The following is a 72,089-nucleotide window of genomic DNA, read 5'->3' on the forward strand; positions in this document are numbered from 1 at the left end:
CATCGAGCCTATCTCACTAATGTGCGTGTTTTCATCCCACCAACACTCCATCTCACTTCAATTCATCTAATTTAAATTTCTGTTCGGGTCTATCCCGTGGGTCTATCCCAATTTTACATTTCTGTTCGGGTCTATCCCGTTTTTACATTCATGTTCGGGTCAGTCCCCTTTTTTTAGAATTCTTGTTCGTTGGAATCATTTTGCAGCCCAATAACACAGGTAAGTATTTGGTGTCCACTTCTTTGTCTCAAGTTTTTTCAAAACTCAGACAAAGAGGGGCAAACTGTAGACACCAAATTTTGAATAATTTGTATGTGGCATCTACTTCATGATTTTTATTTTAGATCGCTTGCATTTAGTTCATTGTTGTGTGTTTTGCATTTTTTAGTTGTTATTTTATTTTAGTTTTATTCATTTTGCCCTTTTAGTTTGTCTATTTATTTTTATTTTGTCATTTTAGGTTTTTAATCACTTTTAAGTTTTAGATTTTAGTTTTTAGTTTTTAGTTTTTTTAGTTTTTAAGCTTAGCATAGAGTTTTTTGAAAAAGAAAAGGAAAACATCAAAAATATGTTTTAGTCATTTTGGTTTTTATTCAATGCTTTCTTGAAAGAAAAATGGAAATGAAAAATCATAAAAAAAGGAGAAAAAAGAAAATGTAGAAAAAGATGGAAAAATGGCCATTTTTGTTGTTTTTAAATTATTTTCATTATTATTACCTGGTTTTTGTCAATTTGTTATTATTATTATATTTATTAAGTTGAAAGTTAAAAAAAAAAAAAAAAAAAAAAAAAAAAAGAAAAAGAGTGATACGCGGCAGCAAGCTGCGTTTTTCGCAGCTTGCAAAGAAATGTTCGGCAGCTCCTTGGGCTGCAAATATAGAAGAGCTGGCTTGAAGTTTAGGGTTATCATGGGATATAAAAGGAAAGCTGAAAGGTAGCCGCAAGAGAGGGGAGCTCGGTGAGGGAAAAGAAAAACAGCAGAGGAAAAAGAAAGAAAGGCTGCGGGCTTTAGGGAGAGAACCAACAGAGTGAGCTTCATCGTGGGGAGCGTAAGAACGGCAAAAAGAAAAACTGAGAGTTGAGAGATTGAGAGTGGGGACAGCGAGAGAAAAACTGAAAGAGAGAGTTGGGGTTAGGGGTGATAGGAAGAAAAAGGGCTTAGAAGATCCAAGAAAACGAGAGAGGGAATCGGGGAGGCAAAGGGGGAGGTTGAGAGAGTTGACGGGCTGTAGGTAGAAACAAGGGGCTAGGAGTAACAGCTGAGGGTAGAGGGCTGCAAACGAAAAAACGGGGACGACCAAGGAGAAAACTGGGAAGAGAGGGACGGCTGCAAACTGAAGGAAAACAAGGAGGAGGCTGAACATCCCCAGTAGATTTCCTCATCAGAAGCTGTTTCCCTATTGTCGTCGAACCCAGGATGAAGCTTCAACTCCAACGGCAGTGAATAGGTAACTTTCACCCTTTTGTTTGTCTATTGTCATTTCATATGAAATCTGAGTTCTTGCTCTGTTATGGGTCTTGCATCAATCGCATGCTGTTTGTGTTCTTTTAAGACATCTAAAAATTTGCATTTTAGCTAGAAATGAACGTCATTTAATTGTTCATGACCGGTCCCTTTTTGTTTCCCATTCCCTCCTCTCATTTATTTGGTTCAAAAAGCTTGCCCATCTTGTCCGTGAGTTGAAGAGCCAAGCAGATGCTTGACAATCTTGTTGGAAAGGCTATCTCTTTGGTCCTTATTGGTGTAATCTGGATTTGTTAGAGTTCTTGGTTTGCATGTCTAAGCTAACGTTTTATGATGATTCTGGAATCTAATGTAAGCTCACTGAATGGCTAATGAAGTTGTAAGATCACAGAGAATTGAGAAGAGTTTTGCTGCATTTTTGTTTGGGCCGTTATAAAATTTCTGCCGCCCCTTTGTGTCTTTAGCAGTCATCAACCTGAATTTTCTTATTTGATCTTGCAATGAGTGTCTTATTTGGCTTGGTTGTTGATTTGGGGAATGTATTATGATCATTTGATTCAAAAGTTGAGGTTTGGCTGGTAATGTTACGGTAATGAAGCACAGCAAGTTGCAAAGAAAAATTTCTGCTGCACTTTTTCCATTCTTTTGTTGATTAGTTCCTTTTAATCCCTGACGGTTTGCTTAGATTCTTTGCTTTGGACCTGCAACAAAGTCTAGCTATTGTTTTAGTTGATAGCTGAGAGTTAAAATCCTGGTATTCAGTGAACCTGTTTGCATGAAATTTGTCTTGAATGAACAAAGAAAGTTGCAGCAGTTTTGTTCTTCAGATTTTTGCATATTTTTCCAGTATTTTTGCATAAGATCTTTCCAAATTTCTGGCCATTGGATTGTGATCATCATGTAGTTTCGTTGCTCAATTTAAGTTGAAGTCTAGATGAATAGTTCTGGATTAAATCTGGAATCTTTACTTGAAAGGAAAAGGCAGTAGTGTGCGCCTGTTCTTGATTGTCGAAGGTTTTGCTGCATTTTTTTCTTTTTCTTTCTTTTGCTGTTAGTTTTTCTTTTGCTGGTCAGCTCCAATTTTGTTTGTTTCAATCCCACCATGAAGTTGTGGGTTTAGTTGATAATCTTGTTTGCATGGTAAACGGATAGAATTGCATCTGGACATTGCCGCAAGCTTGGAACAAAAAGTCAGCAGAATTCATTCCTTTTAGTTGCAGAATTTTAAGTTCTTTACGTATGCATGCATGAAATAGATTCTAAAATTGGACTTTAACCCCCCAAGTCTCTCCTTATTCCACTAGGACCCAATCAATTAAATAATTTCATCAATTTGGTCCTGGGTAATTTTAATTTTTGCAACTTCATTACCGGTTTGCTTCAATTAACTACCATGCTTTGTTTAAATTGCACTTCATGCATGAATTTAAGAGCTTTATGACCATGTGAGCCCGTGTTTGCATGTTTTCTTTAATTTTCCCAAATAAATTGGTACCTTGACCATTTCTTTTATTTTGGAGGATAAATAAGTGATTTTACTTCATTGGGGCCCAATTTCAAGGGAGGTACACTCTACCCTTTCACTTGCACTTCATTTGACCCTATGTGCTCCTACGTGTTATGTGAATATGCCTGTCTACTTCGCTTTCCTTACCTCCTTGCATGCGTTTACTTACTTTTGCTTTTATTTAAGTTTTTATGGGGTATGTGTACACCTCTTGGCTTGTAATAGATAGGGCACGGAGAGCATCTGGTCCACTTCCCCTTCCCCCTGGTTGCTTGTTTTTGTTGCTACATGTTTAATTGCTTTATTAGGTTCTTGCATCTAGTCAAGCATGCTAAATGCTATGTGTTATGTGTTTACAAGTGTTTGGCATGTCTACTCGCTTTCCATAGCCATGAATGAATGTGATGGATGAATGTACGTTTCCGCTAGTCCAACGCTAGTCGGAATTCATAGAAAGGGCTAGTCCAACGCTAGACCCAACAGGATTTTTCCTTTGTTTTTCACTAATGCATTATCTGCCTGTTCACTACATATCATGCATTTTTCCTTAGTTTTATCATCTGGCATGCTCCTCGAACCCTTTTCCCCTCATTTTAGGATTTTTACATCTCATGCTAGTTAGGGTACATTTGCCTGAGAGTCCCCTTCTGATAAGGGAAACGAGCGAGTGTGGCTATTCGATAGCCTTAGCACGCTAGTTTTGCCTTCTAATCAAAGGGAAAATCGAAGTCGAAAAGTTAGGAGTCATTCCCATACCCGACCTGATGCATTCCCTTAGGTTCATTCATTCTCATTTATCACTCACTCATTCTTTTCAATTCACATTTTCCTTTCCTTATTGTTCATTTTGATTTCTACTTCACAAAATTGCACCTAATTACACCTATATGCACTTATCACTATATTTCATACACTTGCACACAAACACTTGGATTTTTAATTTCTTTCATACACTTCCACACTTGCACATTTGAGTCTCATTTGCATTAATCGACCTCTATGGGGTTTTCCTTTGTTGGCCGCCACAATTCATGTGGTTTGGGACCAAAAGCCTCACGAGAGACATCGTAGAATTTAGGATTGCATTTTTCTTTCCGTTTTGCATTCATATAGTCATATCCAACGTGCGAACATATATTGGGTAGAAAATTAGGAAAGGTAAGGTTAAGTCGCGCAACTAGCCTTGGCTAGGTCAAAGGGGTGCCTTGGATTCTATCCTTGCCTTCCCCTTTGTCAAACGTGACCCCCGAACCTTTTTCTTTGGCTTACGTGGATTAGGAGTCGTTTTAAAAAGGGTTTTACTACTTTGTCTTTAAAAAAACACTTTTTGGGTGACTTGGTACACCCCAAATCTATACCAAGTGGCGACTCCGTTTTCATATTTAAAAAACCCTTTTTAAAATTTCATTTGGCCAAATCGTCGCTTTCCAAAGTCCCATGGCCTTTTACTTTTCATGTTGCACACGTTCACACCACACTTCGCACACACATCACACATTCACACGATCAAAAAATGGGGCGCGACAACCCCCATAAACTATAGCCTTATTATTAATTTATCCCCTAGAGTTATTTTTTAGGAAATTTATCCCACCATTAAATCAACTTAGCAAGTTAAAATACTTTAGAAGAAAGTACCCTCCCCTTTGTATAATAAAAATAATAAAAAATTTAGAGTGACTCTTCTCTTTTTTAGTATTAAGAAAAAAAATCAAAGTGTTAATCTCTTTTTTCTTAACAATCTTATTAATATTAAAAAAAATAGAAAGATGTGGAGGGGAAGGAAGAGAGAGAGAGAGAGCTCGATTCTTTTTTAAAAATAGAAATAAGAAAGAATTAAATACTTCTATTATTTTAAAATTATTTCACTTTTCTTTTTATCACCAAATTCCAATTCTAATCCCAACAACCAGAAAATAATACGATAATGTTGGATTCTTCTTTATTTTCTTTCTTTACAAAATCTAATTTTCTGTTTTCTTCTTTCCTATCTCCTTTTATTTTCCTAGTATTAATAAGTGTTAAAAAAGAAATTTGAGAAAATATTTTTATTTTTATGTTTTTGGATCTCTTAAAGTGAAAAAAGGAAGAATAACCATTCTAAATTTTTAATTTTTAATTATATATAAAAATGGTAAATATATTTAAAATTTTTTGACCTTATTAGTTAGATTAACGATGAGATAAAATGTCTAGAAAATAATCTTAGAAATTAAAGTGATTGTATCACTATAATTTCAAGGGATAAAGTGATAACAACAATGTGGTAATGCTATAGAATAAAGGGGTATTTTTGTCCAAAATTTCTTAACATGTTGAGTTGAATTACTTATGGGGTTGAAGTGTAGTAATGATATAGTTTAAGAAAGTAAAGTGATAATAACCCTAACCTTAAAAACATGAAGTGCCTAAGGGGAACATGTATTGTAGTTGACAGTATTGAAAAATTAATTACTAATAACTAGATCTTAGCCAAACCGGGCATCAAAATATATTAATTACTAATAACTAACATGGAATTAAGGTTGAGAAGATAATGACTCTTCCTAAATTAAATGCTCCCTATACTTAATCTATGCTCAGATAAATAATGCTGAAACATAATCAATAACTAACATGGAATCATCCGTAATAAGGCATGAGATAGTTATTGCTTTAATTAACCTTAAATAAACAGCATCTTTAAAAATTTCAAAAGTGGCACATTTAGCTAAAACAAAACTTGTTGCTCTCTGATATAACATATAGTATCGTTCAAGGTATTATAAATGTTTCAGCAATAGTTATATAGAAGACTACATGTCAAATAGGTCATCAATATTGTGGGAGTACTATGAATTTGATGACTCAACTACATTTACAAACTGCTAAAAATTACTACTTGTAACTAAAACCTGAATTTGATCTTGATCCAAATTTAAATTTTGTTTTCACAAAAGTATACCGTCAATTTAGGTGGACGATTGGCTTTCACATTTAGAACCTCAAACTCAATTAATACTCATATTTAATGCTATGCAAAATGAGGTGATGGTTCTAATTAGTGTATGCTTAAGTACCTAGTGTCCAAAATATAAGGGAAAAATTAAATCTGAATCACGGGGGAGAAAGATGAAAAAAACCAAATGAAATTAGAAATTATAATAACAAGAAATTTAATGAGGAAGTAAAGAAGGCCAAAATGCAGTATATAACTTTAGTTGGAAGCTTAAAGGGAGGGAAAAAAATAGCTTATTATTCAAATAAATTATGAGTCACGAGTTTCTCTGCATGAAATAGATCCAAACTGTAGCCTTTGAATTACTTTTTCAAATAAAAATTTCTTAAACGAGTTCTTTGAGAATAATATTGATGCGCAATCCAATTGAACTATGGATTTCCTCATAAATATGTATTTGTTCCACATTACGTATATTAATCATTTGACACTTAAAGGAAGAAATAATTTATAATGAGTTACAAATTACTTTAGAAGGACAAGATCCAAATTATGCAGTTTGTCTTCATATTTCGAATAAAAATTTCTTTAATAAGTTGATTGAGAATAGTATTGATGCACAAATCCAATTAAACTACCAATTTCTTGATTAGTATGTATTATGTTTCATATTGAGTAAATTAATCAATTGGTGTTGTGAAACATAATAGAACTAATTAACTATTCTTTCTTTTTAACTTGTTTTTTTTAAGTATTAAATCAAATTTATAAGAAAGAAGTAAATTTGTAGCCGTTAAACTGCATTATGAAACCTTTGGGGTTTTATTTAGAAGGGTAAATTTCCTTTTACCACCATGTAGTTTGGTGTTTTATTTACTACATAATCCCTTTATAGCTTTAAAACCTATATATATGTATATATATATATATATATATATATAACTCCCTCATGGTTTGGATGAATATGTCACCATTAGTTTTTTCATTAAAACAAATGGTCAATAGTAAAAAATCAAAATCAAACTAATATATTGACAAATATACCCTTTCATTACTTCATTTTTTTCTTCCAAATATAAAAAAGAAAAAATTGAAATAAAAAGATAGATAAATAAGAACTAGAAAATGCCATTAAATATTTGGTTTAAAAACCTATAATGATATTTATAGTCAAAAAAGATTTTTGTATTTTTTATTTTTTATTTATTTGTTTATTTGTTTTATATTTCCCTTCCATCTTTTTTGCTTCTTATTTATTTCTTTTAGTTCCCTGCCATCTCTTTTGTATTTGGAGAAAATTAAGATTTTGTAGGCCAAAATATAAGTTTTCGCAATAATCTCTTCTCTTCTTAGAGAGAGAGAAAGAGAGAGAAGGAAAAAAGAAAAAAAGAAAAAAAAAGTAGTGAAAGAGTGAGTTTGTCAATTTATTAAGGGTTAAAAACAAAAAAGCCCCCTGTGATAAGCCTAATACACAGAAAAGCCCCCCATGGTTTCAAAATATACAACACGACCCCTTATGCTTTGAACTAAATTGTAAAGGTGACGGAATCCGTTAAACTTAACGGAAATGGTCAAAATGACCAAAATACCCTTATATAATTAAACAAAAGACAGCTCAAAAAAATCATTTGTTTTATATTTTAAGTAGAGAGAATTGAGAGTTAAGGGGTAGAATAGGTATATTTGATAAAAATTAGGTATAAAATTTTTTTTTTAGGTTCCAATAAGTCATTTCCGTTAAGTTTAACGGATTCCGTCACCTTTACAATTTAGTTCAAAGCATGAGGGGTCGTGTTGTATATTTTGAAACCATGGGGGGCGTTTCTGTGTATTAGGCTTATCACAGGGGGCTTTTTTTGTTTTTAACCCATTTATTAATTTAACTTTAAATTTTTACTATTGACTATTACTTTTAATGAAAATTAACGTGACACTTTAATCAAAATTATGAGAGGGTTATTAGTCTTCACAACTCCCTAGGAACTTTGCCGTCTTTAGCAATGGAGAGATTCAGGTATATTCTTCTGCTATACTTCTGCGGACATTTTTAACATGACCAAGAAATATCTATTCTTGCTGAATATGACGGTTGTGTGATAAGAAAAGCCAAGATCAGGGGTGAAGCAAGAAAAAGGAAGAGGAAGATGAACAATCCACTCCCACCACCACTAGCCAAGCCCCGGCACAAAGAACCACCATTTCAAGAAGAGCTAAGAGCAAGGAAAAGTAAGAAGAAACAAGGAGAAGAAGAAGAACGAACGAACCAAGCAAGTCTTCTTCTTCTCTGCTTCCGCAAAACTTATTACTTTGACTAGAAAACTTTCATTTTCTTCGAATATTGATTGTGGTTGTTTGATGAGAACTAGTAGAGAGGCTCCATCAAATTTATACCACATTGTGCTCTAGTCGGATTGAACTTCTATTTCAAAAGTCACAACCAACACAAGGTTGTTAACCTTACTAGATAAGTTGCACGTACAATGCACATTTGAAACTCATGGATAACATAGACAAAATAGAGGAACCAAAAATTTTAAACAACCATTGACATATATAAAGTGTACACCTTTGGCCATTCATTTATTTTTATTTCAAACCAGTCACTTAACTCAGAGAATTTTCAATAACTAAAATAAGAAATATACTTAGGGTACTTCCCTGCATTGGCATACTGAAATTGAGAAATTAACAAAACAATTTGATCAATTAGTATGACCCAGATTAATCAATAACATATTCTTAGTGCCACATTTGTTTTGATATCCACATATTCATAAAAATCTCAATTTTTTCAAATTTTTTTGGTCTGAAATGACTTTATGCATTTCTTTGTATCTTTGCTATTTTTATGACTTCAGATTTATTCGTGTATTTAAAAATAGGAATGGCTTCAGGGTTTTTAGTTTCTCTAGATACAACTACTATTTTGAATTTTGGTGTACATGTTAGTAATGATTTTTTTGACTCTTATGAAAGAAGTTAATAATAGAAGTTATTTCTAGAATTTTGGATGTACAGCTTTAACTTTTCTGAACCTAATTAGAAATTTAAGTTCTCCACCCCAGATGACCAAATAGAACCCAAATAGTGGTGATCCTTACAAAGAAAACTGGAAAGACATTATCTGTTCTAGCTCAAGGTAACACAAACGTAATTCTAATACCCTTGCACTTTATCATGATCACTGCCTCATTGCCTCTTACTCTCACATATCTATCATGATCAAAACGCCAAAGTTCGACAATGACCTGCGCCATGACTGGACTGATGACTGATGTCGGTCTTCTGAAATAACAACTCACGAACCAACTTCTGGCAATGTCAGGTGTGATATCCTTGCTGATGTCCGGTGCCAGACTTCTGCTGTAAGTCAATTTCTTTTGCAACCCTCTTTCTTTACTCCACAAATCATTGGCTAGTTGGTCTATCTCGTATTCAACCCTTCCTCTATCGACACCATTACACCAAGAACAATAATAACAATTTCAAATAAAAAAAATAAAACTACCAATAAAAGTACTATGACTACCCAATTATTAGATTCTAATTAATTTTTGGACAGCCCTATAGATACAGAATGATCGGCCGAGGAACTAGAGGTTCCTCGTTCCGTATCATATACAACTATAGGCAATAACATGTGAAGCATGTATAGTTGATTTATACTTGGTAAAAATCAACAGTGATGAAATTTGGCCACCTATTTCCAGTTGCTTTGTAATGAGTTTGTGTCATGCTAACTAATGGAGCAGAATTGTTAGCACAAGCTTGTGCTATATTTGGCTTAGTAGGAAAGAAATTCTCATTGTTTTTGTATTCATAGGAGATGATTATGAACTAGGAAAATTTTATGAAAAATTATCTCATTGTTGATTATATTAGATTGGTCTTGAATTTAGATGAGTCATGGGATATAGACTTACTAATGGAATGGGATAATAGGTTGTTGGGCTAGGATTGGAACTGCTGGTATTAGGTGCTCACCATTGATATTGAACTCTAAATTGACTAAAGAGGTTTAAATAGTAAATAATTTTTAGATGGCTTGATTGGTTGTAAACCGCTGGTTCTGGTTCAAAATTTTGGTGAATCTGAACCTTTAGTCACAGTAATTATTCAAGTTCTGAGTTCCAAAATTCGGTTTCGATTACAGTTCAACAAATTGCCAAACTAGTTCCAGTTCAAAACTAAACCATGGCCACCCTTAAGCGGAAAATTTTGAATTTAGGATATCGTATTGACGATTCCTCCCAACTTACAATCCAACCCAAACCTCCCTACCTTCTTAGTTGAATATCTTTAACTAAATATTCTTTTGAGTATTAGATGAATTAATCAAGTCATAGCAGCCAATGATATTTCTAATGATTTATTTGTTGATCATTCTCTAATATAGAGTTAAATGTAAGAATGCATCCAGCAATCAGGCGTTACAACAAAAATAAGTCGAAGATTTAATTTTGAGCACATTTTGATATAGTCAAGAATATGACACATTTATTTCAATAATTACACTTTTTTTAAAAGAGACATTTACAACACATATATCATAAGTTCTTACACATGTCCTGCTCATTTACATACATATATGCACAGACGTAGATACAAGTAAATTTCCAAAAAGTGGGAGTTTTTAAACTAACTTCTCAAAGGTGGCGATTTTTGAATCTCTTCCCAAAAGGTGAAAAACGCATCTAAGAAATGCATTGTTTCAAACAAAAACACAATTTGCAAATACATTGTTTTAATTTTCATAAGTTTATTGAAATAGGGAAAAATAACTAAATAACGCATTAGAAGAATGCGTTATTTTTGTAAAAGTCTCATATGTGAATGTGTTTTTAAGCCTAAAAATCCATTTTCGAAATGCATTTATTAATAAAAAACTCATTTAGCAAACAAGTATTTTAGACTCCCAAATATGCTAACTACTAAAAAAATGTGTTTCCCCTTAATCTCTCTTAATCTCTTTCTATCCTAACTTCTTTAGAAGCCAAACAAAACACACCACCCATTCAATTTTTTCGTACATCTTATCTCACAATCACCTTCATCTTATATCCACAATTTTTTCGTACATCTTATCCTACAATCACCTTCATCTTATCCTACATTCGCAGCCAACGTAAGAGTAATTTTGATTAGGAGACTGCTGAGTTTCAAATTGAGGCATATTGTCAGGTAATACTTGAAATTTTGAATTTAGGGTTTATGAAATGGATGCATTTAGTTATTTTAAAGAGCAAAAAGGAAAACCGAGATGATTCTTTGGTGTTTATCGACAGAGGAAGATACCTTACAAATGACGATTTTATGTAGAGTATTAGATGACGAAGAAGATTTCTCTTCCCTCAATTGAAAGTTGGAACAAGCACTTGGTATGTGTACTGCAAATTCTTATTCCGTTAGATTGTACCACTATTTAAAGAATACTTCGGGGTTGGAGTTGGATCTTTCTATGGATTTAGCAGTTATAGTACATCCATGTAGGTGCATATATCGTTTTATCCAGAACGCTGTATTTGTTATCATACTGTTGACTTGTGTTCAATTGCATTTCACATTTGAGTTCCACTAAGGAACCTATGCTCCATTATTTTTCAGGTGCTTTATTTTCAAAAACAACAAAAATTAAGATAAAAATTCTTTTATAGAGGTGTACTTTGGATCGACATTGTGTTGGTAGAGAGTATCTCTTATGAAATGGAGAATAAAATGCTAATGCTACAAATCTTCTCAATTCTCAATTAAATTGTGAAACAATAGTTGCAAGTTTTTTATTTTTTGGGAGGGGTGGATGGGGAGACTTGTGCTGACTATGGCCCCGTTTGGAACCTAAGTTTTTTAGAAATTTGTCTAAAACTTTACTATAGATCACTGTAGAAGTTGTAGAAAAATTTACTGTATAAGTTTTTTAAAAACTTTACTGTAGCAATTTTTTAAACTAAAAAAAAAAATTTTATAACTTAAAAAAAATTCTCGTAGGAATTTTTTTTTCCTGTAGCCATAAATTGTGCTCCGTATTACTGTAGCAAAATTATTATGACTTTTTCAACTAGCTTGCGTCTAAATAGATAAACATGGAGATTTTCTTATATTTCACAGTAATATGGAATCTCAAAACCTGTATGCAAATAATTTGTTATAACAAAATAATTTGGAGAAGTTGTGAAAATATTACATTCATACAAGTGGAAAGGAATCCGATAAACAAGTACATGACCAGAAGGCTTCAATTGCTACATGACCAAATATTCATCCCCAATATTAAATAAGAGTCATACTATACAACTGAAACTAGTTAGGGCTACGTGGGAATCAAGTAGACAGCGTGAAAATTGGACGTGGCAACCATATACTACTCATTTCGGTGAAGGTACATGTGATCAGCCATTGCATTTCGTAATTCCTTCCAATCATGGAGTGCTTCTGGAGTGACGTGGAATTGTGGCATTTAAGCTCCCTCGGTACCTCCACCATCCATATTAGCTTCATCTGTCAAGTAGACGTCGTATGGTTGCATCTCTCTAATGAAATTGTGCAGTACACAGCACGCCACTACAATGTTCCTCTGTGTCTCAATAGGATAGTTTTTCATAAGACCATCTAAAATTTTGAATCTCATTTTTCATACCCCAAAGTCCTCTCTATTATATTCCGAACCGAAGAATGGCGGCGATTAAATAATCCTTTCTGTGCAGTCTGTGATCTCACCCCTGGACCACTCTTAAAAGGGGCCATGAATCCTGGCATGTGTCTGTACACTGCATCAACTGCGTAATATTTTCCAGTCGGTGGTACGGAAAATGCTGCATCAGGATTGGAAATAACATCCAATAAGACACGACTATCATGGGTACTACCTTCCCAACCAGTTCTGACATATACAAACCTCATATCGTGGTCGGCTAAAACATTTTGTGAAATTGTGTCCTTTCTGTTACGAAAGGCATCCTGTTCCTCTCTTGGCACGCTTGCCGAGACATGTGTTCCATCAATAGCCCTAATGCAATCCTACATATTGAATGTTTGGTAAATTAAACATAAATTTAACTTATTAGTTTTAAGATGCGGGCACGTACCTTAAACCAGGGATAAAATCGTCTATTATTCCGAATCCGATGATGAGTAGTATCTGTGTTCCTATGTCGGAGTGCAATAGGTGCTAATTGGACTAAGGACTGGCACAGGCGGTGCACGTGTCGATGAATTGTCTCAGTGGAATGCTGGAATCGCTCACCTAGCACTCTTTGTGTCAAATCATGGCTCACGCCATATAAAGAAATTGCTATTCCTTCCTCTAAAGTCACTTTATCACAGGGGCCCTCAGTAATGTATCCACTTTCACGCAATATCCGGCACAGTTGAACAAATGTGGGCACATTCATGCACATGTTGTTAAGCATCCTAATGCACTTTCCCCCCAACAGGTCGTCAACCCAACCCTGACCTGTCATAGCACTTGTATGGACTAGCTGCCTTGTCCTTGGAACCTGATGTGTCTGAAAGTGCCACGATAGTATTAACACAGCAGTTGCGGCTTGTCTTGCATCATTTGGATCATCTAAATTCATTCCAAAATTGGGCGGAACCCTAGCCATTTATGCTTTGTTTGGGCAAAACACCTGCACCTTGAAAAAAAGTGATACATAAGTACCAAATGAACCAAAAGCTAGGAATATGTGAATTAGTGAAGCAACTCTTATATTAAAGTAGAACTCCTATTTATTATTCGCCAACTCGAAAAATCAAATATTTGAAATGGAGAAACATTATAGTAAGTCTTAAAATGATCCAAACTACGTAATGAAACAACCAAAGTGCAAATTCGTTTCCCAACAGGGAAAACCAGCATCCATCAATCACAAATTCAAATCTCTAGTTAATTAAAACATGCAAACAAAGCCTTCCAACTGGTGCTTAACCTCTCTAGGCACATGCAGGTCTCAATCATCTAGTTCGCCCCCCCAATCTTCAGTGCATATAACCGCTTCCTAGCCTCACTCTTCTGACTCAAAAACATCCTCCGATGGTCAGCGGAATCAGCCAACTTAATAGCTGCTGTGACAGCTACTTTATCTGGCAAGCCTTCTATTTTGTTTAAGGCTGCATCTGCCTTTGCCACCGAGTACGAGTCATCATCCACGTAAATCGGAGGAGGAGGAGCTGGAGTAGCAGCAGGTGGGGAAGGTGGGGCATCTACGCTCTGGGACATGCTCCGATTGGAAGCAAACGTCGCATCCATCCAAGATATTGCATTATTGTAGGAGATGCGACTTAGATCAGGCGGGAGGTCACCGTCTTTGGCGGATGAAGATTCTGGAGTCTTCTTTTTCCCTTTGCCTTTGCTTTTCGAATGTTTGGCATCCGATTTCCCAATTGACTGCATAGGAGGCGTCATATCATCAGTCAGGTCCACGTGCTCTGTGCCCTGGCCACCCATATTGTCATATGCTTGACTTTGCCTCGTTTTTATCTCGTCATTGATGTCAACTGGTGGTTGGTTTGAGTCCGTTGCATATCGCCCTTGGACATCCATTTTGTCAAATACCTCCAACAATATGTAGAAGACACAACAATCTTTGTTGTGGTAAGTTTCAAAGGATGGATTCTTCTACACATTTAACACCAAAAAGAACATAAAATGATGTTAAAAAATAGTTTTTACACTTTATAAACTTATGTAATGCAAAAGAAAAAATTAATTTTCAACCTTAATCACAGCTTGCCATTTGCTTTCGTCCATGGTTACAGTCTAGAGGAGGGGATCCCATCCGGCCCCAGTCACCCTCAATCGCATGCGATTGTATTCTTGTGTCAGATGGCGTAATGCATAATACTTCGCCTTGATTTGAGTTGGATCAAAGTGGCATCCTTTTTTGACAAATTTATCAACAATTGCCGGGAACACCTCACTCTTTAAGTTACTCTTGTTCATTCTATTAGCCCGTTTAAATTCAACCAAGCACCCCGCAAATTCAAGCTCTCGCTCCATTGGAAATTGGGCTCGACCTTGCCTTGATGAACCAACCTTACCAGCCATTGGTTTTTTACATTTTATGTAGGACAAATAAGATTAGCGAAAGTTAGCCATTAAGGATGCTAAACAGAAATTGAATGGCATCTATAGCCCCAATGCAAGTAATTTATCTATAGCCCCAATGCAAGTAAACAGTAATTTTTCTATAGCCCCAAATGCAAGTAAACAGAAATCTTTTACAGAAATTTATCTATAGCCCCAATGCATATATAGCAATATTGAAGTAATACAGGTGAATCACGGGTAAATAATACCAGTGAACAACTAGGACAGCCATGAATGCGGGACACACAAAATAGTTAATTCAATATATTAGTGATGGGGTTGGAAAAAGAGACGAATTCAATAATACCTTGAAGTAATTGGTGATACAAAGTTGTAAGTCATTCTCTCCACACTCGGACCAAGCAATGCTAACAGGATTAGGAAGTAAGAGTTTTCCGACTGTGAGCGAAAGTGAAAATTAGCCCTTACAAATCTTGACATTCCGACATGCAAGGAAAAAAAAAATACCCCCAAAACAAACCTCTAGAAATGGATCTAGTGCGTGGTGGCATAAACCTATTAACAAAAGAATGTATGCCTATATCTCAAATTTTGGAATTCATCTTAATTACCTAACTCTATAATAGAACAGAAAAATACGGTAAAGAAAGAAATGAAATTCCACATTCAAAATATTAAAAGCAAAGAATAGAATTTGAACAAATTCCGCTAACCCCCTATTTCACCTAAATCAAATGAAGGCATGAAAATATTATTACTATACATGGATTAATTAAACCAAAGTCTCAATAAGTAGACCAAATTCAATTGAAAATTTTTTTGTGTGGTCCTACAACACTTAGAAAGATTTGTTCGAATGAGATGGGTGAACCAGATAGCTATTTGCAGTCCAAAGCCTACATGAATTCAGAATTTTAACACTTTCTTAAACCATTAAGGCAAACAAGAATGAAATGAGAACATGTTGCCACAAATAAGATTAGCAAATATTACATTAAACTGCTCCAAGTAATTGGTGTAAAACAAGTTTGCAGGAGGTTTGAGTTGTTACATTGCCCTTGTAACAACTCTGTATTTTTCCCAGCCTATACTTTGGCATTAAATTTAATAGCTATGATCAACATCTGCAATACACGGAAAAGGAAGGGCAATGTTCAAATTGTAACCACATGACTAGAAGTTTTTTTTTTATATGAATTTGAATGCCAATCATATTGGGGAAGAACCCAGAACTGCAGATAGCTGAATGGTTATTGATTCATCTAGTTGAAGCTTCAATAACAACTAGCTGTCCTTAAATTTTCAAATCTCAAGTTCCAAAATTTATACAGGAAAATAACAATCCATGAATCCTGGTGATTACTTTAAGAACCATAACCAAAAGTCAGTAAATACCAAGAACAAAACCAACAAATAGATTAACTCACCAGCAAACATATAACTGAAACAAGTGGTTTCATTCATCAATAATGCAGCTGAAATACACTAGGCACCAGAACTATGAATTACAATATGACCCTGTGATCAAACTCTTCCTTATCGAAACCAAAGACAACTTCTAAACCCACAATTACATACAACTGAAAATATGAGGAATCAATTAGATACTACTTCTAAACCCACAATCATAACGTGAACTAAGGAGAAAATCAAATTTATCCAGAACTTAAAGATAAAAATAAGAGGAATATGATCTAAGGATCAACCAACCTAGGATTAATTTCAGTCTCTTTTTCATAAATGCAGCAGCATATGACTCCTTCCCAAAGCTAGAAATGAATGGCAAATATGGAAAATGCTCTTACAGGGAAATAATGGCCATTCAACCACTCTAAACCAACAGATATTCTTAACTAAAATACCAGATTTCCTTTCGCCTTTTTTCCATTACAAGCCTCAATAATGGTTCATCCAATAAACAAAAAAAACTCAAGTAATCAGGACTAACAACTAATCATGGCCAAATCAGAACTATTTTGTCTTCATAATTCATACTAAATCCCTAGTCATAAGTGATAAATTTCATTAAACAACCTCAATTAAGTTTACGATCTCACCAGTAGGACATTTTTACACATAAAAACACACAGAGTTCTCTCGGCTCCAACTGAAATTATTCACAAGTAGGTGAATCTCAGAATATCCGGCATCCTCAGATCAGAAAGACAACAAATGTACCTCAAAGGCCATAAAAATTAGCAACAATCCCACCAATTAACAAAAAAAATGAAGCAAATGGAAAGGAATCTACTAGGAAAAGCGACTGCTCAGTCATTTTAGCAAGCTGCTGCTTCTCAAAAAAAAAAAATAGGCAAGCATCCGAGCTAATCTCTTAACAGTTCTGGTAGTTAGGCACCTGAAAGTAGAGGGCTTTTGTAACGAGCGGACAAGGGCAGCTGTTGCAGAGCTCACTGTGGTGGACTTTACGACTATCAGCCACCGTAGGCTCTTGCCGGACTTCAGCAAGTACCAAATGAGGAAAATGCTACTTCTTCGGTGGACAAAGCTCCGATGGCTGCGAGACTGCTACACCACTAGAGAAGTGTATAGAAACCTCGTGTGCCGCTTAACTTTGGGTTTATCAGCCTACGAACGAGAAGAATTAGCTTGGTGTTCACCTGCGGTTCAGCAACAGGAAGCTTGCTTCTGTGCGTTGAGTTGAGTTGATGAAGACAGGAAAAAAACACAAGTTTTTGAGGCCAAAACGACGTAGTTTCATTAAAGTTTCAGACAACATCCAAAGGTATTTACAAGAGTTTTTTGGGTTCCTATAGCAAAAGTTGTTAAAAAATAGTAGCAAACAAACTTGCTAAAAAACCATGGTTCCAAACAGGCCCTATAATCCTATTGACTTTGCCATTTCCATGGCATTGAATGATATATTCCAATAAAACATGTGACAAACCTTTAGTTTGATACTAAAATGATGATATGTCTAGTTTGTATTTGATGAAGATTTTACCTTCAGATGGTTAGGTGGATAGTTTGTATGCTTGCAGTTAATTCCTTAGTGAGTATAGAATCTCTCTCTCAATCAATGTTCAAGTTTCTTTTCTCTATAATATGGTGAGTATATCATTCCTTAGTGATTTTGTTTAGAGTATGGCTTTAAAATATACTTTTTATTTATGACATTGTTCATCATTTGAGACGAATTGACTATAGTTTACATTGCATTTGAAGGTTTGTTAGCATATGTTTTAATGGATCTTCAACATCCATTGAACCTTCTTTTATATTGAGATGGTCATATCCAATATTATCTTGAATTGGGATTTATTGACCAAATTGACAAGATAGTTACAATCAACCACAGGATAAGATTTGGAGACTTTCTAAATAATATATACTCATATATTGGAGTGGATAAATTAACTATAGATTTGAAATTCATCTACAAATATCCTGATCATGGATCATTCAAATTTTGCCCATTACTAATAATGGATGAAGAGGAAATAGAAATAATATTTTCTTTAGCCACTCAGTACTCAAATACTATGGTTCATATATACGTTGTTCGAGAACTAGTTCTCAATTGTCAGGATTGTAATAACATCTTCACTAGTAAGAAAATGGTTTCATACATAAATTTGCTGACAGAGGATGTTAAATTCCCGATATTACTTACATGTACACTTACATCTACAGTTTCCTGTACTCAATCTGTTCTTAAAGATAAGCATGGTACACAATGGTTGTCATTTTCAAATAATGATATCATCTTTTCTGCTATGAGTAGAATGTCACTTTTATTGAAACCCGTTCAATTATCATTTTCTACTTCTTTAGTGTTACAGAATCCACTCGAATATATAGAATATGATGAAACTGCCTGTGCTAACCAACAATGACAGATGCATTTGTAGAAGATATTGTTAGCTGTTCTAATTCATTTCAACTGGAATATAATATAGAACAAATTGAAAATATGAGAACCATTTTAGCACCTAAAGAACCTATTATTGGGGCTGAAATTGGAAATGCTCATGAGATAACTAACGTGATTCATAACTTGATCCAAAATGAAGCATCTTTATCATCTAGAGATGATGTTATTGATGCTCAATAATGGCGGTCTAATGAAAATAGTGATTGCAATGTAGAGGTTGAAAATGGACAATGCATTTTTTAGGATAATAATGGTATTGATAATGATTATACTAGTAATAATATTACTTTTAGTGCTCAATTACCTGTTTAAACTCCACTCGGAATGCCTTTTTATTTAGATATTGGAGATCTTGACAAATTTGTTATCACTAGTGGAAGATCTCCGACAAGGATAGAATTGTGGAATGAAAATAGTGCTGAAATTCGCAAGCATATGCGATTAAGTAATAAAAAGCAATTAATGATGACAGTTCGATTTTGATCTATAAAATAATGCTGCGAGTTCCAAGTTCAAGAGAGTCTGATTAAGGTTTAAAATCTGATGAAGGTTGCAAATGGCAACTTAGAACTTGTTTCAAAGCTACACATAAAATTTGGGAAGTTACTAAGTTGATTTCAGATCATACTTGTATTTCAATGGCATCATCAAATGATCATAGGCATCTTCAACCAAGGATCATTGCTCGCAAAATTGTGCATTTTATTAAAAATGATGCACTAACTAGTGTCAAACAAGTTCAACTCCATGTTAAAAAAATTTTGCATTATGATGTGTCATACAAAAAAGTATGAATTGCTCGATGTAAAGCTATTGAAATGATTTTTGGTGATTAGTCAACCTCATTCACAAAGTTACATAGATTCATAACAATTTTGGTATATTATAATCCTGATAATATTATTGTTTGGGAATACCACCCGTGTAGTTCAGAAAATTTGAAGACATTCGACCATATGTTTTAGGCATTCAAGCCAGCAATTGATGATTTTTTATTATGCTGACCTGTAATTAGTGTGGATGAAACATTTCTGCACACTCCATACAAGGCTAAGTTACTGCTTGTAGTTGGGTAAGATGCAAACAATCAAATCTTTCTTTTGACATATGCTTATGTGGATTAAGGGACCAATGAAAGATGAAATTAGTTCTTGCTTCTTTTTCATCAATATGTTCTTAAAGAAAGACAAGTTTGTTTGATTTCTGATCGTCATAGAGGAATATTAAATGCAATTAGATTGTAGAGGCTTTGACAACCCCCATACGCAATTCATCGATTTCACTTGCGACATATTAGAAGTAATTTTAATACAAAATTTCGTAACACACACCTAAAGAAATTGTGTTGGGACGCTGATTCTACTCCTCAAAAATGCAAGTTCACAAAGATTATGGCAGAAATCGAGAGGATTGATGCAATGGATACTAAATATCTAAGAGAAATAAGGAAAGAAGAGCTATGAATTTTAGCTTATGATAGGGGGTATCAGCATGGAATGTTGACAACTAATATTTCTAAAATAATGCAATAAAAAGTGTTCATAATCTACCTATTAGAGCTGTCGTTGAACTAGTATTCATTCGAATAGTTAAGATTTTTTAAGATAAAAAGGAATATGCTTTGCATTGTCGACATTCACTTCCAAAAAAATAATGGAAGTAATATCAAGAGGTTGAAATTAAAGATAAAAAATATAGTACTGTACAATTCTCTTTAAGTGATGTGATTTTCAATATATTGACACACATAGATGAAACTGAAAAAAGGAGAAACACACAAACAGTATGTATAAAAGAAAGATCATGCACATGTGGTAAATGGATAATCACTTGCATCCCATGCTCACATGCTATGTTTGCATGTCATATGATGAGCATTAATTCTATTATACTTATGGATCAGGAGTATCACAAGAAATTTTATCTAAAGACATATAATGGGCAATTTCATCTTATATAACATGAGGACTATTGGCCCCAAAAACTATTTTCATTAGTAGGAGATATGACTCGTATGCGTTCAACACACCAAAGGCGCACATCTACAGCACGTATTCACAATGAGATGGATGAGCGAGAAGATGATGCTCCCAGATGTCGAACCTACTACCTTCCGAGTTATAATAGGAAAAATTGTCAGAGACTGTCTTCTAATCAATCAAGACTATCTTATAATCAATCATAATTTGAGATATTTAAATGGATGTTCGAATCATAATTGGATTTTGGTATTCTTTTATGTGGTAGTCTAACATTGACTTCTAATCAATCATTTAATTTATTATATGCTTGAAATTAAATCCTTCAAGTGTTATTTTTCTATTAATGTTATCTTTTTTTTTTGAGTTTCAGGGCATATGGATAATAAACAATCAGTTACATTTGTTCTTGGTTCTATTATTGGAGATGTATTAACGTGTGAGTCTCACCATCGATCCACAGATATTTGGAGAGGTGCTGGAGACTATAGACCATTACAAATTCGTAGACATGACGGTGAAATTTGGAGAGGAGTTCCATTTGATCATAGGGTGCAAAGGTATATTGATAAAACTGATTTTGGTGGTGCTGTGTGCACAGGTCAAATACAACTCAACCACTCACTTGTCACAGCTCTGGTTGAGCATTGGTGAACTGAAACTCATATATTCCATCTTTCTATTGGTGATTCTACCATTATTTTATAGGGCATAGGGATATTACGGGGGTTTCTTATTGATGGACAACCAGTTATAGGGATGGACACGCATCAAAAATCAGAGGATTGGTTGCAAATCTGTGAGGACTTGTTAGACGTTAGACCTAAAATAGATGGTATTAAGGGAATGCGACTATTATTGGGTTGTTTAAATGCTCCTTTAGCTATCGGACTTCCTAGTGATGCATCAGATGATGATATTAGACGTCATGCTAGGATGCGTATCTTACAACTCATTGGTAGTCACCTATTTTTGGATAAATCTGGCAACATGGTCAGTCTAATGTATTTGTCATTACTATGAGATTTTACTATTACTCGAACATATAGTTGGCGAAGTGCGGTTCTTGCATTCTTATATCATGAACTATGTAGAGCTACTTTTTGTACCTCACAAGAGATTGCTGGACCATTGATTATTTTAAAAGGTATTTTCTTCATACCTCTTTCAAATTTTTTTTCGTTTCTGGCAATTACGACTTATTCATATTATAAGTACTAATTTTTGTTTTAGCTCTAGGCATGGGAACGATTTCCCACCTTATGTTCAAATAGGCTAGTACCTAAAAAGGAGTTGCTGAGAGTCCTTATGGTGCAAGGTTAGTTTGTGAAAAATATTAGTGTTAGAATATAATAGGTATATAATTTAGATCCATGTCCATGACAATAATAGTGTATTATTGATTATTCTGTAGGTGAAATGTTAGTTTTGACCTTTCTAGTATAGCAATGCATGTATTAGTTGTATATCTATATCAGCTAGATAGCTTGAGAAATGATCATGTAAGTATTTATTTCATGCATATTTCATATATCATGATAAATTGCAAGTTACATCCAAATTTGTTTACTTGACTTTGTAATTTTTTATTGTGAGATTCATAGTTTATATAGAAGCCATATCCTCAGCACATTTTATAAACATTACCTCAGTGTTGTTTGGCTAGTTCTGAGTTGTGGCGTAGTCGAACTGCACTTATTTGTTGAGATACAGTAGAGTTACACCTGCCAGATAGGTGTATGCGACAATTTGGGTTTGTTTAGCGTATTCCGCCACTATGTGACACGGATTGGGGTTTGCATCAAGTGGATCGTCAAGGCAAACAAAATGCAGATTGGACCCTTAAACACCAACATCACATCCAAATGTGGATGGATCGAGTTTCAAGTATACAAGAAGGTGAACTCGAGGAGATTCCTGGTGAGGCTAGCTTAGAGTATATGACTTGGTATAAGTAGCACACAAGATTGCTTATTGGCAACCCATCATTGAGACCACTACTACCACCTGATTATCAGGGTATTGCACCAGCAAAGGAGATGATGGTAACAACTATTTAGATATTTTTAATTGACTACTTTGTTTAAAGTTTTATATTAGCAATATTAGAATTTATTTTGATAACATTTTAGGTAGATACATTGCATCGTATCTGCTATAGATCACTTGAAACATTACCACATGCTGAGGCCATCTCTATTCCCGCTGTCACTAATATTTGGGATATGTGTCAGTTAACTATGCGTGCCATTGGATGTGAGATGAGATTGAAACTCTCACCATTGAGTCCAATAATGTCGTTCTCAATGGATGAAGAGTTGCAACATGTAGTCCTACGAGCACGTGTTTGAAGAGCCACACAAGAAGGTTCACAAAGAGTCCAGAGAGGGGGGAAGAAGGCGAAGACATGCCCAAACTGATCAAAACATGGTACAAAATCAGATTTTAAGTCAGGATGAGTTTGTAGCAGATCATGTCGTGCATCAGGAGACAAGAGACACGGGAAATGAGCAAATAAGTAATGAGTTCAATCAGACATGTGATCGGACTTCTAAAATCAATCTTGGTCAAGGTCAAGGGGATGAATATGCAAAAGGTGATACCACACATGTACACGCTGATGAACATGACTTGACATATGCATAAGGTGATAAGCATGATCAAACACATGTGGAGTTTGATTTGCAACATCAAGCACAAGAACATGCAAATCAAGATAAACATGACACTTGTGGAGGTCGAAGTAAAAATCAGTATCTACCCTTGCGGTCACTATCTAAAAGAGTCAGGAGGCAAAAATTGTGTTACTCTGAGGGCATTCTCAAATAATTTATTGTACTTGTCTTGTTATAAGAATTCTTATTGTGTATAAGAATTTGGATTGAAAACCAAGTACTCTTAGTATATGAAATTAGATGTGACATTATATCATCTTATGACATATTTGAATATGCAAGTGTTTGCTTAACAGGTGATATAACTAGTTCAAAATGAGGAAAAATTCTGTCCATTTATTTTTTTAATTAAATGTGATTTAATACACAAATAATTATGTTACTAAAACAAATCAAATTACTTTTTCATAATACAATTGGTAACACTTTTGCTTAAATATGATGCCTTTCTATTGACATATAGAGTTTTCACATAATTATGTTATGACTTCTTATATCATTTTGTACCTTCATCCAATATCTACAATGAATATTTTGTTTAATGTTTTGAGGATACGTGATTATTCTAACTCTTTTTAGGCTATCATATTTTTACACTAAACATTTAGGATTAACTTTTTATGAAACCATAAAATTTTCTTTAGAAAAAGTGTTATGATGTTTTAAGACATAAATTAGCAACATTTGAGATACTAACTATGTGTGTGCATATGTCTAATCCAAAGTTCAAAAACCTTTAAGCCTTTTGCAAATTTGAAATTAAATCGATACCAAATAAGTTAATAATAATTATGAAATAACAATTTTTTTGGATTTTGACTTGTGTTAGTGAGCTAAATTAATAATAACTTCGATAAAATAATAAGATAATATTTTAAAAAAAAACCTTGCATAACCCAAGTCAAGATCAAAGAAATGAAAAAAGTGGTACGGATTGATAAACAAAAAACGCATTTGCTAAATGAGTTTTTTGTTTATCAATATAGCACATTTCAAAAATGGGTTTTTTTGGTGACATCAAAAAGCGCATTTGTCTAATGCGTTCTTTAGCCAATTTTCCCTATTTCAATAAATTTATGAAAATTAAAACAACATATTTGCAAATTACGTTTTTGTTTGAAACAATGCATTCTGTAAATGCGTTTTTCACCCTTTGGCAAGAGATTCAAAAATCGCCACCCTTTGAGAAGTTAGTTTAAAAGCTCCTACTTTTTGGGAATTTACTCGTAGATACACTTATCTCCTCCCTCAAACCCCCTCCTCCCCCTGCAACGTACATCTTTCAATGTAATCACCCATATTACAACTAATCCGTTTTAGGAGATGAACAGACCAAAATTGTCAAAATATTGCTTTTATTGCACCATCTTCAATTCTCCTGGGCCAATTGTTTCCGACCAACCTTTTTTTAATTTATTTTTTTCCCACCATCCAACCCTTAATTTGACCATACTAGTATTTAAGCTGGTGATTAGTTTTGCATCTTGCCCACGTCTAGCTAAGACTTTATAGATTGATCCTAAAGGGAGGAGCCAACGACAAACATCTCTCCCAGCTGGTCATATTGGATTAGAGATAGGCGTTTGCGCAATTCACACTCTTAACCATAATAAGTTGGAAGGATAAAGACAAGAAATCAAATCCCTCAAAAAGGAACTACATTAGCATGATTTTTTTCAAAAAATTTCTTTAGTAAGGGAGGAGTGTGATTTAAGAAGTGAGTATGGGGAAAGAGGACTAGATAGCATGATTGATTTTGTATGATCATGAAAATGTTGAACGGAATTTGCATAAATAACATCATATATTATGGTGCACTGAAAGGTATTGCAGATTTAACGATTAAAAAAATTGTAACCATGAATGTCTTGTTCCCTATAATCAACGCAATGGTTGCAAGAACAATTACGGTATTTTGAAAAATATTCACCATTATGAATTGAGACGAGCAAAATAAAATCAAAGCGAGGAACTTCGACTTGAGTCTAATTTATCCCACCCAAGATAACTAAAGCAATACAAGTGCACTTCCGATACCTTTGCTGAACAAGGGCTCATATTAAATCACAAGACTATGACCTCGATCGGATTAAACATCATAAGGGATGTCTAGCTGAAATTGATTTTGTCTAGAAAAAAATTTATCTTACATTATTGTAGTTGGAATGGAGAGGCGCTCGTGCAAGTGTATTTAGAATACATTCTTAATTATTGAAGTTTAATTACTAGGATAAAACACAAGAACTTCCTAAAAGAACAATTAAATCGGCATGACGTTAATCTTTGTGTCGTATAATCATTAAAAAAAGTTGAACAGTAGCAAAATTAAATTTTGTATTTCATACTGTTTTGAAAGTTATTGCGTGTTCAATGATTAAAACCCATAGGTGGAATGGAGAACACAAGCAATAAGAAGATGATCCAAATCCCTGATCACCAAGATGATCACTAATCCAGCCCCACTGGTCCATGAATTAGATTTTTTTTTAAAGCACTGTTGGTATAAAAGGTTAGGGGGCCAAAATAGAACTAGGATGTAAAACTGAGGTGCTAAACGTAATTTGCCCAAATTGAACTCCATCCCACGCGATGCGGCTATGATGCCGAACCTAAATGGTGCGGTTTAATTAAATTAATATTCTCTTGAGTGTTAAAAGTGTAAACCAGCAAAATAAAAATTTCTTATTGATTATTCACTTCAAAGTTCGCTTTACTTTATCAACTTGCTTATAAAGACATGTTTTGGCATATATTTTTTTTTACAGGAAAAATAACAGCAATAGATTGAAAATAGAGTATTATTTGAGAGAATCTACATTGCCTCCGAGGGAAAAGTCTGAAGCAACGAGCGTTATAGTAACGAAACTGTTTTTACCTGATATAACAGGTAAAAACACTTTTAGCGACCATTTGATTACCTGTTGTACTGGTCATCTAAATAAAATAGTACCTAAAAATATGGTTAGTAAGTTTTACATTAAAAATAGTAAGTTAACTCAAGAAATTAGTAACTTTTATGTCTCAAAAAGTAAATTTGAATAAATATGGAACTTACTTTTTTTTTTTTAAGTAAATAACTACTCTATATCTAAAACTTACTTTTTGGAGAGTAAGTTTAGTTCAAATAATAGTAAGTTTTTATAGACTAATAGTAAATATTGTTGATAGAATAGTAAATTTGGTTAATCATCAAAACTTACTAGTTTGTGGCATAAATTTACTATTTTACTTAAAGAAACTTATATGAAACAAGTATTAGGAAGTTTATTTGAAATAATGCTAAGATTTTTTATTAATAATTGAAACTTAGTATTATAGTTAGTAATTACTCGTAATGTAAATGTATGATACACAATTGTACGTATCATTTATAAATGTTATATGTTTTAAGCATTTTAAATAAACTATGAAAACTTTTTTTTTGCATATGACCTTATAAAATATGTAAGAATAATTTGTCATATTATAAATTTTGAATTATTTTTGAATTTGTGAAAGGTTAAAAAGTTTGGATGATAGTAAAAAAAAATCTTTCGAGTTAGATATAGAATTGCACTTATCTATACATCACAATTTCCATATATGGACACCGATGAATATAATAAAATGGTACGCAATTTTCATATATTAATGCCTATGAATTTAATAAAATGGTAAAATCTTAATAAATTTATTTTCTGGGTCACAAGTATAAAAATTAAAGTTGTATTAACATAGCATAATCTTTGAAAATTATAGTAAAATTACCCATATGTTAAGTTCTGTGACTTTCAAACATACTTTGTATCATTTACATTATGGATTTGTATCCATATGTTTTCTATCAAACTCTTTTTTTATTGGCAAATGGTAAGTAAATTATTATAAAAGGGCATTTTATAATAATCATAATTTTAATAGATGAATTTTATGTAAACTGTTAAAATTATGAATTCACAAACGACTAAATCTGACTACTTTATGGCACATATTAGTCTAAATGACTAAAAAATTACTGTAATCATGTGCACGTTGATTGTTGAATTGAAATTTCCTTTATTACTAGTACAAGTTCTTCTAATCAAAGCAAAATAAAATCAAATATCTTTTCCTTTTGTATGCAGTAGTTATGCTTAATCGAAAATTATTAAACCATTTTTACAATACATAATTTCTCCTAAAATTTGTAACATTTACCATGACCTCTAACCTTGTCAATAATACTAACCACCGACATGTAGATAATCTTAAAAGCAAAAGCCATCAATATGACAAAAAAAGAATGTTTTCATGCTGAACGAAAAAAATTGAGAATCGCAGAAATTCATCATGAATGAGAATGAATTGCAAAGTTATCACATTTCTAATTTCATGCAGAAATTCATCATGAATGAGAATGAATTGCAAAGTTATCACATTTCTAATTTCATATGCATCCAGAATTTTATGCAGCATTAGTTTAGAAAAACTTTCCTTTTTCACACTAAGGAACCAATCCCAGTCTCTACGTCTCTTTTATTTTTTGTTTAACCATTAAATGGGGTCAAAGTTGTTAGCAGTAAAATACTAAATAAATTTAATTCCATTTCAAACTCTAGTTAATTGTATACTAATATTTTACACCACAATCAATTGTACACCAATTTCCTTTTTTTTAAGTAGCTATTATTTATTTTATTACTTAGGCTAAATATTTACATATAAAATAATAGCAATAAAATGCCCATCCTCGGATCAATGGAACTTCAATGATTGTTAATAAAACTAATATTGCATTGATAAAAATTAGTCTACAGAATGAAAAGTCAATGGCAACAATTGCTAAAATATAGCAATTTTTAATTATGGGAAAATAAACAACTAAGTTCCCAAAATATTTCACTTTTATTGTTTAAAAAATCTCAACTTGTTGACTAAATTCAAAATAATTCTATTGTCAAAAATATTTTTTCTCAAATTAACTTTCATGATTAGATGTGAGATACAAATATGGTAAAATATCCCTCATACGTATGTCATGGATATTTCAGACTTTTAGTAAAAAAAAAAATTTGTTCTTAAAATAACATTGTATCATAGTGTACTAATTATTTTAGGACCATTTTATACATGAATTAAATTAAATTAAATTTTCTTATATTAATTGTTATACTAATTTTATCATTTTTATTATTATATTATTTCTCATTTTGTTTAGGTTTTTACTCTTATTATTTCTTGTGTCTCAGATGTAAATTTATTAAAACTTTATCATCTTATTATATTCATAGGTGTTAATTTATAAAAATTTTGATATATAAACAAGTAATATTCTATATATAACTAGGAAGATTTGTTGTTATTGTTATCCAAACTTTCAAACTTTTCAAAAATTGAAAATAATTAAAAACTTATAATACGACAAAATTTTATTACATATTTTACGAGATTATGTGAAAAGTCAAACTTTTTTTCATAATATTTTAAAATATGTAAATAAATTTTTTTAAATGATAACTATAATCATGTATTATACAGGTATATTATGAGTACTTACTAACTAAGGTACTAAAAATTAATCATTAATAAAACATCTTATCGTTATTTCAAATAAATTCCCTAACACTAGTTTGAAATATGTTTTAAAGTAAAATAGTACATGTGTCTCATAAATCAGTAAGTTTTGATTATTAATCAATTTTACCATGTTATCAGTAAGAATTACTATTTATGTATTAAAACTTACTATTACATGAATTAAACTTACACTATAAAAAGTAAGTTTGGGATATAAAGTAGTAATTTATTTATTTAAAAAGTAAGTTTAATATTTATTCCAATTTACATTTTGAAGTATAAAAGTTACTAATTTATTACTGTTAACTTACTATTTTAGATGGAAAACTTACTTTCTTATTTTTAAGTGTTATCCTATTTAGGTGGATAGGCCTATCAAATAATCAAATGGCCGCTAAAAGTAAATAAAAAATAAATCGAAAATGGTCATATAAGTGTTATCCTATTTATGTTTCAAAAAGTAAATCGAAATAAAAATGAAAGTTACTTTTTTTAAAAAATAAATTACTACTCTACATTCGAAACTTAGGGCCTGTTTGGAACCTGAGTTTTTTGGGAGTTTGTCTAAAACTTTACTGTAGTACACTGTAGAAGTTTTTGAAAAAATTTTGTAGAAGTTTTGTAAGGTGAAAAATTTTGTAGAAGTTTTTGTAAGGTGAAAAACTTTTTTTTTTCCTTTTCTTTTTTTTATTTTTTTTTCTCTTTCCCTTTCTTTTTCTTTTTCTTTCTTTCCTTTTTCTTTTCTTTCCTCTCTTTTTCTTCTTCTTCCCCGTTACCTCCGCCACCCCCAGCAGCAACTCCACCTCCCGCCGCCCCCCTCTGCCCCTTCCCCCTCAAGAAATTAACATATTTAATACCAAAATTCAAATTAATCCAAGAGACTAGTACGCCATATTGTAGGAGGTAATCAACCAATATAAAATGCTCTGTTGACTGGAATTCACGGGCGAAAAAAAAAAATTCAATCACAAGTCAACCTCCATTCAAAGCTACGGGATTTAGGAAATCAACCTAAATGGAAGCACAGCAGGCTTCCTTAAACACTCTTCGTTCCAGCCATGATGTTAGAGGCCGAGCGTGGTGGAGAGACAGACACAGCAGGTCGCACTTTCCTCAGCTGGTTGCTCCTTCCAAGTCCGTCGGTACCTTCAGCTTGGACCACACAAAGAACAATGAATGGGTTAACACCAGCTCCAGTTGTTTGCCGCTGCGTCCAATTGCTTCAATCGGCTCCACACTTTGTCGAATTGCTCAGCTGAGTTTGGGGTGCAATTTACTGTATAGGGCAAGCTTTCTGTGATTTCAAAATGCACAGTGAAGAGTCTGCTTTACCGAAGTGCAAGTGTGGGTTTGGTACTGAAAGGGAAAGTGAAAAACGACGTCGTCCTCTTTAAGTGTAACAAGGGACACGTGAGTTTTTGGAAGTTTTTTGAGATTCCTGTAGCAAAAGTTGTTAAAAAACTAGTAGGAAACAAACTTGGCTAAAAACCAAGGTTCCAAACAGGGCCTTAGTTTTGTGGGGAGTAAGTTTAGTTCAAGTAATAGTAAGTTTTTATAGATTAATAGTAAATCTTGTTGATAGAATAGAAAATTTGGTTAATCATCAAAACTTACTAGTTTGTGGTATAAATTTACTATATTACTTAAAGAAACTTATATGAAACAAGTATTAGGAAGTTTATTTAAACTAGTGCTAAGATTTTTTTATTAATGGTTGAAACTTAATATTATAGTTAGTAGTTGTTGGTAACGTAAATGTATAATACATGATTGTATGTTTCATTCATAAATGTTTTGTGTTTTAAGCATATTAATAAATGTATGTATCATTTATAAATGTTATGTGTTTTAATAAATTTATTTTCTAGGTCACAAGTATAAAGGTAAAGTGATCGTATCTAATGTAGCGTAATCTTTTAAAATTATAGTAAATTTACCCATATATTAAGTTTCGTGAGTTTCAAATATATTTCGTATCATTCACAATATGGATTTACATGCACATTTTTTATGAAACTTACTTTTAATTGGCAAATAGTATGTAAATTATTATAAAATGTCATTTTATAATAATCATAATTTTTATAGGTGAATGGTATATAAACTGCTAAAATTGTCAATTTATAAATGATCAAATTTTACTACTTTATGGCATATATTAGTCTAATCAACTAAAAAATTACCGTAATTAAGTATATGTTGGTTGTTGATTTGAAATTTGCACCAAGGTCACTATTTCGTTATTACTACCACAAGTTTTTCTAATCAAAGTAAAACAAAGTCAAATATCTTTTCCTTTTGTATGCAGTATTTATGTTTAGTAAAAAATTAGTAAACCATGATTACATTTCATAATTTGTAATGAAATTAGTAACATTTTCTAAATAAATTGGAATAATTTGTAAAATATATTTTTTTTTACCAATATAATTAGGGGTGGCAATCGGGTCCAAATCGTAGTGGCCGGTCGGGTTGAGATCGGGTATAATAGAAAATCCGCTGACCCGAACTTGACCTGCCAACCCGAAACGGGTCTAGATATCTGACCCGAATCCAAAAATTTCATGTTGGTGGGTTGACGAGTCAACTCGAATGACCCGAAACTTAATTTTAATTTATTAATTTACCACTGTAATTTCTAATAAAACCAATTTTGCACAAGACTAATTACATAATCAAGTAATAAAAATTTAAATAAATAATCCCAAACCGAAACAACCAGCATTTGATAATCCTTAGTTCAATGAAAGTCACGAATTTGCGGGTAGGTAGATTAGATTATGTTGAATGCCTTTGGCTCTTTACAATGAAATTCAAAATTTTTTCTCATGACAGAGCAAAGATGGTGATATAATTGATTGTGTCTATATCTATCAACAACCAGCATTTGACAATCCTTTGCTCAAAGACCACTGGATTCTGCAGGTTTGCCCCATGCAACACCACTCAAAAGAAAAATAAACAAAAAAAATGCAAAAATATGAAGTATGTATAACACCATAATTGATTGACGGTCGGAAGGAAGCTATATGTCTTTCTTTTGCAGATGAGACCAAATTATCAGCCAGAACTGGGATTTGCTGAGAATAAATTTTCCAACATTAAGTCCACTAACAATGAGCTTGAACAGAAACCAATCAGTCAGTTGTTGCAATTGGCCAACACAGCTTTCAGGAACCACTGTTTTGCCAAAAAAAAAAAAAATAGCACTTACTATTTAGAAAAAAAAAAAAGCTACTTAGGATTTTCTAAAATAAATCTATGTGAATGTCACTCTGAAAGTTCTATCTGCATTATCCGTACTGAAGATTTAACTGCTGGAAATAAGCCAACACCTTTGTCGATGAGAAACATGCTTAATGTTTGAGGGCCAATTTGAAACAATGTTCTTGTTCTTCCGCTCGTTTTCTCTTTTTTCTATTTTTCCCTAATCTTTTCTGTCTCGTGTGGGGTTTTTTAGTCTGTAGCTGCAGTAGTTCGAGAAGAAAAGTATTATGGAGCGAAGGCAATCATGAATATATGGGAGCCCCGAGTTGACAGAAACCCAATGAATTTAGCTCATCTCAGCTTTGGATTACAGGAGGCTCTTGCGATTCAGATTTAAACGTCATTGAAGCAGGGTGGCATGTAAGTTTTTAACGAAGTACAGTTGTTCACATGATCACAACTCTTTCAAGTAGTGCAAACTTATAACGACAGGCACTCAATGAACATCCGTTAGTGAACTTAATTTACACCAAAACTATCGTATGAATACGTACGTTCATATTTATTTGGACTCTTTTATTTCAACATTGTCCATGTTTAATTTTAATTTATTTTTTAAAGAAACTATCACATAAAACCACTTTTATATTAGGGCACCTGTTACACACGCCTTTTTTTAATTTTCTTCAAAATAGCATATATAAAATGATCACTTAATCATTCTATTAATTTCTTTGTGTGTCTTAATTGGACGACAACAAGAACAAGTTTTTTCATTTATTGGACTGTAAGCATCCCACATTTGTTGATAGTTTAAAATTAAATTAATCACTTTCTCTTAAAAATTCAGAATGCAGCTAAAATATGACATCATGTATTTATCGGTCTGTCTTCCATCCAACAATGAACAGAGGAATAATTTTCGATCAACAGGATGCTACAACTTGCTCTGTCCAGGCTTTGCTCAAACCAGAAATGAATATACATTGATCTTTATGTCCTGCTCCTTGATATTATTAGGTTGGTTTAGTATTTGAAATATCATCTCCCTTTAAGTGATCCCTCTTATTTCTGAAATCTTAACTGCTTACATGTGGAAACTGTTCTATGAATTTTCTCTCCTTTCCTGACTGAAGAAGAGGGAAGATGTGATTCTACAAAATCTACATGTATCATAGGATGGTAATAAGAATTGCTTCTGCAACACAAATTTACCAGAGTAATAATGGCCAAATTTCCATGGCATTGCAGACGTTACAATGGAGTAAAAAATTCAAGAGGCTGATAATAAATTTCCATAGATGGCCAAATTTCCGTGGCATTGCAGACGTTACAATGGAGTAAAAAATTCAAGAGGCTGATAATAAATTTCCATAGAAACAACAGATTCACAACAATGAATCTAGATCAGTTCAGTTCAATAACATCTGCTCCATCAAGCGTATCAACTTAGAATTCCAAAACGGGAGAAATCTCTCTTGCCTGAAGAATTCAAGTTATAAAGCTCATGTTGAGTTACTAATATATTAGTAATTCTCACCCGCACAGAGTAGCAATCACAACATACAAATTTCTCTTTGACATTTCACCAAACATCTTATATGCATTCACAAATTAATCACATTTAACTTAAACGCCTAGTCTCAAGTCCTTTCCTAGATGTTTCACATGGCTATTAAGCATATTTTACCCATGGACAATCAAAACTACAACCATTTCCTAGATGTTTCAACGGACATTTTCAGCCCCAAAATTGCAATAAAATCTTCAAATTATCAGACTTGATTTCGCAAGAAAATCTTGACAAACAAAACTAATGAAATATAAATAAATTACAGCAATATAATCAAACGATTTCAAGAGAACATGATGGTCTAACCTCGTCACTGCTATTTTTCATATGCTCTTTGGCTGACTACCACCGTCGCTAACCCTTTTGTTGTGTCTGCATATGGCTGCACTCAAAACCAACCGATCGATGAGAAAGGATAGAGGGAAAGTGTGAACTAAAGATGAAAATTTTGAAGTGAGAAGATTTATTCAATTGTAACAAAGAGAAAGTGTGGACCAAAGTGGAAACCTTTGCCTGGGAATTCAATCTATCATTGGAACTGAGAACTAAATAAGAAGAAGGTAGATGACTTTAAAGAGAAAGGTGATACCAAAACCGTTTTCAGGAACCCAAAACCGCTTTCATTACTTAAATATGTACATTTTTTACTTTTAGTAGTAGTAAGTTTAATTTAAACATAAGTAAATTTTGTCAAATAATAAGTAAATTAAATTACTCAAATTGTAAATTTCTGTTTCTGACTAAAACTTATCTTTCAGGCATATACTTACTAGTTTTAATTAAAAACTTACTAAAGTTAATATTAATTATTTTAATATAATATTTAAAAAGTCGCTAAAAATTTTGATCTGTCACTAAAGGTAATAGAAACCTATAACAGCAGGTTTCCCTAATATCGTTACCATAACTATAGGCACTATAGCATTGTCCGCCTCCGAGATCATGACATTTTAATCAAATTTCTCCTTTTCATCTTAACTATGTGGAATAACTATAGCTGCATTTAAAAAAAAAAAAAAAACTAAAGAGCAAATTTGTAAAAGGGCAAACTCCAATTTACCCCCTATGATTTAGTATTTTTTTACATAACCTCCCTATAGTTTCAAAAATTATACATAACTCCCTTATGGTTTGGATTAAAACGTCAAAGCGACGGAAATGATCATTCATAACGGAATTACCTAAAATGTCAAAAATGCTTTTATGTAAAGTTGAAAATTACTTATTAACTAATGAGGGTTATGTGTATATTTTGAAAATCATAAAGGGGTTATATGTTAAAATATTAAATCATAAAGAGGTTATATGGTAAAATATAAAAATTATACAGGGTTAGTGCGTCATGTATTTATAACGGTAATTTCGACATTTTCAAAAGTTCCGTTACGAATGACTATTTCCATTACTTTGACACTTCAGTCTAAATTATGAGCGGGTTATGTATAACTTTTGAAACCATAGGGGGATTATGTAAAAAAGCACTAAAACACAAAGGGTAAAATGTAATTTGCCCTTTGTAAAACTATAGCTGCATTTGCCATTGGACAAGCCACTGATTTTCCGAGCATTCCCTACAGGAAAAGAAACTCGATCGAGAAAAATTAAATCTTTGCATTTCATTGTTCATTTTTATCTTTTTCAAAGCTAGTTCCTTCTCCTCTTACACATCTGGAGCTGAAAATATAGGGGGAAAAAATCTTATATTATTAAGAATGTAATTCATGGTGGAGTTATTTTTAAGCTTTGCAATATTGTTTTTATTTATATGGACATCTGAGTTTTTCCACTCATGCTATCATGAAATTACAAAAAAAGTTTATAAATACCTACACGTTTTCTTCATTATATTATTGTCTAATTATGTGTTCGCAATGAAAGGATTAACATACTTTCTTTTCTATAACTTTTGTTTTAATAAGCCACCAAGATCACAGGCAGCAACTTCAGAATTAAAAAAGAGAAGAAAAATAACTTCAGAATTAAAAGAAAAAAGAGAAGAAAAAACCTTAAAGGTTTTTTTTTTCTTCCTGGAATGGGTTTTCAAATAAAGAAGAAATGGAGAATGACATGTGGGTGGAACTCCCAATTTGTTACGGGAAATAATTCTCTTGCACATTGAATGAAAATCAGTTTATTTTGCTTGGTAATATTTTAAATCTTATCCATGTAAAAACACATAATGTTGTATGGGATCATGAATAATGAAAATGAGAATTAATAGCAAATAATTACAATAATGAAATGTTACAGGATCATTATACAAAAAATAAGCCTCCAAACTCGAGTTGCATTTGCTGGAACCATGGGCATCGAGATGAGGTTTTTTAATAGGCAAGATCAGCTCAAGTTTTCATGCCAAGTCTTATATTGGATGGAAGCCTCGATTCATGAGTCTTTCTTGGCCAAAAAACGGTCCATTAAGGGTCTGTTTGGTTGGAAGTAAAATGTTTTCCTTGGGAAAATATTTTCCGTGGAAGTAATTTTCCATGAAAATCATTTCCCTTTCATCATTTTCAGGTGTTTGGTTAGTTTATTGAAAATATTTTCTTACTTCATTTTTCTGGTGTTTGTTTAACTTTTGAAATATTTTCACTTTTATCTCTATCTTTACTTTCTACACATTATAACTACATACTTCTTCCCATGCAAAATAAGAAAATTTATCTCATTGTTTAACTTTAAAAAATCTTGGAGAAAGGTATATATGAATAAAAAATATCTCCTTAAGCAAATAAATAAATTGCTGGCCATTTAGTGTCAAATATCAATCACATGCAATGCTTATTGTGACATATATCTTGCACTCTCACTGCTGAAAGTTTCTCTAGAAAAGAATGTCCCTATTATACATAATTAATTACTAGCATAGGATGAGCAGGATGAGATTTTTTTTTATTTTGAATATACTAGGGGGAGGGTTGGGTGGTACGGGGGAGGGAGTGTAAGGAAGAGGTCTTGAGTTCGAGTCTTCCTGTTTACACTAAAAAAAAAAAAAAGAACATACTGCAAGATAATTTCAGTAAGTTTGGAATATACTACAGGCAAGATGCATGCATTTCGGAAAACAACTTCAGGAAGTTGGGAAGGGAAGTTGTTTTCCATAAAATGAGTGAAAATATTTTACATAGGAAAATGTTTTCAGTAACTTTTGTGCAACCAAACACGGGAAATTAGGAAAATATTTTCCTGGAAAACATTTTCACCCGAAACAAACGGACCCTAAATTGTATACTTGCTATCGTAACTAATTAATGGTCACGTCCGCTGGAAAGCTATCTAATTTTGAAAGGTTTCCTTGCAATTCACTTTATTTTATTATTATTATTTTTTTTTGTAACCCTAACGCCTTGCCTTTCTACTTTCAAATGTAGGTACAATATTCAAACTTTGAATTTGACAGCGAAAAGGACTCTTAGCCACTAAATACAATTTACTTCTTCATTGTGAGGAAACCTAAGTATAAGTTTATCAAGATAAAGAGAATTACAAAAAAGAAAAAAGGAATTTATGTTTGAGGCCAGTCCATTTGGTCTAATTCTGCTTTGTTGTTACAAACTTTGGTAAACAAATTTGGGCAAATTATACTTTACCCCCCTATGATTTAGTGTTTTTGTGCATAATCCCTTTATGGTTTTAAAACTATACATAACCCCCTCATAATTTGAATTAAAGTATCAAAGTAGCGAAATTTGCAATCCATAACGAAGTCACCTGCTAAAATATCAAAAATACCTCTATGTAAAGTTGAAAATTATTTATTAATCACAGGGGAGTTATGTGTATATTTTGAAAATCATAAGAGAGTTATATGGTAAAGTATTAAACCATAAGGAGGTTATGCGGTAAAATATAAAACCATACAGGGGTTAGTGCGTCATGTATATTACGTTTATATATTTTGATCATTTCAATCATTTTAATTTTTAAACAAGGGTAATTTCGATATTTTTAAAAGTTCGTTACGAATTATCATTTCTATTACTTTGATACTTTAATTCAAACTATGAGAGGGTTATGTATAACTTTTGAAACTATAGGGGAGTTATGTAGAAAATACTAAACTATAGGGAAATAAAATGTAATTTGCACGACAAATTTGAACCAGCGGTCCATTTGCGTCGTCTATAATTCAGGTATGTCAATTGGTCATGAAATGAGCGATTTTCACCAAATTCCAGATAGTGGAAAAGAGAAATAGAGAGAGAACGAAAAACGACAATAATGTTTGCTTGCTTTCATCGATTGACATGCATTTGGAAGAGATACGGTGTGCAGAAGTTTGTCACTAACAACCGTTCAGAACAGTTCAGAACAGTGTAATATTTTTTTAAACAGATTATAATTGTTTCTTAATTGCTTGTACACGCTTATAACAAGAGTATGATATTCTATTACTCTTGATGTGAGTCCCATACATAATAATTGTGCATCTATTATGAAGTTTTATAAATAATTTACATAGAGTCACAAGATATTCAAAAAGCATTATATCGTTGGATTGTCAGTGCCCTAGGTGGAAACGTTGGTTAAGATGTAAATCGATCAAGTTTAGTCGTCTGCATGGAGTTGGAACTGCAGTGGATAAAATTACCACAATGTAATATTAATTAATGAAAGTCTTCAAGGCTCCAAAAAATTAAACCATGAGGCAACAAAAATAGTTTTTGTTTGGTAATTGTGCTTTCAATTCCTTTAGCCAGTAACAGCAATTTTCAAACCATACCGGTTATGTATCTGTATCATATCATTCAGGAAAAATTGACGACAAATTATCCAATTTGAAGGCTCCCCCTTCCCCGGCCCCAAAAGATAGAATAAAACAAAATGCACACACATTTATGGTGCTTATTCACAAGGAAATTTGGACCAAGTTTCGTCCACAACTTAACTGCTACAGTGTACATTTACACATAAATGTGTACGTTTGGAGTATACACAATTACGCGACGCTTCGCATGGTATTCTTCCTCTGGTTAGTGCCAAAGTGTAACAGATCTGTGATTTGTGCACTAACGATCAAACTTTAATTTGCAAAATTGACAAAAAAAAAAATTATATATGCTTATTGTACAAATACCTCAAATTAAAAAGTTCTTGGATTACGCTAATACTAAATACATGTAAGCAATTCTCTTGTATTCTTACATGCTTCTAATGAAGATATTTGTGTGTAAAATTAAAATTTTAGTAGTAGTGGTATGATTTATTGCATATATTGTAGTGCGAGAATTTCACATCTGTCAACAACGCATATAAACAAAATCTAAAACTATAAATTAAGTTTCAACTTTAACAAAATATATCTAATGGCCTATCTCTTGCATTGGTCTAAATTTTATCTCCTATTTTGGGATTTCTAGAATTTTGGTATGATCTCCTCTCTATCTCTGGTCTTTTTATAGTTAAACATATTTTCAAGATTGGCCAGAGAAGTAGTTTGGGATCCAAGAAGACAAACGAAAGTGTAGGGATTAAAACTTTGGTGTGACTTTAAAAATACTTGTAAAACTTAAGGGACCTGTGTGAAATTACTTATGACTCTGCCATGAAAATTATCTGTGTTGCCGATCGAGCTTAACAGGCCATTACGGCATTGCCTTTGAATTATCCATTAGATTAGACCAAATTGGTTGACCCGGAATGAGGCAGTTAAGGATGTGGTGGTTATACGCGCACGAGTCTTATTCCACGCCTTTAACTGCAGAAGATGAGGGCTCCAGGAACTCCAGCCAGCTCGAGTTCTCAAATTAAAATGCCCTAAAACTCCTGCCATTCCGGAATTCGCACGGTCGAATAAATGCATTTGGTTGGATACATAGAGTCATTCTTCTTCTTCTGGATACATTCTCTTCTTCTTCTTCTTCTTCTGGAGCCGTAGAGCCGTAGAGTCATTCCAAAATAGGTGATTCTTCTTCTTTTGGATACATTCTCACCCCTGGGTCCTGCTTTTAGAGTCATTCTGATTGACGCTAATCAATTGAATTCTCGTGTGATAGGGCATCATGGATTTGAAACGACTCGATAATAGATTGATATGCGGAGACGTGGGATTTTGCAAAACTGAAGTTGGTCTTCATGTCATATTCTGTGTGGTCTAGCATCCAGAGGTCAAGGTTGGATTTCAAATTAGGTTTCAGGTACTTTTGGGTATTCCAAAGTTTTTTTTTTATCCGGTTATCTGGCTAGTGAAGATATCACTCTTGCTTGGATGAAGAACGACGATTTTACTGCTCATTTTCATTCAGTTTTGTTCTTGAATTAAAGTTTGAAACTAAGAGCAGGAATTTTCACCTTATGCTATGCTGGAATACCTTCTGAGGCCAACTGTAGGTTTGTGTGCTGAAGACTCGAGTGTCTAATATTAGCATTAAGTGTTTGATGATTTAATTGGTTTGGTATCAAAATTTTGAAGGAATTAATAGGGATGTCTAAATCCTATCTCTTTATATTGATTTCAATTTGTATTATCTAGTGATTTCTTCTTCTTTTTTCAAGCGATAGTTTGATACTGATTTTTCAACCTGCAAATTAAATGAAATCGATATGCAAAATCCTTGAATGTCGTAGACAACAAGTGCTATGTAATTGTTTAATTTTGATGAACAGAAACTACATAACATTTGATCAGTAAGATCACAATCACTCCTAAACAAAGAATCTTCTCCAAAACCAATGCTGGCTCCAAATCCTGTCAGCAATCTCGTCTACCGGGATGCCTGTGGTCTCTGGTACAAAGTAGAAGATGATGACTCCTTTAGATAAAGCAATGATAGACATAAAAATAAAAACCCAAATGGCCAATCCACAAAACAATCGTAATGTGATCTGGCTCATCACCACAACCGTTGCTACATAAACACTACTCTCACAGGCTTTCCCTAAGGCCTTGCCCTCACCATGGTAGTCGTCATCAATCCAACCATGAGGGGCTGAGATGATGCCATAGCAGAGGACACTAACAGCTACCATAAACAAGAAAAGGATTGAATCAGGCTTACTTAAATGGTAATTAATATTCCCATCTAAGTAGAAAACAAGCCAGATGCAGAACTGTAACACAAAAGGAGAATTTATTAGTATAAATATAATTAGATAACAAAAAAGAAAGATGTGAAAATGGAATGTAGAAAATACAATAAGATACGAGCACCTGTGTAGTAGATATCATGATGCATGATAAGATCAGGGGAATCCTGCGTCCAACTCGATTCAGGAAGTAGGTAGACGCACCAAATGCAAGAATGATGAATATGCTGGCACAAAGAGGTCCTAGAAAGACCTGGTGCGATGTGTAACCTAGCGACTCTAGGAGCATTGAACCAAAGAAAATCAATGAACTCGTCCCAACAAGCTGCTGAAGAAGCTGTGCAACTGAACAAATGACCAACACAGGACGACTCCGATGGTGAGTGACATCCCTCAATTGTTCTGTATCCTGATGGCCATCCTTTGCCATTATAGCAAGCTCTATCTCGACTGCGTTATCAGATCTCCTTAGCCTACTAAGCTCTCTGGTGGCTCTCATCCAGCTTCCATGTTGGAAGAGCCACTTTGGAGTCTCCTTGGTATAGCATGATACCAGCAGTAGAGCAAAAGCTAGCGGGATCAGCATGCCATAAGATAGTCTCCAACCCCAATTGGGGAAATAAGAGGCAGTGTAATTGACCAACCATGCCAGTACACTACCTAATGACATCATGTACTGAAATAGCAGGTCAATCCAACCTTTGGAGACTGGTGGTGCAATCTCTAAGTAAACCATGGGTATAACCTACAAGTTATTTAGAAAGGTCACTTCACATCTTTCTTTTACAGATTAAAAATAAACAGAAGACCATCTGAGAAAAGTAGTTGAGGAAGTAAGGTACCTGGAGCATGACACCAACTCCTAATCCTAGGCATATCATGCTAGTAGCTGCAAGGCCAGTCGAAGGGAACCACGTGGATATGCAGGCTCCCACAATACAAAAGCCAGATCCAAGTACCAAAATTGGCTTGCGGCCCCAACCGCAAGCCAAGAATAGACCCAACCAGATCCCTGGCAATGCTGACAATGGAATTAATGCTAGGAAGAGCAGTAGCCAAGGGTTAGTGTAGATGCAATAGTCAGTTTCCACAGCTTTCTTCTTTGCTGTGAAAATGCGACTAGAAAACTGCCTTAAAAAGGCATCCATCTTAGGCAGACCACCTGAAAATGAGCAATAGATCACATTGTTAGTGTGCATCACGACAAATATTTTTCTACTAATATGCAACAATAAAGTGACTAGCATAAATAATGTGCATATGAGGTGGGCTAAAGTATTAATTTTCTAAACGTCTAGTGGATGCCCCAAGAATAAGACTTCACAAATCTTTTTGAAGTTTCCCGACTTGTTTTTAAGAATCAAATGGACAACAGAGGTTTCCCAAGATCAGTCAAAGGCGCATTCAAAATGTCAACAGAGATGAGTGAAAATTAAGAATTTTGACTTGAGCATGTAATAAGTAATCTATCAGCTCAATTTTCCTTTTTTTTTCCAGAAATAAAAACAAATGGATTCACTTTGCATACTTTAAATCTTTGGGAAAAATAAAGGGTTTATCTTCATTCATTTAGTCTTTATGTTCTTGTTGTACTGCATTGGATATTCATTTGTTGCTAATTCTGATGTTCTTGTTTTGGAAATAATCGCAACGATAATAATTGTAGTAAGAAATTCAATTGTCTTCTGGTTTGCTATACGAATTGACCTAGAGATGCCATGGTTTGGTCATTTGAATGGGTAAAGGAAGATTCCTTTATGAGGTCTCAGTAAGCCTTGCTTTTAAGTTTGCCCATTCTGAAAATTGGGCAAAAAAGGAAGTAGGACAAGCACAAAAAGCTAGGGCTGTTAAAAGAACTATGAATTCATAATAAGAATATCAGAGTTGAAAGCAAGGTGGAAAAAAGACATTGATTGTGGTCAAGGATTACTTTAGATATATCAACTACGTGCTTTGATACTTGAACCCACCAATCTTCCTTTTATCAGGTTATGATAAGAAGGCAATGAGCTGAGTTTCATGTGAATATTCCAGCCCTCGCAAGCTTGATGCTATGCCTATGGTAAGATTATTGTATTTAAGCTTTTTGAATTTTGTAACCTCTGAGCTTCAAATATTGTATAGTCCTCACTGATACTTGTCGATCTGAGATCAATTTTTATAGGATTGTCAGAAAACTGTAAAGTTGAAAATGAAATCTACTGTGTCAAAAGATGTTGATGCATCACAAAAGGAAGTGAACAACAGGAAACATGATCAAATGTATAAATTTCCAGTCTAAACTTACACAGACATGTCGGATATGCTCTGCATCTTTTGCTATTGTAGGGAATATGTTACCACTTTATGTTCAAGTATCTAAATTCAACATAATTGTTGAAGTCAAATTTGGCCAACTGATGAATAATTCTAACTTCACATAGTTCTTAAAGTGCATAAAGTTGTTAAAATGCACCATTGATTTGTTCATAAACTTACTCTATTGGCCTACACCCTTCTTTGTCAATATGTATGCTCATGTGCTATGTAAACTTTCTAACCTAACAGTCAAATTTCCCATTTTTAACATAAAGAGACTAAAACGTCATTTGTTTGCACATGCTCTCTGTAGAAGCACATTTACTAATTTGGTCATTGAATTAGAAGTTTCAATACTGATGCAACTGCGTTTGATGTAGGGAATTTCTTGATTTTCAAGTGCATACCTACACCTAAAGTTTCTTTAACTGGCTTATGTTACAAGAAGATGTGTGCAGTTCGAAAAGTTCAGCCAACCAACTGCATAAAGCAGTGACAGCAATTAATGCTCAGTTCTTTTAAAGGTGGAAATACTGAGAACTATAGCCTCTCTGGCAGCTAGAAAATTGATACACAGAATTTTGATTAGCATTTTATTACATGTTTATAAGCTTTACTGACTATTTCCCATCATGTTACACTGGAAGAGCAAGCTTAGGAGATTCGATCTAGGAGAGAATAGTTGACCATTACTTTCACATTGATTGTATGTGGGACTTAACTATAGAACACAAGATTTGAGGCATCTATAGTAATCTAGAGAAGAAAGTTGAATTTGAATCAATTTGATACATGATTAATGCTGTTGGCTTGAATAGTGGTCTGCTAAAGTTACCATACTTTTGTTGCATACAGCTTTGTGGATACACAAATTATATTTACTAATGGAGGTCTTGATGCTAGGAAAAACTTGGAACCAAGTTTGTACTAATGTGGTTTTTAAGCCTTTTTATTCTTGTACAAGTAATCTATCTGCTCTTCCAATAGCAAATTGTTTAACAGTAACATTTGAGCAATGGAATCCCTCTAACATTTGGTTTTACACTTGTGAGCTCTTCTTTGTTCTTCCATTTCCTCCTTAACTTGTCTTCTGTTATTGTAGATTTCTTTTCTTATAACCTATTTGGGGCAAAGTCAGCAATCTGAAAGCAACTCAAGCTTTCTCACTTTATCTTTGAGCTTCAGTATATCTTAAATGGAACTACTTTAGTACATCACGACCAGAGAAATCTACCTTGAAATTTTTCATCACATGCGGATCCAGAAAAAATTCTTTTGATTGCTATACCACCCTTGTAAAACAATAGATAGGAAAGTCATCATCACAAACTAAGGCTGATTTTTGTACATTAAGTCTATTTAGGGGATGGCAGCTGAGGCTTAATTGTGGGACGGAGGGGAGATTTGGTGGAGGAATGGTTTGTACTTCGCTATTGGGGCATGATAGGAGAGGAGGAGGTCAAATATTTGCAGTAACAAGTTGGTTGAGGAAACTCTAAATAGGGAGATGGACAGAGCTGCTGGATAAGTATGCTTCTTTTAAGTGGAAAAAATTTCATATTGCACGCATTAATTCTTGATGCATGAAAACCTAAAATTTTAGTTCTAGTTAACCAAGTTATTATAGTGAATTTGCATCTTATCTATTGTCAGGACATGTTAACTCGCATTTTTATTCCTATTGCATGTTTTGGACACTGGATTTTTCTGTTTTTGCTTGGATTAATGAATTAAATATTAAAGTATATCTGTTGCAGCTGGTCAGAGGAAGCAAAATGAGTCAATTTCCAGGTTCAGAGTTTGAGAAATTTCATTTTCTGTGACATTTCATTGAATTATAATTTAAAAGTTCTCTTGAACTTAATAAAATTTTGGAGGGTCGGGAGATTTCGCTTATGGGTAAATTTAGTAGTTGACCAAGAGAACCCGTTCTGTCTCCTTTCGATTGGGAATAACTTGGTTTTCATATTAGGACCTTGTAACTCACAAAAATCTGTCCTACTGATAAATCTTGAAGGCTGGTATTATTAGAAACTCTGGTACAAACATAAATTCTTTTTATCCTTTGATTTTTGGCAAAGACAGACATAGGTAACTTGCATAAAGTAAATTTTATGATTTTACAGTTAATTAGTCCATAGAATATAAAAATTACTCTTTCCATTTAGTTGTAATGTTGTCACAAGAAGCGGGTTTTGTCCTTCACACTGAACTCTCTCTCTCTCTCCCCCTCTTAGTCTCTGTCCATCTCTCTCTCTCTCTCTCTCTCACACACACACACACACTTTATCTATCTCTCTGTCTCTCTGTCTCTCTGGTGTAGGCTAAAATAGAGTTGATTGAAGTGTGAAATGACAGATAAACATGGGTTTTACTTAGTTCTTGACAAGGATGTCTTGAAGATGATTCAAAACAGTTAATGCTATATATCTTAATAGTTCTTTAGTTTCTAAATGCCTGTACAAATTTGCATGCATAATTTTATGACTTGGACATTCTTTGTGCTTTGCTTTGAATCCTTGACCAATAAGACAGGAACAAATTTTTATCTTCATAATGTGTGAGGACAGTTTAATCTTCATCTTGAATCCTAATGCGTTCATGAGATGTTTTGTTGGAACTTGTATTATTTGGGACTACAGTAGGAGATTAACTTGATAAAATAATAGGAAGGTGGAAAAACGATTCAATTCCTACAAAAAGCAGAGTGGAACTGGGAAAGTGAAATAGTAGTATGATGCTAGAAACACTTGAGATTGGTAGTAAACACTTTCTTCTGGCTTCAAAGTTTGTTCTTCATGTCAAAGGTGCTTTTGGCCCTCTAGCCTCGGCAAGAACAAGGGACAGGATATTAACAGCAGTAACATGTCCATTTCTGGATCTGAAGTAAATCCCTTCGTCGAAAATCGAGTGAGGAGTCTGACTGTGCCTCTAAAACTCCAGTTAGTTTTAAAGTAATAAAGGTATCAAAGGGGGAATTTACAGATAAGGCAGATTGTGGGAAGGGGCTCTAGATCTTGGTTAGGGATGGGCTTGGGGACGGAGAGGAGAGGTGTATGGTTGTAATCAGCTGGTCTTTTGGCGACTCTTTAGATTCTCAAAATGGAAGGGTGTTCAATGTAATGGATAAGTAATTGACTGGGGACTGAATAAATTGAATGCTTTATTCTTTAGAACAATTCATCCAATCATTTAATCTTCTTAGTTTGTCGATACCAACTACCATAATTGACAACAATAAGAATTAGTGCCAATATGTGTCTAATGTATTTAAGACATTTAATTGCATTTTAGCTGATAAGTTACTGAAGATCAATACTTGTTGGAAAGGTGGTGTTGCTTAAGTTGATAGCTGTAACTTGATGCGACTTGCCACAAAGACATGGTACTTGATTTGGTTTAGTTTATATTGCCTAGATGATATCTTGTTGTCAAGTGCATCATGCAGGAAAGTAGTAAAGTATGTATGGCATCACTGTCTTTTCTAAGTCGTAATGAAAATCTAAAAATTCAAAAAATTCAGGCCTGAACTAGTTTAGATTGATAAAGTGAAATGTCTTTGTGCAGTAATTTGTAGGCTGAGATTTTATTAGCATTGAGTCAAATTTGGCAAGACCTACAACAGTGAAATGTCTTTGTGCAGTAATTTGTAGGCTGAGATTTTATTAGCATTGAGTCAAATTTGGCAAGACCTACAACATTTTTAATCACTATTGAAAGGCCAGTGTGCTAATTGAAAAACAAAGAGAACTGCAATAAAGTTGAATGAAATTACTGAACTTTCAAAGGCTGAATACTAACAAACCTGTGAAGCTCAGTGCATAACCAATCATCAGTCCACCGATAATGGTCAGAAGTAGGCATTCAGCTGTTGGTGCTACATTCTGTTCATCTCCATGGTCATCTTCCTGAGACTTCATTATACAAATAATTAGCCAATACAGATTGATTTTGGTCTTGGTAAATTCAAACTGATTGGAAAAGTGAAAGTTCGTATGCAAGATTTAGTTTTTGTACCTGTCTGCTAGGGGGGCTGGAAGAAAGGACCTGAGAGGTATCACTCTGAGCCCGCCCTATTTCACCTTCCTGGTTTGTAAAATATGATACTAGTTAAGCATTTTGACTGGAGTGAGACGGATTAATTGTATTTGGTCGCCCCATTTATATCATTTTACACGTTACATTCCAATTTTAGTAGACATATTAAATCCAAATATGAGATAGAAATAACCATCTCCAATATAATAAAATACAATTGCAAATGCAAGGACAAAAAAAAAATTACAATCCAACATTTGATGGCTTCTTTGGATTAATGGAGAAAAAATTTCCAAAAATGCTAAATTCTAAATCAACTAAAGGGTGTCTTTGGGTCCATGGGATTGGAATTGGAGGCCCTAATTCGAAATCTCCTGTTTGGGTATTGAATTCTTTAGCTGAAAATTGGTGCTTTTATCTTAACTCTCTTCAAGACTTAAACTTTGGGATGATTAGATAGCTTTAGTAATAAATTATGTGCTGAATCTCTATTGAAACTGTAACTTCACAATTTGGGATTGGATGGGCAAACTGGAGTTTAGGCTCAGGGATATTTTTTTCCAATTATTTTTTGGATTTATCTATGCATTTATGTCTTAATTATTTTTCTGTTAGAATTTGCTATTGGCCATGGCATGGTCTTGTGGACGTGTCATAGGAATTATGCCCTTCTTGGACAGTGTTTAGTAAAGTTTATCCTAAAAGGATTACCTATTATTTGTGAGTCGATCGGGAACCAAGTTGCAACCATTGTGTGACTAGAAGCGGACTCTTTTTTTCTGAAAATGTTTAGCTTTCTAATAGGTAAAATAAGTTGAAACTTTCTGGAGATAGTTATCAGTTAGGTTATTTGGTTGTGCGGACATGAATCTCTAACATTTTGCCAAATGCAGACCATTTCTAAGGCTCTGGCCAGAGCAACCAAGCATTTGACAAGATAACTGCTTAGATAAAGCTGTCAATTTTTTAGAAAAAGATCAAACTTTTCTTACTTCACCTCATTTAATTTGGTTATCATTATTGTAACTTGTGCACGTTCAATTGTTTTCAATACTCGTCTTTACCATATTGTTTGCTCCATACTGCTCCTCTTTATTCAATAAAGGGGATTTAATAGGAAACTTTAATGTAGTAGTTTATGAGGTATTCTATGCATGTTGCTATGCCTTAAAATTTTTATCTGTCAATAAGTCATGGTTATGCCACGGTTGGCTGGATGTGTCTAGTCACGATGAGCTCTACCTTAATGTTGAAATTGTGGTTGTGCAGATTTTGTCATCACATGTTTCCCTTCAACTGATGAGTGGTTAGAACTGAGTAATCTTAACTGGGAACAATAGCAGGTCCACAGTTCATGCTCTTTACAGCTTTTTCTTAGTCTGCAGCTACAGGTGTATGGTCTGGAGTCTCTAGGTTGTCACTCAGGTGTTAGATCTTGAGATCTGGATTTCAAATATTATTGTATTCAGGAGTTTGCTCCTATGTAAAATCTGAAGACTGTATAGTTGTAGCAGTAGGATTTTTCACATAAAAGTTGAAGCCAACCGCCTGTTGGTATTTTTAGACGTGATTGGTCGGTGTGATTTAGTTTCAAGGTTATAGGGAGCATTGTGTATCTGATGGTTTTTCTTTCTTTTTTATGTTTCTTTTGGCAAGGTATCTGGGGCAGAGTGAGGTATAAAAGTGGATGAAAATCTATATTTAACCCAAAAGATGAAAGTATATGCTTCTAAATCTTACCTTTCTGTGACCAGATTATCTCAACCTTGTATAGTCTAACAGACTGAAAAGACACGATGTCAAATCGAATTTGGTGAGCTGTAAATCTGATGAATCATGTGAATTTGCAGGACCTCGAAATCCCAGGGGTTACAGTGTTAACTAGAGGGGATAAACTTGTAGAGAAGTGTTAGTTGACTGAGCTCAAGAATATGCCATTTTTGGTTGGAATTGCAGAGCATTGAGAAAGATGAAAATTTTGAGCAGTGGATAGAGAGAATCAAGAAAAACTAACAAAAAATGTGATTAGAACGTTGAGCAATTTCAGTTTGTTCACTTTACGTTTTCATTGTCAGGGAGATCCTTGAAAATGATGGCAGTATAATTGCCGGAAAGTAGCCACCCATGACATGGATGATGGTTCGCTGTTATTGAAGCAGGTATTTTTCATGCTCTTACTTTCTCTATCCTAATATGCCAATATTACTCATTGGATATGCCAACAAGGCATACATGTGTAATTAATGGGTCATGACTCAACGTGAACATGAAACATTGCTATGGCCATGGCATGGTCTTGTGGACATGTGTAATTAATGGGTCATTTCAGTTGAATGGACATGAATCTCTAACATTTTGCCAAATGCAGACCTTTTTTAAAGCTCTGGCCAGAGCACCCGAGCACTTGACAAGATAACTGCTTAGATAAAGCTGTCAAGTTTTGGAGGAAAAGATCACATTTTTCTTACTTTACCTCATTTAATTTGGTTATCATTCTTGTTAACTTGTGCTCATTCAGTTCTCTCCAATACTCCTCTTTACGATACTGTTTCCTCCTTATTTGATAAAAAGGATTTAAAAGGAAACTCTAGGTTGTCACTCAGGTGTTGGATCTTAAGATCTGAATTTCAAGTACTATTTATATTCAGAGGAGTTTGCTCCTATGTAAAATCTGAAGACTGTAAAGTTGCAGCAGTAGGATTTTTCACTTAAAAGTTGAAGCCAACAGCCTGTTGGTATTTTTGAGGCAGGGTTAATTCCACTTTGCACCCTTTAACTATACCCAAATTTTCACTTTGGTCCCTAAACTTCAAAATGGGACACTTTAGTCCCTAAATTATAAAATTTGTTGTACTTAAGTCCCTAAAATATAGAACTTGTCCATTTTAGTCCCTAAAATATAAAATTTGTCCCAATTTAGTACCTTAAGTACACCCACTTGGCATAAAATCTGTCTCACTTCCTTAATGATGTTACTTAAGTGGGACAAATTTTATGGTTTAGGAACTAAAGTGTCCCATTTTTAAGTTTAAGGACTAAAGTGGAAATTTAGGTATAGTTAAAGGTTGTAAAGGGGAAATAACCCTTTTGAAGCATGGTTGATTGGTGTGATTCAGTTACAAGGTTGTAGGGAGCATTGTGGACCTAATATGTATTTCCTCGTCTTGAATTACAGGCTGCTTTTACTTCTCTCCCAAAGGACAGAGGCCTCTAATGCTCAATCTTTGTATGACGTTTATTTGTCAAGAGGTGAAGATGATTATAGTAGGGCTATATAATCTGTAATGTGATTTTCCCCTTCTTTTTCTTACCCCAGGATCTGCCTCCCCTTCTTTTATTTTTGGCATCATTTTGGGAATTGTGATTAATTGCAAGGTGTTCCTTTTACTGTTATCTCTAAACAATGCCTGCAAATGATGAGTAGCTCTCTTACAAGGTTAGTCAGCTTAGATTGTTCCTTAGATACTTTGAAGTTCTTCACATGGTACTATATGAAAAGCTTTGGCATGTAATCTGGTTTCTTGAGTTTTATGTGAAGACATGATTTGCTACAATTGCATGTTTTCCTTCAGAGGGTTGATGTTTAGCCACTCGTGGATGTGTTCAGTTTGATTTATCTTATATCGAATAATGATTAAGGCTATTGATATTGTTTTGTGCATAATGTTCATTCAAAAGCTCTTCATCCCAAAGCCTACGTGCCTCCATTTGGATCTTTTTGACATTTTATTTGGTTCTCTTGCTGTTTTGCCAGCAGGATAGCTTGATATCTACTTAAATATTGTTTGGAAGTTGTCCATCCACCAAAGCTCTTTGCATGCAGGTGGCCTAAGATTGTTTTAGGATCATATTGGTTTGCATCTTGGTTTACAATCTCGCATTGACAAAATCTGATATGAATTGTAACATTCATGTCTTCATGTCTATGTTTGATGTCTGATGTCCAAAACTCCTATTCATGTCATTCTCCTATTGATTAAGGAAGTTGGCGATCTTTGATGGCGGTAACAATGAATTGTAGAGGAGGATTAATAAGGGACCCTTCAGTGGATTTTGAAGAATTTATTCAAAGAGTTGATGCCTGCACCAAGAAGTCAACAATGAAATGAGGCTACATAGACAGGAGTTTCCAACTAATTGTTCCCTAGATATGATTAGTTGGGGTCCAGATATTACTAGTTGAGGATAGAGCCCTGATAATATTCATCACCAATCCCAAAATTGTCATATAATGCTTACAGACAGGATGTGGTTTAGAGTGAATGCACCTTGTTTTTATGTTCGTACATTGCTGTACTTTTATTCTGTACATTTCGACCGTGGAGTTCTTCCAAGATTGGAATCTATTATCTGATGCTTCTTAGACTAATAGAATACTTTTGTGTGTGTGTGTGTGTCAAAAGGTCATCATTGTATATATATTGAGTAGGGAAAAGAGTCTCAATGGCCCTCCAACTCTTTATCAGGTAAAGTTTTAGTCCTCCAATAATTAACGATAAAATTTTGGCCCTCAATCTAATAAAATAGAATATTCGTGGTCCTTCTGTCAAACCTAGCAGTTAAATTTGACGGGAAGCATCATCTTGCGAGACGGCCAAATATTAAGGGTATTATAGTCTTTGAGTAAAGAAAGGGTAAAAACACTTTAACCACTGATTTTCCCTCCAACAATTTCCACCCCTTTTGCTTCAAAACCCTAGTGCGAAAAAATCAAACTATTCGATCCGGATGCTGCAGCGAAAGTGTTAATTGCTGTGCATCAGCTGGAACCAGATAGTCACAATTCATTGCTTGCTCTTAGTCAATCCGAGTATTCTGCAGTGCTTGAGCATCTCAATGTCCATACGCCTTCACAAAACTCAAATTTCCCACCATCTGCATCTTGGGCTGTTGGAGGTAAATACATAAAATGGAGTTCCGGTTCTGAAGGTTCTGACAAAGTACTTGCGGAAGTGCTAGAGTACCTTGGTATTGCAATAAATCTCAGACATACCTTTTTCCTTGTGTCTGGATCAACCAAAGGTAGTCTTTAATGGTTGACAAGAAGAATTCCATCCAAGGACCCACCATCACATGGCAGCCCAAGTCCTAAGCCTGCTGCCACTGATGCACTATCAGACTCAATTGCTCTCCCACTCCACTCCACTCCTACTGCCCGCTGGAAGCTGACGCCGAAGAAACAATTGCAGACATGGAAGCTTGTGGTGCAGGTGCATACTGCCTACGGTCTTGCCCTGCTGTTCCAAAAATTGATGAATCGTGATTCGGCAGCTGCCAACAATTTCCACCCCTTCTGCTACTTCAAGCCTCAAATTTATAATTCAGATCTGCAATCTTGATGGGTCAGTCAAAGCTCTCCCTTTCTAGATTTGCAGGTTCCTCCTTTAGAGACTAAAATGCCCTTGATATTTAGTTGTGCATCTCACGAGATAATGCTTTCCGTCAATTTTAATTGCTGGATCTGACAGAAGGGCCATGAATATGCTATTTTATTAGATTGAGGGTCAAAACTTTACCGTTAATTATTGGAGGGCTAAAACTTTACCTGGTAAAGAGTTGGAGGGTCAATGGGACTCTTTTCCCTATTGAGTAATGATAATTACAAGGGATAATTTCAGAAATCTCCCTTGAGGTTTTTAACAATTTCACTTAGTTTCCTTGAGGTTTTAAAAATTTACGCATACCTCCCTTGAATTTATCATTTTGATAACGAAAACTATTCAATGGTCAAAATTTTGAATGAATAACTCAAATTGCCCTCATGAAATTGTGAAGTTTATTTTACCCTGTTATAAACTTCGATAAAAAAAATATGGAATATGCACAAAATTTTAAATCCACTTTTAATCCTTATTTCTACTATTTTAAATCTTTCATATACCTACATCTCAAATTAGTACCACTATCATCAGGGCCACTGCTACCATCAGTTCTTAAATTCTAAAATCTCAATTTAAGTTACAAAAGGAAAAAAAAATAGTACTGTTAAACTTAAAAAATTTCACTAATTATATTAATATGACATCCCATCCCTCAAATATTGAAGTACCAATACATGCTCCGTATTTAAATCTTTAACTTACATCTTCTTCTATTCATCTTTAGATCTTTCAAGTCAAGCTAAAATTAATTTGTAATATGTTAGAATTATGTTTATGGCATAATTAGTTATTCTATAAGTGAACCTTGTTTTTGTTTCCATTAAATATTTAATTATGTCATGCATTCCTATGCACAAGATTAGGAGTGTATTATTTAATTGCATGAAAAATAATAATATATTAAGGTTATTATGGTCATTTTATAGGGTCAAGGGAGGTAAGTGTAATATTGAAAACCTCAAGATTACTAGATGAAGTTATCAGAAACCTAGAGGGAGGTTTCTGAAATTATCCCTAATTAGCAAATGCCAGGGAATCACTACTGCGTGCTTCAATCTGATAGAGACTGCCTAATCTCACAGAAAACGGTTGTTTGAATGCTAATGCAATTCTAATGCTCTATGAATTCTTCTTCCATCCAAACTGAAAGTTTAGAACTCCAAATGACTTCTTTGCCGATTAGGTACACTTGCCAAACAAAGGAATTCTAACATTTTGTATTTAAAATTCATAAAATTACAATTCTATAGAATTGTGAATCCAATTCTACGGAACCAAATGCAGCCTAATGTGAAAAGAAAGTCATGCCATGCATCTGATTTCGGTCGCAGGATACTGGTCGCGAATTAGGCAATACGCATGTTTTAGCAAATGTATATTGTAGTCTAACAAAACGCCAATACATATACATATATATATATATATAAAGCATACTTTACCATAACATGCTTAATGATCAAATTAGATTAGCTAAATATACATTTTTGGTCATACGAGACTCAATCAATAATGAATCCCTGGTTGTTTTGGGCTTTGGGTCACAGCCGATTGCAAATGATATGTATATAGATTTTTTTTTTAAAAAAATTATTCTTCTTTTAATCCAAATTAGGACTTTTTCTTTCCTTCTGTCTCCCCATTACCCACCTTCCGTTTGAGCAAAATTTCAGAAAATTTTTTCTTCATCTCTGAAGTGATTTCCCTCTTGCAATGCTCACCCGCAAAACATAAAAATTAAAATTAGACTGAGTCCGCAAACTAAGTAAGATTAACGTAACATAACAGAATGTTGTCAGTCATATAATATTCTCGTACCTTGTTTTCCAGAGTCTGAGTCTCTGATGGAGCTAATGACGACGGTCCTGGTGCCTCGACCTCTCTCAGGCTCAGCTCAATCTCAGCCGGGCTGCTACTCGAAGAAGAAGTTGTCCCGGCAAATTCTTCTATTTCTTGCTGCTCCATGCTGAGAAGGAGGAGTTACGGTGGTGGTGGTTATGGCTTTGGTTGTGGTGGATAGAGGCTCTGGTCGTACCGTCCTAGGGGTGGAGGGAACCAAGCATAATTGCGGTTTTGTTTGGTCTGAGCTAAATGCTTCTTGCGCTGGGTCAGGTGGTGGTTGTTTTCCGAGTACTGTTTATAACAGCTTGATAGTTTACTTTAATCAATCATCCAGGGCTGCTAAATGGTGATTTTGTTGTTTTCCATCATGAAGCATTTTCAAAGCCCAAAGCAAGTATTTCAGATTGCTTTGTTCCAGAAAAGAAAAGAAGTAAAAGGAAAAAAAAAAAAAAAAGGCTAGTGAGGGTCCTCGAAGGCATCTGTTTGTTTTAACTTCTTAGCTGAAATAGGAAGAAAGACTGGCCCGCTGAAACTTGAAGGAAGGAGTAGAGCTCTTAGCCGTTAGTTTTTTTTTTTTTTTTTTTTGTTGTCCTCCACAAACAAACAAGAGGGAGGTTGGAATCTTCTCTCTTGTGTTACAGGAAAGGGAAGAATGGTGATTTTGGGTTCTTCTCCTTTAATGGGATACTGCTGCAAATTCTTCTCCATTGCTGAAGATGGAAATCCCGTCTGATACGTTGTTGAGTAACAGCTGCAAATAACAGGGGCGGGAAATAGCAAATGTGGCTGACGTGGCGCAAACTATAACTCATGTGGACCCCCTCTGAGCTTGGAATTCTAAATTGCTTCTGAGCACGCATACGGCGCCGTTTCATCTGAAAATTTTCTTGTTGATGCACAAAATTGGGTCATATTTTAGAAAGAAAAAAAAAACATAGAGAGAGAGAGAGAGACACACACACACAAACTAGCAAAGTCATTACTTTCACAAGCATAAGGAGCACCAGGGCTTCATAAAACACGGAATAAATAGAAAGAGAAAATTGCCCTTTTTGCTATAATCTGGATAAAATGACGAAGTTTTGGACAAAATTCAGAATGCCCCCCCTCCCCCGGTGCTATTTTTTTTTTTTTTTTCGACACGGGGGTGTCGAAAAAACTTGAATTAGAACTCGAATCTTATACGACCTCAAAATTTAAGCTTAAGTTCGATTCAATTTAATATTTGATTTGAGAGCTCGAAAATTCATTTAACTTTTAAATTATAATATTAAATTATCATTAATATATTTATATATATAATTATCTATAAAATAAAACAATTTGTGTACAATTTTACATAAAATATTAGTACATGTTTTAAATAAAAAAATTTTAAAAATATTCGAGTCTTAATGAGCTGAATCTGCATAAGCTCGAATTCGATTCGATACTTTAATTGAATCCTAATTCTTGTTGAACTCAAATTTGAGCTCGTTAAAAATCGAACTCGAATTAAACATTTAACAAATCGTGGTCAAACTATTCGTTAAATGTTGAGTTCATTTACAACCCTAGTAGGAATAAGATGTTAGTCAAGGAATATTTGCTTAAAGAGGTTCCCTTTTTTTCTCCCTTGTAAGGAAGGGTTATTCAACGTCTGAGGCCCTCTATTTAACGACCTTTTTTCTGCACTAAAGTGATAACGTGGAAGACAAAAATTTTTAGCTCATGGTTTTAGCCAAGTTTTGGCTTCGGTTATATTGGCATTTGCAACGAGATATCAAAATGACTTTTAGGTTGCGTTTTGTTCCATAAAATTGGAATTGCAATTTCAAGATATTGAAATTCATTCGTTTTGACAAATGTACAGAATGGTTGAGGAATTCATCTAGAATTCAAATTTTATGTTGGACAGAAGAAAAATTAATTGAAAATTAGAACTATTTTTATCTGAAATCTTCTTTTTTTTTTTCAAGCATCTATATTTGGAATTCCTAATGATAGCTCCTTTTAAAATATATATATAAAAAAGGAAAAATCGTTCAAAACGTCCATCACATTTTGCAAAATAACTTTTTTCGTCCCTCGCTTTTAAAAGTACAATTTTAAGTCCCTTACAAATTCACATTGATCAATTTTGGTCTCTACCTAAGTTTTTGATTAGATTCAGGTCATAATTCACCAAGTGCCTTGCACGTGATCATTTTTTAAACGCAAAATTGTCAAATCAAATTTTACATGATCCGATTCATGGTCCCTCATATTTCATAAAATGAATTTTTTCATCCCTAACATTTTACAAAATGAATTATTTCGTCCCTCACATTTCACAAAATGAATTTTTTCATCCTTCACATTTTTCAAAATGAATTTTTTCATTCCTCATTCATCATGTGTACGAATAACTTTTTTTTTAAATTTATGTATATATCTATTTGATTTTACTTGAATAGTACGAATAGCATGTAATATATCTCTATTTCATCTAAACAAACTAATCGTAATTATATACATGCTATTCAATAGATATATAGAGGGATTTAAAACTAATAATTTTGTTTAAACCCATGTAGATATCTATATGATTTCACCATGTGAACCTAATTAATATTTTGTAACTTTCTCTTTTGATAATAATTTATTTATTGAGCTATATAATAAGACTATCTAATTAATGGGTTCTAACTCGAATTCTATAGTCGTGCTAACAAATTGTAGTTTAAATTTGAAATTTCTACTCGTCACTTTTAAGACCAACAGTTGAATTACTTACCTTATGATTGTCTTCAATTTGAAAGTGCCAATCACTTACTTCTTTTTGTCATACTTTTCCTTAATTTATTTTTCTGTCCAAATTTAATTTGATATAAATATTCGATAATATTTAGGATTAAATGTCTTATTTATTTTCAATTTTTGAGTAAAAGAAAACGAATATGAGTGAAAAACTAACAATTTTTTTTAAAACCCATGTATATATCTATTTGATTTCACCTAAACAATATGAATAGCATGTATATATCTATTTGATTTTGCCTGGCGAAATCAATTAAAAATATATTATATGCTATTCGTACTGTTCAGGTGAAATCAAATAAATATATACATGGGTTTAAAAAAAATTATTCGCACACATGATCAATGAGAGATGAAAAAATTCATTTTGAAAAATGTGAAAAATGAAAAATTTTATTTTGTGAAATGTGAGGGACGAAAAAATTTCATTTTATGAAATGTGAAGGACTATGAATCGAATTGTGTAAAAATTTGATTTGACAATTTTACCCTTAAAAAATGATCAAGTGCAAGGCACGTGGTGGATTCCGACCAGAAACTAATCGGAAACCTAAGCAGGGACCAAATTTGATCAATGTGAATTTATAAGGGATTTAAAATTACACTTTTAAAAGTGAGAGACGAAAAAAGTTATTTTACAAAATGTAAGAGATATTTTGAACGATTTTCCCTAAAAAAAAATGAAACATTATTATTAGCATGTTTCCTAAGAAAAATGAAAATTTTTGCTTAATAAATTTGCACAAACTTTTTACTAATACAATGAAATTCTTTATGTACATGGTGTATAGTTTGTCTTGTCTTCAGTTTTACATTTGTACTCTTTACTAATATATATTAGCCACAAGAACAACACTCTAATATGCTCATTACTAGAAATACATCCAGAAAATGAAGGAAAATGACCAAAAATAATACTAAAACTCTATGCAAAACCGTATACAAGAGTAACAAAAAACTGCATATGTTTAGCCCCCTTGGTTGTGGTCGGTTCACTCCCTCGAAAAGAATGGAATTCCAATTCGCTAATACAAAAGTAGCAAGACCATGTAGAAGTATTGAGCGTCATTAGTTTTAAGTGATCCCTTGAATCTTGCTTGGTGAAATTTCTATTAGGAAATTGGTTTAATTTCTTTCAGATGGGTTTCTTAATTTGTATGAAAGTAACTAGTTTTCTAATTGGTTTTAGTTACTTGAAATAGTAGTTAAGAAATTTCCTATTTTGTTTAGGATTTAGAAATTATTTCCTATTCTGTACAAGTTAGAAATTAGCACTGATTTCCTGTTGTTATTTGGTTTTTGACCAATAATGTTTTCTATAAATAGATGGGTTGATATACTACAAAGAAGCACACAAGGGCGACATGTAGCCTTATACATGAAGTGTGAGAGAGGGTTCTTGGGAGATGAGAAAGGATATACAAGGGTTGGGTTTTGGTTCAAATTATATTCTTGTATAGGGTTTTCATCTTATAATAAAGAACGGTTTCTCTCCGTGAACGTAGGCTTAATGATAGAGCTGAACCATTTTAAATATTGTATATCGTTTATCTTTCATGCTTGTGACTTATTTATCATTAAATTGTTATATACTTAATATCTTAATAATCGTGCGTTCCGCACTTGGATTCTAACAATTTACAACAAGTATACACCCTTTATCAAGTGTTCTTGTGTTCTCATCTTCAAGAACTCAAGGGAAAATATTTCACCAGCTATGATTGAGAACGGTAATTTTGCAAGCAAAATGACAAAGATATTTAATCAGAACAGGTTGTAAAATTCCAAGGATAAAAAAAATTAATCAAGTCTGATAAGGACACAAATTTCACCGAATTAATTAGAGCCAGGTACAAGTAGAAATTGTAAATAAGATATACCAGTTTGCCAAGGTGAAACAAGAAATAGGCATAAAAGGAGAATGTTTGCACATGCAGCCAGAAAAACTTCTTCAACCATTTTGCAAAAACTTAGCAAAATTTATTTTTCAACACCATCAGAACTGAATCTAGTAATGTATCTTCACCCAAATAAAGGATACTTATGGAGTTGGACCATAAAATTTCTGATGGAAATGTAAATAGTAGAGGTGTCAAAATGAGTGATTTGGTGGGATTTGGATTGGTTAAAATGACTAATGGGTATAAGTGAGTCAACCCAATTTTTCATTTTGGATAAGTTAAAAAATGAATTGAATAATCCAATTATCCATTTATAACCTATTTATTTTAACTTTTTGCAAACTCATTTAAATTTATTTTTGCAAACTAAGTTATGTTATACCACCCTACCCATCATTAGTTTTTAATATTTACTTATAATATTCAATAAGTCTAATTATCAATTTTTTCTCATTCGTACTCTATGGTGCAAAATTACATACTATTTAATAATTGAACAATTAAAATATAAAAATTTGAACTACAAGTTAACATAAAAATTTAATCCAAAAATTTTGAACCTCTAGAGTTTTTTCGTGTGTAAATTTAAAATTTTATTTTGAAAAGGTAGAAAAAGAGGCTAAAACTTATCATAAATTGGTAATGTTGAATGAACAAGTTAACAAACTAAGAGAAAATAAAATGATATGATAAAACCAACAAATAATAATAATAATGAAATAAAAGTAATTAATATCATGATAAAATGAAAAATCTAAAAAAAAATATGGGTGGGGAAGAGAGGAGATTTGAGGGAAAACAATTCTAAATGGGTTAATTGAATTTGATGAGTTACCCAATAATACCTATTTATTAAATGGATATTATTGGGTAACCCATTTATACTGATATACAAAAATTTAAGATATTCATATCCATCTATTCATGGGTAGGTATAGATAAATTTAGTTAAATGAATTTGTTTGTCGTCTATAGTAAATAGTAAATAGTAACCAAGCATGACAAAAAAGAAAGATTGGTACTTCAATTGTGTCAGAGCTTTGTACCAAAAGGGGAAAAAAAGAGAGAGAAAGGAATTGAAACATGGCAAAAAACTTCCATCTTCGGGGCATTGGATCCACTATAATATGGAGCAGTATGAGCAAACTAGCAGATATCTCAGCAAAATCCATGAGCTACAAAAAGGAACATTTAACAAAGTTTTAAAAAAATTCTTACTTCCTGCAATAACTGTAAGAATTAACGATACATTAATAAACCTAAATAATCATTGATGTCCCCAGCCAATAGCTCAATATTAATAAGCTGCAGAGATCATATGTCCCACAGTGTTGTGATATCAGTAGTAAAGCTTGGCTGAAATATTCCTTTCTAGCTTCACCCATTCAAAATTCTGAATGATGCTTAGTCCAACAAACATCTATCAATGTTTTTCCCCATCTAAAAATCTATTCCTCATGATTTTTTGGTAATTCATCTCTTCAATCTTTTGCTGATTTTGGCGGATTTTTTTGGTGTTTTTGGTGATTTTTTAGCCAGGTCAATGGTCAACATAAATGAACAAATGCATCTACCACTCAATTAAGCATTGGTTGGTTGTGAGATTTAAATTTCTTGACTACTCCGCCACATAGGGATCAATTTGACTCAAAAAATTTTGTTGACGGACTACATTATACCATTTTCAGGATAAAGACCAAATCTGGCTTAGTAAAAAAGTTGAAAGGCAATTTATGAAATTTGCTTCTCTTTTGTTTTGTTTTGGAAGACTCTTATGGGAGTGTTTTTCAAAACTAGTTTTTCAAATACAATAAAATTTTTAAAAAAATACTCTAAAAGGTAATCTAAAAATTAGTTTAATTTTTTTTAAAATTTAAAAAAATATCTCAAAATATATTCTAGAAACTCTTCTACTCTTAAATATCCCAAAATATTTTCTAAAAATATCCCAAAATATACTCTAAAAACTCTGCTACAGCAAAATTTTTCAAAAACACCCCAAAAAGTAACTAATCCAAACGGAGACATTATGTAAAGAGTGTGAAAAAAAATTTTTTTCCTCATTTGGTTGCATCAAAAAGAAACTTTGGGATTGTTGAATCACAAACAAGAAAAAAAATAATAATTAGTATAAACACATAAGGCAACAAAGCCATCATAGTATTTTTTAACTATGCATTCCTTCATTAGTCGTGATAGTTAGAGTATTTTTTTTGGATAAAATACAGAGAACCCCCTTGTGATTTTGCGAAAAGACACTTTACCCCCCATTATTTAGAAATTTCTACATAAATACCCTAAACTTCATAACTAAAGTGGAAATGATCTTCTGAATCGGTTAAGTTACCAGCAGCATGTCGAATACCCAAAATACCCTCATTTAGAATAGAGGAAGAGAGAATCAAGAACTGACTCTCTCTTGATCATCCTTTGTAAGAAGAAAAAAATCTTAAAAAATTGAAATGCGAAATCACGTTTTACATTGTTGATTTCGTTTTACATTGTTACTGAAATATCATGAATCTGAGTTGAAAACGGCGTGGCTGCATCTGGTAGCGAAGAGGGAAGGTCAGATTGGTGACTACATCTAATCGTGAAGCTTGTTCGGCATTTTTAGGTAAGAATCAGACCTTGTTGTTCGATATTTAGTCCATTTGATATTTAGGATTTGTATTCTTTTTTCAATTTATTTATTCTTTTTTCGCTATATATTAGGGTTTAAATATATGATTTGTGCCATTTTTATAGTAGGTGGTCCATATGTAAGTGGTTTATTAGACAAAAATGTAAAGTCCTTAACTTTTTTTAGTTTTTTTGGAATATATGGGTCTTTTTTGGAGTATGTGAGTCTTTTTTTAGAGTATGTGGTTGATGTGAGGAGGAAAAAATATGTGTCGGGTTTGGATTTGATTACTAAATTAGATTTCATTATATAATCTAAAAGTGTTGATTAAATAATATGTGTCAAGTCTGACTAATTTTTGTTAAATTCAATGGTGTGATGCAAATTAATATAGTTTATTAATCTATATTTGAATTCTGAAAGTGTTGATTAAATAATTTGTGTTGGAGACCATGTCAGACCCTTTTAGGACAGTGGATATCCACATGTACTATGGGGGATGATTTATACATCATCCCAAGATTAAGTATACAAGTGATTTAGTGAGAGTGTTTCACAGATGTGACCCTAATGAATTATCACCATATTCACTGTTGAACCTGTACTCCAAAATTGAAAAACATGCGGCATGTGCAAAGTTTTGGTATTCCATTCCAGACCATGAAGTGAATGTAGGTGTTATCCCAATAAATGATGATATGAACATAGAATTGTTGACTACTTGTTATGAAGAGCTTTCTTATATGCATATTTATATTGAGGCAGGTCGGACCCCTATCAAATTATCTCATCGGATGACAAGCTCTTATTTGAAAGAGTAACGAATGATGATCCACTTGTTTTCTGTATAATGAAGGATCTTCATAAATCAATTCAGATCTGACTAGAAATCGTGTTGAAACTTCAAAAAATCCTGTAGATCTGATTGGTTTTGAACCATATGTTGGTGATTCAAGAGGACAAGAAAATGACTTAGATGGCACAGCTAATGAAGCTAATAATGGCAAACAAAATCTCTTCAAAGCAATTAAGAAAAATAGAAGAAAGGGTGAAAAAACTCCGGTGAGAAAGAGACAAAGTATGGTGTAACCTGTGAAGAGAACAGTTAAGAAATCTGTAAGAAAACTATTCCAGTAGAATACTAGAATAGATGCGGTCAACAACCAGCAAGAGGCTTCTTCAGTGAACCAATGTGCAGTAGAATATGGAAAGTAAGGTAACTTTGACAAAGAAGCAGACATAGTCAATAGAAAATAGCAGTAAGGTAATTCTGACAGAGAATCAAACCAAGTCAATAGAAAATAGCACCACAGTGATGGGAATGATGAATCTGATCCGGATTGGTTGAGAAAGAGCCTAGAATTTGTAGAAGATGAGAACATCTTTGCAACTGCTAGTTCAACTGTACCTCAAACAAATTAGCAAACTGATGACTTGAATGAGCAACTGTGAGAACCCAAAAATTTTCACATTTGCTCAGCATTATTTTATTTCTTTGCCTACATTTTATACTTTCCTTGGAAATATTAAATTTTCTATGCATTTTATAAGTAAGTACAGTTTTAAAATCATTTTTCCTGGTATGGGTTAGTGTACGTTAATTTGAAGTGCATTCTAGACGTGGGACCCGTTAGTGCGCTTAGTACGATAAATTTTTTGGCAATTAATTGAATTTTTTATTCGGAGATATTATTTTACAAGGTGCTAGGAGATAAGTAGAGGTTAGCTAGATAGATTAACCATTGGAAGAAAGAAGATAAGCTTGAACCATTAAAAGTGCCATGTGTCGCGACACGATTGGAAGTTGGACTTGCCTAACTTTCTTTACCTTTACTAAAACCTTAATTTTGACCAATTTTTGCTTCATTCTTTACCTTCTTGGCCGAGCTTCTTGAAGAGAAAAACCAAGGGAGAAAACTTCATTTGCCAACTTCAATTTGCTTCAATCTTGAGTTCTAACCAAGTAAGTTGCAAAATACACCATCAAAGTTGCTAGATAAGGAGGATTAAAGCTTCTAGTGGAGGGATTTGTGAAAGAAAAACCCTAAGTTATCATCTTTCTTGAGGTGTTAAGGTACTTTGCTTACAAACTTCCTCTTTGTTCATGCTAATGTCAAATTAGTGGTTTGTGGTGGTTAAATATGTTATTGTATGGAAGATTTTATGGTTTGAGGTAGAGTTAGATAAATTTCTGTTTTTTTTGGGAATTTTTCTATTTTTTTTATGATAGTTATTGGTTGGCCATGAATGATGACTTGATATGGTGAGAAATGAAGCATTTGTGTGTTAGTTGTAGTTGTTTGCGGAAAATTTCAGACTTGTGCGGAAATTCCAGCTTAGGGTTAGTAATTTGCCCTGATTTTTGCACTGCATTTTCGTCCTTGAAAGAGGCCGAATCAGCCTTTGCCCAAAACATGAAAGTTGTTGATAATTGAGTTAGCTAACTACCTGTAAAATTTCAACCCAATCGTAGAACTGTAGCATATGAAATGACCGAAATACCCTTGACTACCCATGAGCCCTGTTTCGCGGACAGATTTCTGTTTTCGTGGGGATTTCCATTTTTGACCATGAAAATGCATGATTTGGCTTTGGAGGTCTTCATAAGAAATGTAGGTTTATGTCTTGGCTTTGAAACGCCATAAAATGCGTTTCAATCCGATAAGTGTAACTTCAGTTGTGGTTGTTATGCCGAAAGGTGTGTTTATGATTTGTATGTAGAATTGTGGTTGATTTGGGATGAGATTTGGTATTTGATTGTAGGATAGAAAGTGAAGAAATTAAGGGGAAATGCTGTCCGTTTATTTTCTTGAAGTTTGAATAAGTAAAAGTGAGATTTGAAATGTGATTTGAGGGTGTTATCCGGAAGGATACCTTGGACGTTATTTTGCTTAAATAGGTGAGTGTTCTTTGTACGTTATGTTTCCATTGACTTTGTGACTTGTTGTGGATGTTTGATTAAATGTTAAATGCTTTCAATGATTGCTGAAACGAGTTTTGCTAGGCGAGTGTGTACTTTATCGCATTCGACCTAAATAAATGTGAAATTTTCAATGATTATTTGATTATACACTAGTTGTGCATGAATGTAAGCCTTGTGATTGAACTGGGCCCTTGCCCTTCGTTGCCAGTCGACTCGAGCCAGAAGTAGATTCGGTCGGGCGATTTGATGACCCTGGGTGAAAGTTTGGTATACTCGAGTATTACCACGTTGTCGGGTGGAGTCTGGCCAATGTCCAGAAGAGGGAAGAAAGAAATGAATGAACGAGTGACAATATAAATGGAGGGATTTTCACTTACAAAAGGCATTTTAAAATGATTGGAGGAATAAGGAAACGAAAGGTGAATGAAAGAACGAAGGGCTCCATGTGAGCATGTATCCTTTTAATGAATGTGTTATCATTGCTTTATATTGTGAATGTTTTCTAAATGACTTGTTCTTATCTGATTAATGTCTTGTGTAATTGCTTTAATTATACGTACGATACCTCACTGGGCTTTTAACTCATTCCATTAGTTTGTTTTCCTTACAAGGGATGCGAGCAAGGACGAGAAACCTGTATAGAATAGTATCGTCTAGTCCTTTTGAAATTTTTAATTTGTACTAGCTCTAGTAGATTAGGGTTGGAAGTATTGGAACTTAAAACTTTTGTTATATTTGGGTTGTATTTTATTTCGGGAAAGAAATGAATGTAAGTATGCGTTTAAAGTTTGGGAATTGGTTTTGTTTTACTTTTCCTCGATATTTTATCTTGTTTTGTTTGTAGTGAGTGAGTGAGTCCCGGCGAGAGTTGGGCAGGCGGTCTGCCAAATCCTTTGGTTCGCCTTAGGGGAAGGTGGGGCCGTCACAGCAACAGCAAGAACATTAGGAACCAGAAGATGAGGAGTCCACAACACATAAAAATGGAGAAGACCAACCTATTGGCCCTGACATTAAACAATGGAATGAACCTCTGACTGCAGATGAAGACTTCCTATATTTTGGTGATGAAAATAAACTGATTACTCATATTTCAATGCTGCAGTGGAGTTTAACAAGCCAAAGTTTGAATTAAAGGTTGGGAAGAAGTTCACTCATTTTACAAAATATAGAGAAGCACTTGTGGAATGGAACATTAGAGGGGGATATGAAGTTTTATATGTCAACAATGACAGTTGGAGGATAACTACCAAATGTGCAAAGGAATGTTCTTTGAGAATTCATGTGAGCAGAGTTAATGGGACTGACACTTTTCAGATCAAAACACTAAAGGGAGAGCACCATTTCGGCAGGGAATACACTAAGCATGTAGCCTCAACTTTTCTGAGTAGAAAGTTTCAAGAGAAGGTTCGAGATGACCCTAATTACAGCTTGGATGGCATTATTATTGATGCCAAGAGAAGATTCATGGTTAATATAAACAACAAAAATGCATATAGGACTAAGAGGAAGGCCAGGGAGGCAATCAAAGGCTGTGATATAAAACAATATGAACGGCTATGAGATTATGCTACCACGATTAGACAGTCAAATTCAGACAGTCATATAGCTATACAAATAGACAAGAGGTCTATTGAGCAAAGGCCAAGATTTCAAAGGTTGTTCTATGACTTGGGTGCTTTTCAAAAAGGATTTCTTGCAGGTTGTAAACCAATCATTGGCCTAGATGGTTGCTTTTTGAAGGGTCCCTTTGGAGGTCAACTGTTAGCAGCACTTGAAAGGAATGGGAATGACAATATGTTTCCCATAGTCATTGCCATTGTTGAAGCAGAAAACTATGACAGCTGGATTTGATTTTTGAAGGAACTGATTACTCATATTGGAAGGTTCAATGTAGTGCCTTATACTTTCATTTCTAACAGGCAAAAAGGCTTAGTATATGCTACAGAGGAGCTGTTTCCTGGTGCAGAACATAGATTTTGCCTTAAAACATTTGTTTGAAAATTTTAAGGCAAAGTTCAAAGACAGTGAATTAAGAGAATTGTTTTGGGCTACTGCATCAGCAACTAATGTTGATGACTTCAAGAGAGCATTGAATGCTTTGGAGATAGCTCAGCCACAGAATAGAGAGAACCTTACTACTGCTGCTTGGTTAAAAAAGCTACCATATCACCCGTGGTCTAGAGCATACTATGAAATAACTGCTAAAACTGATATTTCAATTAACAAGTTGAATAAGAGTTTCAACAACTACATTTTAAAAGCAAGTGATGAGCCAATTGTGACTCTTCTTAAATTTTTTAAAAGAAAGTTAATGCAATGGTTGACATTGAAGACACAAGGCATGGAGAAATATGGAGGCAAATTATGTCCAAACATTGTTAAGAAACTAACCAAGAGTGTAGAGAAGAACATGCATTATATTGTTGTATTTGATGGTATTGACTTATTTGAGATTAACGGTTTCAACAGGACCTTTGTTGTGAATTTGCAATGTAGAACCTGTTCATGTGGTGCATTCTAATTGACTGGGATCCCATGTATGCATGCTATTTCTGCCATTCAAAGCATGTAGATGAAAATTGAGAACTATGTTGATGAGTGCTATAGTAAAGAGGCATACTTGAGAGCATATACTTATAGCATTGGAGCTGTTCCATCCAAAGAACACTTGATTGATAATGGAATGCAACTGTTGAATCCATCATTTGTGAAGAAGCAACTTGGAAGACCTAAAAAACTTAGGAGAAGAGTTCCTGATGAACCGAGAGATCCACAAAAAGCTTCTACAAAGGGCTTGACAGTATACTGTAAGAGGTGTTTAAAAGTTGGCCATAATAGGAGAACTTGCAAAGAACCTCCTCATCCCAAGTCCAAGTTGTATAAGGTACATTTAAGTACATGAATTTTTCAGCACTGTGTACTCTTGATTCTAAAAAGTAAATATTGTATAATTACTCCAGTAGTAAATTTTCTATTTGGTTACAGGCTCGATCGAGCAATAACCAGCAAAGGGCAACAACAGCATTCACTTCAGCCCGAATCATAGAAGCACTAGTACATCAAGTATCTCAGCAAAATAGCACTATTGCAGTTAGTGACAACAACCTCAATTCCTGGCCCAAAAGATCTAAGAAGAATTAAGATTATGAATTTATGAATGTTGTTTTTAGAATTTGTGTTGATGTAAATAGGTTGTAATGGCATATATGCTATCTTTTGGTCATACCATATATAATGGATTAATATGTTTTGTAAGTGATGCAACTTTTTAATCCTTTAACATTATTGGGATCCTTGCTAGTTATTTGTAGTGACATTATTGGCATTATTGCTCTTTTTTGTAATGTCATATATTGGATTATGACTATTATATTATGACTATCAAAATTACTAATCATGAGTAAACAAGTTGTATAGCTATTATCTTTCTTTCATTAATTAAGGAATACAAACCATGACAAAATTGGAATTTTTTTTTATAAACCAAAATCATTACATTATTTGGTACATCATATGCTGCCACTAACCAAATTACTATTTTCTATAAGTAGCAATAACTAGAGATAAATAACAAATAATAAATGACAAAATCATTATCACTTTCAACATCACCGTGCTCAAAAAAAAAAATTATCACTTTCAACATCACCACCATACCTTCAACCGTGCTCAACTCTACGTGCAGTTCCAACAAAATCTCATCATTGTTCACAACCAGCATACCTTCATTACTGTTCACTCTTAGAGAGAACTCACAACTTTCGTCTACTCTTGTTTCTGGACTTTAACTAGTAGATTTATTGCCCATTCCTTCCTTTCTTATAGGATTGCACCATACCCAAAAGGAATAGGACTCATTTTCACAAACGTAGTACAACCTACCTTTTGTGGGTTTGTTCGATTCCACAATATTGATTTTTGCTCTTTCCTTACAGAAGCACCGACACCATTCATACCTAAGATCCATCAAACCTCCTCCAAAATTTGCAGAAGTGGACATGGCAACTTTTGATTCTCTCTAAGATCTGTCAATTCTCCTATATTTTTGCTCTTAATTCTTCTCCCTTTTTCCTTTCGCTCCTTGATGGTTTCAAATGTCTTCTGCCCTAATATGTCACTTCAATATAGCAACTGAAGGGTAGTTTAGGAATGAAACTCGAGGTCTTTCCAAAGGAACCTCGCGTACCCATCGCCACTAGGTCGCACACCCCATTACAGTTCAATTTCCACTTTAGTTATGAAATTTAGGGTGTTTATGTGGAGATTTTTAAACAATAGAGGGGTAAGGTGTCTTTTCGCGAAACCACAAGGGGGTTCCTTGTATTTTATCCTTTTTTTTCTAGTGTTTAATGCGTCACACCAATAAAGAATAGAGAATCTCTATAAAAGAATAGTCTAAGAGTTAGATTTTTTTTTCCTCATCAATGAATAGATGTCTTTTACTTCATGACTTAGATGCCTCGTATTTAAAAAAAGAAAAAAAGAAAAAAGTGATTCAATCGATGGGATTGACTATGAGATCGACGACATCGATGAAATTTATATTCAAATATTTCTTTATAGAATGCATTGATTATAGGATCGGTTAGAAGCCAAAGCCTTTTCTTATTTAGGTGTCAAACCTATATGCGTATAAAGTAAGGTCTTTAGTACCATCCAAGCATAGGAAAAACCCTCATTTTTTATGTCTTATCACTTTTTTGTACCATTGTAATAAATGAGACGTGCATCATTTTCTCCACGTCTGACCTTTTCCAGCATCTAGTACATGCTGCTACAATGGAGTAAATAGCAAGCTAGGATATATAATCTAATTCAATGGCTGAATGAATGTAGCATCTGCATTGTAGATCAGCTTTATTATAATGATTATTACATACATTTTATTGCTTGAAAATAAATCTTAACTTAGCATCTTAATTAGTAGATGCAAGTTACACCATCCTTTCCACCCTTACCTCCGAACAAGAAACTATAGGCCCAATACGAATCTTTATCATAGAAGTTGTATCCCTCGTAATAACATCGGGAATCATGAGTTTGAAGAGAGGACTTATCAGGAGATATAGTTTCATCATAGGTAACTTGACGCATGTAACATGTTATCCTCCTTTGACCATTTCTGAATAGACCACTTCCCATTTGTGAACTAGTATCATCTGATGGTGGAGTAAAAACTTGTCCTCCCCATCGAATTGTTTCTGCACCACTTGCCAAATTAGGCAATATAGAGTTTGGCCAATATCCAATTACCGTATTGAATTCAAACACAAGAAGCCACTCTCCCGTGCCATTCACCTGCATAGTATCAAATTGAATTCGATCAATTGTAATAAAAAAAAATTTTACAGGCCCTTCCAAATTAAATACATATGAGGAGGGTACATACACATGATGCATCGTTTTAAGAGAAATGATTAACTGAATAAAGGATAAATGGATAAAATGAAAGGGTGGCTCCAGTCCTTGCTTTCTTATACCCTTGTTCAGTTTAGTTTAAACTATGAGATGTCGGACTGTATGTTTTGAAACCACGGCGAAGTTTCTAGTATATTGGTTTAATTACAGGTGGTTTTTTTTTGTTTTTGTTTTTTACCCTTTTACTTATCACTTCAACTATGTAAATTTTCAGTTATTGTCAAATGCATTTTTCAATTTGAGACCCAAATTATATCAGCTAAGTCCAGTTATCATCTAGAACAGAAAAATGAAGATAAACCACGATACCAAGGTACATATTGATGACTTCATACAGAAAATTTATCAAGTAAACTGAATTATCCAAAGAGGGAAAGAGCGGCATGGAAGCTTACCAAAGCCAGCCCTATCAATGAGTCGTATTGTTGTTCTTCGGGTTGAGAAATACTTGGAAATGCATAATCTAGAGGCATATCACGACTGAGTACTACAAATCCAGGGCAATTGTTGTTAAAGCAACCCGTTGATCTGGAGTTGTCTGCCTGTTAATGAATTAGCATGTGAGCGATAGATAATATGCTAATTAAGTAACTGATGATATTTGATAAGGAAATTGTAACATGAAGTAAACAAATACTAATAGAATCTTACTGTCCAAGAGGAATACAATCTGGTGCGATAATCACCATACAACTGTGGATGTACCTAATGAAAATGATTTCGATGGAAACAAATCAATAGCTTTAAAAACCAATATTCAAAACAGCAAATATATACTTAGTTCCAAATTTTACTTACAATCCATCCCATTTGTATCTGATTCTCTCCACTTTCAATAGCAATTGTTGCTGAACTGTAATGTCCAGGTCCTACTACCTTCGGATTATAAATGTTTATTACGGCCTGGGCTGCGCCATATTTCTTGCCAGGATCTGCATTCACAGTGATCCCTGCAAACTGAAAGATTGATGTTAGTACTAGAATTCGAGTTTAATGAGGAAACAAGTTTTTAAACTCCTCAAATCAAGACTATATTAGGACTAAAAAGGGAACATCCAATTATTTTTGTGACAATTACTATAACTTGCCAAAGGGATCTCAATCTTGTGCTTAACGTTAAGGATTTATTTTAGGGGTACTTGTTCAAATCCCTTTGTCCTCTTCCTACTTCTTAAGCCCTCATCTCTTCCCAACTAGGGAAAAAAAATTTTAATTATAAAATTAAAAGTTTGATTTATGGCAAAATAATTTCTCACCTTGAAAACTTGGAGAATTCTTGAATGTGTAGAAACATATTAATCAAAAATTGAAGACAATCTTTTACGAACAAAAAACGTGGCTTACATCGAGGATGGGTCCAGTAGCTAGTGACGGGTATTTCAGAGCTTGATCCGCACGTAGAGCTCTCTTTTGTTGTTCTTTTGTCATTTGGCGAATAGGCACAGTTCCTTTTGGACAACCCCGTCCTTCCAACCACAAATCTTTTGGGTTAAATTTCGTGGTAGTATGATTCCGGGACATGAGTTTCCTCTTTTCCTCCCACTCTTTCCAAAAGCTCATCTATTTAGACAAGAAGGAAGCAATAACTTCATATAAAAATGAATACTAAATAACTATGGGAAAAAGCTAGACCAAAATTGGATATGGCATTCATATTACATTTTGAAAAAGAGACACTAGTGTGTGTGTGTGTGTTTTTTTTTCTATTTAGGGATATTCCAGTCTTTCCGCTAAACTAATCCCCTAATTCCGTGTAGAGCATTGCTCTAAGGATACACAAATAGTTAGTACACAGGGGTCGATTATGGAATCTGCTGGCAAAGACCAGGTTACGGTACAAGTCGAACTATCTGCGAGGGGCTAAAAAGAGACTGTGTGTTCGAGAAACCAGAAAAAAAAAGGATTTTCTTTATGTTTTGGTCTAACAATCTAATCTAAATTGCAAATAAAATATCAAGACTTCCACTGTTACCTGTATTTTGTGATTGGACAACGCTAGATGGTTGAAAGCGGGCTGTTTATATATATCGATGCAATCATAAATGTC

General features: G+C 33.7%; 2 protein-coding genes and 1 long non-coding RNA gene across 8 annotated transcripts in view; 2 read left to right on the forward strand and 1 right to left on the reverse strand.

The window, feature by feature from the left end:
• The first annotated feature begins 39,526 nt into the window (after nucleotides 1-39,526).
• LOC113749232 lies at nucleotides 39,527-51,533 on the forward strand. 6 transcript variants are annotated; one of them, XR_003464504.1, is made up of 8 exons: nucleotides 39,527-39,719; nucleotides 39,814-39,954; nucleotides 42,832-42,905; nucleotides 43,522-43,665; nucleotides 44,505-44,669; nucleotides 48,449-48,522; nucleotides 49,255-49,338; nucleotides 50,355-51,533. It is a non-coding gene; the product is annotated as an uncharacterized LOC113749232 (long non-coding RNA). The 6 variants fall into 6 exon arrangements; XR_003464500.1 differs by having other exon boundaries at nucleotides 48,449-49,338; XR_003464505.1 differs by lacking the exon at nucleotides 48,449-48,522.
• A 15,027-nt stretch (nucleotides 51,534-66,560) lies between these two features.
• On the forward strand, nucleotides 66,561-67,765 carry LOC113750673. The gene is made up of 3 exons (XM_027294625.1): nucleotides 66,561-67,103; nucleotides 67,197-67,508; nucleotides 67,610-67,765. Exons 1-3 carry the CDS (start codon nucleotides 66,561-66,563, stop codon nucleotides 67,763-67,765), a joined length of 1,011 nt encoding a protein of 336 aa, XP_027150426.1.
• A 1,779-nt stretch (nucleotides 67,766-69,544) lies between these two features.
• LOC113750674 overlaps nucleotides 69,545-72,089 on the reverse strand; it is a 3,284-nt gene continuing 739 nt past the window's right edge. Inside the window, exons 2-6 of the mRNA XM_027294626.1 lie at nucleotides 72,015-72,089; nucleotides 70,841-70,999; nucleotides 70,694-70,747; nucleotides 70,438-70,584; nucleotides 69,545-69,922 (exon numbers count right to left, since the gene is read on the reverse strand). The exon at nucleotides 72,015-72,089 is cut by the window's right edge and continues 12 nt beyond it. Coding sequence (XP_027150427.1) covers nucleotides 69,545-69,922; nucleotides 70,438-70,584; nucleotides 70,694-70,747; nucleotides 70,841-70,999; nucleotides 72,015-72,089 — 813 coding nt within the window. The remainder of the gene's footprint in view (nucleotides 69,923-70,437; nucleotides 70,585-70,693; nucleotides 70,748-70,840; nucleotides 71,000-72,014) is intronic.

Source organism: Coffea eugenioides, chromosome 10 (genome assembly GCF_003713205.1).
Source record: "Coffea eugenioides isolate CCC68of chromosome 10, Ceug_1.0, whole genome shotgun sequence".
NCBI lineage: Eukaryota > Viridiplantae > Streptophyta > Magnoliopsida > Gentianales > Rubiaceae > Coffea > Coffea eugenioides.

Bases quoted from the DNA above. Each gene is read 5' to 3' on its own strand.
- LOC113750673 (XM_027294625.1), top strand. From the start codon at position 66,561: ATGCTACAGAGGAGCTGTTTCCTGGTGCAGAACATAGATTTTGCCTTA. The intron at 67,104-67,196 runs GTGAATTTGCAA...CAAAGCATGTAG, and splicing joins GTTTCAACAGGACCTTTGTT to ATGAAAATTGAGAACTATGT. The intron at 67,509-67,609 runs GTACATTTAAGT...ATTTGGTTACAG, and splicing joins CCAAGTCCAAGTTGTATAAG to GCTCGATCGAGCAATAACCA.